The sequence below is a fragment of the Megalops cyprinoides genome, chromosome 1, assembly GCF_013368585.1.
Source record: "Megalops cyprinoides isolate fMegCyp1 chromosome 1, fMegCyp1.pri, whole genome shotgun sequence".
NCBI lineage: Eukaryota > Metazoa > Chordata > Actinopteri > Elopiformes > Megalopidae > Megalops > Megalops cyprinoides.
This window is the reverse complement of record NC_050583.1, coordinates 72,317,009-72,389,097: the sequence shown is the minus strand read 5'-3', so window position 1 is coordinate 72,389,097 and position 72,089 is coordinate 72,317,009. Positions and strand designations below refer to the sequence as shown.

The window sequence follows — 72,089 nt, the reverse complement described above, 5'->3', positions numbered from 1 at the left end:
ACAGTAGCATCGTTAGGTACGATCATTCGGGGCTATAGCCCCGAATATTTTAAGCCTAGCCCTGAATATTTTCGCCCTAAAAAGGTGTTTATAGCAAAACAGACAGACTTGTGTAACAGGGGGGAACTTGACTTGCTGCATCCGAAGGTGTGATAATATTTATTTATTATAAAGGTAGATATAGCCTCCCCAACCTACCGATGCCAATCTCCCTTCAAAAAAAAAAAAAAAAAAAAAAAACACAAGCCCCAGGCAAACTTGACTTGGCCCCTGATCTTTTCAATAGCTAGAAACGCCCCTGGTGAGGAAGCTGAGCTGGGGGTCCCAAAGTGGTGCTTGAGTTACAGCTCCAGGCAGGAGCCTGGAGCCGGGTGGGGAAAACAGAATTGAAAAACATAGGTTAGTGGATGATAAGAGTGACAGGAATGTACAGCAGAGAGGCAGGAGAGGAGGGGCAGGGAAAAAGATGCCAGTGTGCAACAAGGAAAAAACCACGGCAGGCTAACATTATGGCAGCATACCTACGAGATGGGAAGCAAGGGACCGGCATAATCATGAGGGCGACCCTAAGGCAGTCAACACCAGATCACGGCCAATGACCACTTAGTCCACCAGAGACTCTATGATCCATGCTAGCACCAGGCCATGTCCCTCAGCTGAAGGATTTACTGTATAGATATGTTTTGAGCCTAGACTTAAAGGTGGAGGGAGAGTCTGCTCCCTGAACCTCAGTGGGTAAGCTGTTCCACAGGAGAGGGGCTTGATAGGAAAACGCTCTACCCCCTATAGTAGTTTTGCCCACTCTTGGAACGATGATGAAGCCTGGCATAATGGTCCGCCACCCAAAAACATCCAGCTATCAGTGGTCCTATAGTCAAAAACAATCCCTTTATGGTTAATGGATGCTGACAAAAATTGTGCAGAGTAACAGACGCCCTGCAATAGGTCAACTAACAGAGTATAACAGCAGTGGTGAAAGAGGCATATGAGTACACACAAAGCACAAGAAACTGCAGTTGTAGTGGGCTAAGGAACACAAACACTGGCCAGTGGAGAATTGGAAAAACATCACCTAGTCTGATGAACCCCCCAGGTGCTTGGTCCCTTTAAATTCCAGACTTTCTGTTGCAGTTTTTGGCTGCCATGATAGGTTTGACACAAAATGCATGGTGTCCCCTCAGGTAAATTTAAGGAGCTGGCCCTCAAGATGCTAAACCATTGAGAAAACCTTGACTTAAAAATAAGTAACTTGTTTCCTGGCTCTGAAATGTGCAATAGGAATAATCACAAGAAAGACCGCTATCCCCAGCCTTGATGACAGCTTTTTCTGACATGAAATGTTATATTTAATATAATAATTGTCAGACCTTTAATAATAATAATATTAACACCAGGGTTCAAAATTTGAGGTTGCCCACTTGCCACACGTAAACAAGCAAGTAAAAATTGGCTAGTGAATTGCCTGACTGGGCAAGTGATGATTCAGAGCCAATTCGGCATTTGAGTTGTGCATGATGTCTGCCAAGCACATCAGCAGTTTAGTGTATTTTTTGTGTAAAAAAGGAATGAGGAGGGCCGTATTGGATCCTGTGACCAAGTTCTTTAAGAACTGGTAACCTGTGACAATGGAAATTTACACAAGGGTCAGAGGACTGTAAGGCAGTTTATTCTGCCCTGCATGCCTTTAACCACTGCTTACAAGGTTACCCTCCTGATCCCTCCTAGCCAGGAAATTCTCAAATGTTTCTCAACCACTGGGTCGCAACCCAAAATGGACTATGGCAGTTTCTCTACCGGGTCACGAGGGAGGAAAAAAAACTCCCTCTGTTAATTTTTACAAAGTAGCAATAAGTGAAAGTTCTAAATAAGTGACCAACAGTGACATCTACTATTGTATCACAGGACTACTTTTTGACAGAAAGTGTAAACAAGTTACAAATGTAACAAGCCAACTAGTTTTATAGCTAGGTCCTTATAACTTTGTTATAGCTGGCTCAGCTGGTTAATATAGCCAGCTAGCTAGCTAATTATTGTACCGCTGGAAAAATAGCCGTTGTAAATCATGTACAGTGTAATGGCATGGAGCCTCTAAGCGGGTGTCTGCTGGATAACTACACAGCTGTGCATTAGTTTCGATTGCAAAGGTAAATATCTAGTTTAGGTCTCCCCACAAACAAAGTGTGCTTATTCATCTGGGCTGCTGTTCTTGCTCTAGCTTGCTGTCCCTTAGTGAATAGCCTCTTATTAGCAGCCACTGTTTATTTGTTCCCAGGGCTGCATATTGTTTTCATCATGATGTGATTTCAAAGGTCACAATATTAAAATCATTATGCATTATAATACTGTGCATATGCTGATGCACATGAGGGACTGCCACAAAAACATGAGCTCCTGCAATGGGATGCAGGCAGTTTCACGGCGAACCCTGATATACAGTACTGTGCAAAAGTTTTAGGCACTTGTGAATGTAAATTCAGAATGCTTTCAAAATAATGAAATGAATAGTTTTTAATGTATGTATTAACAACATACAAAGTGCACAAAATCAATAGTTAAATCAATATTTGGTATGACCACTCTTGGCTTTCAAAACATCACTGATTCGCTTAGGTATACTTGTGCACAGTTTTGTAAGGTACTCGGCAGGTAGGTTTTTCCAAGCATCTTGGAGAACTTGCCACAGATCTTCTATGGATTTTGGCTGTTTCAGTTCTTTCTGTCTCTACATGTAATCCCAGGCTGACTTGATGATGTTGAGATCAGGGCTTTGTCAGGGCCACACCATCTGTTGCAGGACTCCTTGTTCCTCTTTTTGGTGAAGATAGTTTTTTGTCACTCTGGCTGTATGTTTGGGGTCATTGTCATGTTGCAGAATGAATTTAGGACCGATCAGACGCCTCCCTGATGGTATTGCATGATGGATAAGAATCTGCTTGTATTTCTCAGCATTGAGGAGGCCACTAATTCTGACCAAATCCCCAACTCCATTTGCAGCAATGCAGCCCCAAACCTGCAAGGAACCTCCATCATGCTTTACTGTTGCCTGCAGATACTCATCCTTGTAGCATTCTCCAGCCCTTTGACGAAGGAACTGCCTTCTTTTAGAGCCAAATATTTCAAATTTGGGCTCATCGGTCCAGAGCACCTGCTGCCATTGTGCTGCATCCCAGGTCTTGTGTTTTCGTGTATAGATGAGTCGTTTGGCTTTGTTTCTACGTCTGAGGAATGGCTTTTTGGCTGCAAGTCTTCCCTTGAGACCACTTCTGACCAGACTTCTCCGGACTGTAGATGGGTGTACCAGGGTCCCTGTGGTTGCTGCCAGCTCTGAGCTGATGGCACTGCTTGACAGCTTCCGATTGTGGAGGGACATCAACTTGATGTATCTTTCATCTGCTGAACTTAGTTTCCTTGGCCGACTACTGCATTTCTGGTCCTCAACCTTGCCCGTTTCTTTGTGCTTCTTCAGAAGAGCTTGGATAGCACATCTGGAAACACTTGTCTGCCTCGAAATTTCTGCCAGTGATAGACCTTGCTGATGCAGGATGACCACCTTGTGTCGTGTCTCTGTGTTCACCCTTGTCATGGTGTAAGATTAGCAATCTGTTCTGCAACCTCACCTTTTCAGTATGGTTGATCCTCACCCAGTTTTATTCCCTCTACACAGGTGTTTCTGTTTCAGCTAATAATTGTGGTTAAACCTGCTTATGTTGTTAATGATTACCACCTGTTTTTTTTAGTTGTTTTTGTATAGTTGTTTTATCATGGATTGGAGTATATGCCTACAAAAAAAAGGTTTGGAGGGTCTTGAAGGTTTTGTGTTTTGTTGTTTGCCACTTTCTTTCTTTATTTAGTCTTAGTAGCACATTTCACTATTTTCAAAAGAAATGTTCGGAAATCTAAAATATGATATTTCTTATTGGCACACTAATAGAAAAGATAGAAAAGAACTGTTTTAAGACAAATGTTTTGTGAAAAATCTTACGTGCCTAAGACTTTTGCACAGTACTGTATATCTATATCAGGGTTTCCGCTAAGATTTTTTTTGCTGGTCCGGTGTCCGGAAAGAATTTATTCTACCGATTTATTTACCAACTTTATCTACCAACCAACACATTTCAGCTGCAAAAGGCCCTAAGGTACTCAAAACATTTAACCTATGTTGCAAAAACAAATAAGTCCATAAAACAATACAACCCTTTCCATCAGGTGTTCAAAGGTGGCAGGAGCGCTACAAAGTCCAAAAGGCATCACTTTGAACTGTCATAGTCACTGCCCTATAAGTAAATCAGTCTTTGGCTTAGGCTCCGGTGCCAACTCAACCTGCCAATTGCCACAGCAGAGATCTAGGGAGCCTAACCACTGTGACCTGGCAATGTAGTCCAACACATCATTGATACAAGGGAGATGGTAATATTTCTTTTGAGTGAAAGCGTTCAGTTTTCTGTAGTTGATGCAGAAGTACCACGAGATGTCCTTTTTTTTTTAGCTAGGACAGTCGGGATGGCCTAAGGATTATGGGACAGTTCAGTGACCCCCGCAGCAGCCATCTCCTTAATCTTCTCCTCTACCGTTTCCCTCTTTGCAAGAGCAAGGCAGTGAGGGCATAAATAAATTGGGGTAGCTGAACCAGTGTCTATTGTGAACTGAAGCACACTGGTATACCTACAGTCCTCATCCCTACTGTCCATGAACTCCACTCAACATGTTCCTTCAGTTGTGTCAGCTGGGAGGGGTCCAAGCTGTTGCTGCTCCGCTGCCAGAGGATTTGCACTGCCTGGACAGTTTCTGCTGATGGTTTCTGCACCACTGTGATTTCATCTGCTACTGAGGATGGGGAGGCCTGTCTCACCCTGGCTCCTCAGTTGGGCCTTCACTGATTCTGGTGACTCCTCCGCTGATGATGGCTTTGGCAATGTGTCACTGTTGTCTGCTTCTGGGGAGGGTTGCCCACCACCCCGCATGCACTAAGGCTGGGCGTCCTGGGCAAGGACAGGAGCTGAGCCTGATAGCCGATGGTGGGTATGGTGTACTCGCCTCTCCATGCCACCACATTGTAACTGCACAGCTACAGCACCCAGGTGGGGCAAAGGATGCTGTATGCCCAAGCATACTCCCCAGTGAGACAGCAGATTCAGTCCAATGATGCAAGAGTATTAGATGTGGCCGAGCCGGGACTGCTGCTCTACAGTGCACCCTCCAGCTGTTATGATAAAGTCCCTAGGCCTAACCAAAATGACCCACCCCGGTAAGCTAACTAGAGAGGGCCTTTTCTGCCTGGGACAAGGCCAGGCTGACTTACGAGTCATTGGCTGAGCCTGGCAGGTGGGTTCATGAGTTCATCATTATGCAATAAGCATGTTGCCTCCACAGCAAGTACTACTGAATCCCCTGTGCCTACCAATGCAACAATGGGAGTTGTCATTGAGGGGCTGTATTTTCTGTGTTTGTGTGTGTTTGTGTGTATATATGTGTGTGTGAGTGAGTGAGTGAGGGAGAGTACTGGAACTATGTAAAAACCCCTGCCTGGACTGGACTTTTCTTTTCCCTTGCCCTGATAGTGTGCCGTTGGTAAAGAGCTTATCTGTCCAGCCACATAATTCAGAAATTAGTGTAAATTAGGCTCAACAGTGTCGGGGAAGTGAGAATTTAATAAAAAATTAAATGGTCTGAACCCAGTGGTCTTAGAAATTAATGCCCTTGTTTATCATCTGGCACTCTGAATACAAATGACACCAATTACTAAAACTCCCCACTTAACCAACATGTAAAATAATTGAACAATTATTATTATCAATTAAATCGCCAAATTCGTTGATAGGGAATGAGCAGTCTGGTGGATCAACCTTTGTCAATATTATACAATCACAACTGGAATAAATTAAAAAGGTTTATTGAGCAGTTACACTAAGACAAAGACAGAATTCAGAGTCTGGGCTACAGACCCGGTCCACTACCTTAACAGACACTAAATTTCATAAAGACATTAACAAAACAAGAACATGGATGGATCACAGAATGGATGAATGAATGTGTGAAGTGAAAATTACCCAAGCCAATTGTTTACCTCTCCCAAGGAAGAACACAGGAACCATTCACAATAGCAGAAAAAATCCAAAAAGTTGCAGGAGAAACTGAGCCATGGACTGGATGACTGAACGGATGACTGAGCATCTATCTGAGTATAAGGCTGAACATCAAGGCTGAGCTGACTGAGCATAGGCAAAAACTGAGCATCGAGGCCTGTTCTAGGCCTGACTTAAGAAGAAGCTCTCTCCACCTCCCTGACCCACACATAATTAATTTTATGGTGGGGGAGTGCCTGGAAGTTTCTTCAGGACTTAATTTTGTGCTTCAGATCCCAACATCTGGAAATACCAGATATAATCTCGAAAATATCATTTTTACATTCAGCCCTTCACTAGCATCGCCATGACACCAAACATTAATAGGAATGGGTTGAGAGGAAAGAGCTGGCTGAGAGAAACTGGTAAAATGGTGTTTTTGCTGCTATGCTGAGAAATACAAGTTTATACACGACATTGGATTTTCAACATTTTACCCATGGCATGAGGGTACAGTTAACTGGGGGTATAAAAGGGTAAGTGATCCGAACATGTAGATACACACAAAGAAACACAGGTATGGCGTCAGATTTATGTCAAAAGTCGCGAGTGCAGAAAACATGCTCGCGAGCGCAGAAGACATTCTCGCGCACAAAGCAGCCACCATGTGCAAGAGAATTTCTGCTTGGCGAGCGCTGGAGGGCATATGCGCTCGCTCGGGTTAACTCTGCTCTTGAAATTGAGTTGTGTTTGCGCAAAGTTGAATTCTGCTCACGCAAATCGACCTGAGTTTTGACAATTTGGGGGAGGAAACCAAGGGAGGCACTGGCCCTCTTATGATTGGTCATTTAAAAAAAAAAAAATAAGGATGGGGTTATGGTTTACGATAACAAAGCTATTGCTGATACACTAAACAGTTACTTTGTGGAGAGTTTCACTAGTGAAGTGTTTTTGCATATGCCTTCAGGTGCAGTCAGTTCTCAGAGACTTATAGATGAAATTGATTTAAATGATGCAGAAGTACTAGATAAACTTCAAAAACTTAAAACAAATAAGGCAGCAGGCCCTGATGGAATATATCCAAGAGTTCTCCGAGAACTAGCAGAGGTGGTTTACAAGCCTCTGACAGTTATTTTTAAGCAATCCCTTAAAACTGGAGAAATACCAGATGACTGGAAACATGGCAGTGTAGTACCTATCTACAAGAAAGGAGACCGGACTGACCCAGGAAATTATAGGCCTGTCAGCTTAACTTGTATCGCATGCAAAATACTGGAATCCATCATTAGGGATAATTTGGAATTATTCCTGGAACCAAATGGTGTTCTAAATGATAGCCAACACGGTTTTCACAGAGGGAGGTCGTGCTTAACAAACCTCCTGGACTTCTTTGAGGAAGCTACAGCATGTCTGGACTCAAACCAAGCTTATGATATTATCTATTTGGACTTTCAAAAGGCATTTGACAAAGTTCCGCACGAGAGACTCATACTGAAAATGACATCTGCAGGAATTACAGGAGCTATCACTGAGTGGGTTCAAAGTTGGTTGTCTAATAGAAAGCAGACTGTAACTGTGGGAGGAATTGTATCAGAGCAGGGTCCGGTACGAAGTGGAGTCCCGCAGGGATCGGTGTTGGGGCCTTTGCTATTTCTTATATACATAAATGATCTTGATGCAGAGGTTATTTGCAGATGACACAAAACTAGGGGGTCTAGCCAACAGTATAGAATCAACTAAGGTAATACAGGAAGACCTAAACAGCATCCAAAAGTGGGCAGATACCTGGCAGATGACATTCAATTTAGATAAATGTAAAGTCTTGCATGTGGGAAATAAGAACCTTAGACATGACTACTTCATGGGTGGAAAAAAACTAGAATGTGCTCAATTTGAAAAGGACTTGGGAGTAATGGTTGACCCAAGCTTAACAGGATCTAGGCAGTGTGCTGTAGCAGTAAAAAAGGCCAACAGGATGCTGGGATATATAGCCAAAAGTATTGAGTATAAATCTAAAGAGGTTATATTGAAATTATACAATGCCTTAGTCAGACCGCACCTGGAATACTGTGTGCAGTTCTGGGCACTGCACGATAAAAAAGATATCGAAGCTCTAGAAAAGGTTCAAAGAAGGGCAACTAAATTAGTTCCTGGCATGAAATACAAAAGATATGAGGAAAGACTCAAGATACTTAACCTGTTTAGACTAAGCGAGAGGAGGCTTAGGGGTGATTTAATTCAGGTATTTAAATTTATAAAAGGAATCAATAAGGTTAACTATAATAGATTCTTTAGGGTGAGTTCAGTCTGTAAAACAAGAGGACATAAATGGAAACTAGTTAAGAGTAAGTTCTGCACTGATATAAGGAAATATTATTTTACACAAAGAGTTCTGATCTGATCTCATCTGATTATGAGAACAGGCCATTTGGCCCAACTAAGTTCGCCATTTCTTAATTAAAGAGTATCCAAAACTGCATCAAGTCTAGACTTGAACACAGCAAGGGTCTCTGCCTCAACTACATGACCTGGCAACCAATTCCATGTATTGATAATTCTTTGTGTAAAATAATATTTCCTTATATCAGTGCGGAACTTACTCTTAACTTAACTTACTTTTCCATTTATGTCCTCTTGTTTTACAGACTGAACTCACCCTAAAAAATCTATTATGGTTAACCTTATTGAGTCCTTTAATAAATTTAAATACCTCAATTAAATCACCCCTAAGCCTCCTCTCGCTTAGTCTAAATAGGTTAAGTAACTTGAGTCTTTCCTCGTAGCTTTTATATTTCGTGCCAGGAACTAATTTAGTTGCCCTTCTTTGAACCTAGTACGTCAACAAAGTCAACAGCGAAGACGCCAAACAGGTACTGAGGCCATATCTACACAATGCTTTTGTGTACTGACAGCAAATTTGGTGACTGTGTTTGTGACTATGCCCTGAGGATGCCAAAGTATTTTAGTGTCATTTGATCAGTAGGTGGTGCTATAACATTTAACAATTTTGTACTTGTATTTTAACAAATCCTTTGAATTGCATGGCCTAAAATTATAATTATTTCTTCTTCTGATTCCTTCAGTCATGACAAGTTAAGCACACATAATGGTTTCAATGTCTTGGTACGTGTGCTTAAAACCACACCCTGAGGATTTCCAATAAGTTTTGTGTTTTTTAACCATGGCCCTCATTGTGCTTGGCCTGTGTATCACTGCTTGCAGCTATATTTTTACATTTACATTTATTCATTTAGCAGACGCTTTTATCCAAAGCGATGTACAAAAGTGCAAATAGTGGGAAAACAACAGGCACAAGGGCAAGATGTGTAGTACAGGTCATACAATACAGATAGTGATGAAGCTGAGCGCAAGGTCAGTGTAGCGAGACAGAACTGATCTGAGGTTACAAATATCAAATACAGCCACTGGGACAATAAAGTGCTGCTATACTACCTAGGCAAAAACGTACTACAAATACAACGTAAGAGATAGTGCTACAAGTAGCCAAGAATCTTAGTTTTACAAGGTCAAATGGCAAGGGTGTCAGACCAGGTGGAGTCTGAAGAGGTATGTCTTCAGCCCATGTCTGATATTTCAAACGACTGAGTCCTGACAACAAGTTTGGAGTTGAAGACACAGTGGACGGAACAATGGCGGTGACACCTGAAGATTTATATGTGATGTATAAGTGATACTGACAGATGGCTTCGTCTAACAACCCAGCAATTTACTTACTCTGAAATTTTGTTGGAACATGTAAATAGCTAACGTTAGCTATGCTTCCCCTATCGTTCAGCCGATTGCATGCAATAGACCAAATGTTAAGTAACATTAAAGTAAGTAAATTGCTGGGCTGTTAGACGAAGCCATCTATCAGTATCACTTACATGTAAATATTCAAGTGTCGCCGCCACTGTTCCGTCCACTGTGTCTTTAACTCTGAACTTTTTGTCAGGACTCAGTTGTTGGAAATATAACAAGCCTGGTCAAACACTGTCTGCCTGTCGTTCAGTTAACGGAAGCTGTCAATCAAGGTTCAAGGAGGTTGTGTGGGTGTGACTGCGTTGAAAATGACCAATCATAAGAAGGCCAGTGCCTGCCTTGGTTTCTGCCCCCAAATTGTCAAAACTCAGGTCGATTTGCACGAGCATAACTCAATTTCAAGAGCAGGGTTAACCTGCGTGAGCGCGTATGCCCTCCAATGCTCGCCAAGCAGAAATTCTCTCGCACGTGGTGGCTGCTTTGCGCACAAGAATATTTTCTGCACTCGCGAGAACGTTTTATGTGCTTGCAAGAATGTTTTCTGTGCTTGTGTGAATGTTTTCTGCGCTCGTGACTTTTGACATAAATCTGACGCCATACACACGTACACACACACACACACACAAGCTGATTGTACTCAGGAACCGGAGAAGGCAACCCTCCGCAGTTCTGGTCTATCTGGATGTTCCTGTTTTTGAGAAGTAGCTTTAAGATTGGCCAAAAAGGCAGTGTTCTTTAATATTATATTAGAAGTATTTGGCACCTGAACCCAAGGGCGTAGGAGAGTTTGATATTGGGGGGGACGTGTCCCCCCCCCGTCCCCCCCGGTTCCTACGCCCCTGCCTGAACCTCTTTCAGATTAAACCAAACATGACTGCAGCCACCGTTTAGCCAAGGATTCTACATCTGAGGGGCATCTGAGGGGCAGATTAATGCTTACCAATACACAAAGCGGGCGTACCATCTGGCCAAATCAAATGTAAATCCATTACATTAGTTTGAAATTTTAAAGTATCTGATTGGGTTCTAGGGAATTTCTTGCAATTCTTAAAGCAATGGCTGCTTATATTAAGTAGGTATGTGACCTGAGGTCACTGATTTAGGGGTATTTATGGTTGTAGGCCACTCGCCCTTTTGCCTGCTATGTGTGCATATTTGTTGTGTATTTTATGGCCTTGGTCTGGTCCTGAGTAATGAAGGATAAAAATCCAGACCAGTGCAAAGAACCATAAAATGCCTGGTACTCTCCTGACAACAGGAAGTTAGCATTTGTTGTTTGTTGTTTTCTGTTTAAGACCAAACCTATTGTTTGGTCACACTGGGTTCTTTCACGATAGAACTGTTTCATTTTACAAAGTGGCACCAGCTTTACCACAGTGTTAGTGTAGATATCTAGATATCTGGTAGGGTGAAAATGATTATTATAAATTATTAAATTAATAATAGTCATTAAAGTATTAAAAATAAAATGATTTAAAATTAATTATTAGAAATTAAAAAGTAATCACTGTCTCAGATGAAGATGATTCCAGTGATTTATTTTGATGCAGATCTTTCAATATATGATTACCCTGTCAATACCATAGGCCTTTCCATAGATATGGAGACTTTGAAATAAAGACTTGGATTCAGCAACATGGATGCAATGTTAAAAAAAAGAAAAAACTTTAAGCGGGGGCATTTTCGAGAAGTGGACCATTCTGCAATTTGTCAAAGAAATGAGACATAATGGTAAAATAGTACCTTTGGCATTCCAAGACTGCCACTCTGTTGGGACACTTGTCTTGGAATTTACTAACCAGACTCAATGGTTACATTGAGTAATTAAGAATAATTTCACAGGGATAGTGACACTATGCACTGTTGCTCTTGATACACATACTGTTTTACATATACATGTGTATGACTGGCAAATGTGAAATATTGTAACAACATTACCTGTACATGAGCTCCAACAACTAAGGACTGCATTCAATCAAATACAGACACCTTATTAATGCCAAGCTTGCATTTTATTCATTCACTACTCATTTATTACATTTACAGCACACTACTGATCATATAGTTCCACTCTCCCATTTGTGTTGCTATATTGATTTGATTGGATGACACATTGCCAGACAGATCTTGTGATGTTGCTGAAATGTTCTGAAAACATTTCCTTGGTAAGATGGGATAGTGGTAGTTATAATATAATACCATACAAGATTACAAGATTAACTGCATTCAGACCAACTCCACTATACACAATGGCCTCCAGTACCAGTAGCTCAAGTGGGCTTCACCTGTATGGTGTTTTGAGGGACAGTGGTGGAGTCTGCCATTCATCTACATCTCTTGCATATGAACCATCGGATTTCAGTATATTAAAAGGGATGGGTTAAAAGCAACTCCAAAAAAGAATGACAAAATAAAAGAAGCCAGTGTAGCAGTGTCAACAGAAGCTGTGTGTGTGTGTGTGTATGCGTTGCAGTGCTGTCAACAGCAATTACCCAACATGTACATGTGACATTCTGAATAATGATTCCGAAAAGTAAGGAGGTTTGAAAGTAAGGAGGATAAAAATGGCTGTGTCTGAATCATTTATAAGTCTTTAAAAGGTGTGACAAATTGTCTTTGAAGCTAACTCAGTGCTGAGGGTAGCATGTAACAGGGTTTAAGTATGCTTTCAGCTGACATCAGGAAGCCTGATCACATTAGTGACATTTAATTTTCAACAATTTCATTGGGTAATTGATGTAGTGAAATACTCAACAAATATAAGATCATAATTTTTACATGACAGAAATATGTTTTTAAGTTGCCCCCAAATCAAAAGTGTCTTTGTTAAGGTTAATTAACTGTCAATATACTAATACTAATGGGTGAGTGTCAATGGATTGTACCCATAACTAGCTAAGAAAATTGTTCCTCTTGTGGTTTATTGCACATATACAAATAATAGTTTGAGCTACTGCTTCTACAGTATGCTAATATATATATATATATATATATATATATATATATATGGAAATATACAATATCCCAGTCTACATAAACCGTTGTATTGACTAGGCTACCTGTATAAAGGGTGCTGTGCGTGTCATTATGCTTCTCCTCTTCAGTGATCTGGTATTGGCTATAACAAACATAAGACTTTCTGCCCAGCAAAATCACATAAAATTGGGATTGGTAAATATTCATCACCATAAACATAAAGTATAAATTTAACAGTAGACACAATGGTTAACCTCTCAGTATTGAGTCACACATTCATTAACATATGCCCTCTCTCTGTACCTCGGCACACTCACTGGTAGAACTTCAGCTCTGTGTCCACACAGTCAAAGAATAGGTCCCCCAGCTCCTCCCCTTCCATTGTTGCCCCACACAGCAATGCAGCAATGTCAGTCAGACACTGAGCCTCCAAGCTTCGCAGAGTCTCCTGCAGTTGAGACCCTGCCTCCTGGGAGAGATGGAGTGAGATAAACGTAAGATGAAGTTCAGGATGACTAATGAATTCACCTCCACATACTGTGCACTGTCACAGAGTGCAAATTAAATAAAATTTACACAGTATTTTAAGCATGCTGAAAAAACCCATGACAACTGTTGAAGAACTTTTCATCCACACAGTGCCATTTAAGAACTCAAAGGCTCTGCTAATGATAGGGGGACAGTGATACACTCTTCTAACTCCTCTCTTTTCCTGTGGCCACACATTAACCCCTCATTCACCAGGTTGGTCTCCATGGTGTTCAGAGCTGCCTGGTGGGCTTTATATAGCTCATGGCGTCGGTCCACTTTGGTCTGGAAGCGTGGCTGCTTTCTGGCAGGGTCATCCAGCCCATACTGTGGAGACATGACTCTTGGTACTGGCATCACTGACTCAGTGAAGATAAAGGGCTTGAACACAGACCTACAAGGACAGGGAGATCAGGGTAAACCCAACACTGACAGGTGAAAACAGACCCCTAATCTGACAGTGAGATAGCACAAAGTAAGATAGAACAACAAAAATGCTTCTGCTTCACTCAAGTGGCCGAAATACCTACTGATGAGCATAGCTAAAGACAAATTTTAACATGCTAGCAAACAATTAGAACACATATTCTGACACATGGCACAGACAGAGGACCTGATTTTAATGGTGAACAGGGCAATGTCATATTCTGACAGATTGACCCTCCCTCTACCTCCATCTCAAAAGCCAGCTGTACCTTTTTTTTTTTGCATATATTGGATACTAAGGATAGCCAATTAATAGTTCAGTTTCATGCTATTTTTTTCAATTAAAATGTTGAATGAAGGGATTGGCAGCTGAAGAATAGTGGTGATTATTTTAGTGATCATTACAGCTTGCAAGTGTATCAATTTCACCGAAATCCAACACAGCCAAACAAACAAATGTTGCACTCCTCATTGTATTCAATTTGGTCACAGAAAGCATGAGCTGAATAAGGACGGTATCCTGCAGTGCAGCTCCCGTCTTCCATCACTCAATATTTGCCAAATATGTATTGCCAGAAATTCACTTGAGAGGGCCTCCAGAAAAAAGACAAATGCTATTATATACTTTTATATCAGTGACTTTCAGACTAGTATTTGGTAGACAAAATTAATATAAAAATGGGCTAATGATCCATAATCCATTTTTTATGTCCTATTGACAAGGAAAGACACCAGTCAAAAAGATTTGGTATCTTATTTATTTGAAAGGTTAAAGGTTTAAAGGTTGTTGCAGGTTTGTCTATTTTTCTCAAATAACAATTTTAAGAAACCTTTCCTTAATGTTTTACAGTAATGTTCAGATTAGGACATTAGGAGACTGTTTTCAAGCAATCTTTTGAATGTTACTAATGAACTTTAACAACTAAAATTACATCCTGATCGTAATGAATATTTTCTTTCAAACCCTCTACATAATATTGTTCATTTGGTGACTGTTGCTTCAACGCATTTTCCAATAACATTCTGAATAAGTTATATAGAGTCTGTAACACGACTTTCACAAAACCCTTTCAAGATGAGAACTTTCCTGAGAAAACTAGGATAATTTAATTGAATTTAAAAGAACATTTCTTTACTTTCCTTTCCCTCCTTACTTTAAAAGAACTTAGAAAGCATTCCTAGAATGTACTGGGGTCTAGAAACTGTTAGCTGGGTAGCCATTTGATCTACTTGAACTACTGGTCTTCAGCAGAATATTCCTTTTCCATATTTGTCATATGTTACTGTTATTATTAAAGCTTGTCTCCTTTTTATGCAACTCTGTTTTGGAATCTTCATTTGTATACTTGGCTCAAGTAACAACCAATATTGCAATAACTCGACATGAAGTAATAACTTTTTTATAATTTAATACATTTAGCACTTATAATGTCATAGAATTAGTTAATATAATAACTCACAGACAATGTAACAAAGTTGCTGAATGGATAACATAATGACCTTCAAGTAATTTCTACTGAATAATGTAACTTCAACTTGGTAAGTTGGGTTAGGTCATTTCATTATTCACTGAAATTATTATTCACAAAAACTGTTATCTGATAACATAATAACTGTTATTTCACTAACCATTCAGCAAGTTTATTACATCATCCAGAGTTATTACATTATCAGTTGTCTCTCCATGACAACCTCTGAAATCATACAGGACTGCTAAAGCGAGATGCAATAAATGCAATCCTCTGATACAGTTGCACATAGACCACTACACACTGGAGTGGGCACTCATTGGAAGAGAGCAACCAACAACTCAAAGGCACCCGAGGAATCACAGGAATCACAGAGTGTTTGAGGGTAGTGAGGTGAGGAAACCATGGGCAACCTATTACATTACATTACAGTACATTATTTAGCAGACGGTCTTACCCAGAGCGACTTACACAGGTTACAGTTCTTTACAATGTTATCCATTTATACAGCTGGATGTTTACTGAGGCAATTGTGGGTTAAGTACCTTGCCCAAGGGTACAGCAGCAGTGTCCCAGCAGGGATCAAACCGGCAACCTTTCGGTTACGAGTCCTGCTCCTTAACCACTATGCTATACATTCGAGTCCTATCCACCATCTACCATGGAACAAAGGCAATTCTTTCACCACTGTGATATCTTGGTTATTGTCAGGACGGCAGTGTAGCATAGTGGTTAAGGAGCAGGACTTGTAACCGAAAGGTTGCTGGTTCAATTCCCTTCTGGGCCACTGCTGCTGTATCCTTGGTAACCAGGTACTTAACCTGTTATTACCTCAGTAAATATCCAGCTGTATAAATGGATAATATTGTTTAAAAAAACTGTAACCAATGTAAATCACACTGGATAAGAGCATCTGCTAAATGTCAGTAGTGTAATGTAATATCAGTAAGCTAAAAAATGTAAATGTAATCTCAGAGCAAATGGCCCATGTCAATTTGTCAGGGTAAACACTGTACCAACCTTTCATGACTGTCAGGTGACGTAAATGCAGATGGAAGACAGCTACAGTATCACTAGACCCTCTAGACTCTGACACACCTCAGAAACAGACAGCGGGTTTGATACCTGGATGGGTCTGGTGTTGCTGTGAAGAAATGAATGCATTTCAGGCCTGGGTCCCTGGGCAGGACAGACACCATGCTCCCAGTGGTGCGGAATCCTCCAGAATCCATGCAGATCCCACTGGGCTTGTCCCGCAGGATCCCCATCATCACTTCCATAGTCACTTTGCCTGGGAGGAGTAGTAATATTTATAGAACCAGCAAGTGGAAGGGAACATGATGTGTCCTATAATCCAATTCTTGTCTCAAACCATGGGTAGCTGCAGTGGGGGCAGATCCTTCATTCATACAGAAAAGGCCTTTCCAGGGCTCTGTTTCAGCATGGGGTTGAGTTACCCATCTCTGCCAAAGTGGAAAAGAGGACCTCATAGTTAATTATGACAAATGTGGCAGATAGGGGGATCAGCACCAAAAACAGGAAGGCTGCTTTTGCTGACTGGAATGTGAAAAAAGAGGAGTAATTGTGGTTGAGTGGTTGGCCTTAAAGCCAGAATACTTGGGATCAAGAAGATCATTTAGCGAGATGAAGTAGGCAGTTGGTTGAATCCTGCTTATTCAGGACATAGACAGCAGGATTTTTAGGAATCTTTCTTAAAGTTGTAACAATCCTTATATTGCTTTACCACTAGTATAAGCCAGTCTTACAATGTTAATTTCTGCCACATACACTAAATGTGTTAAATATTTCCATAATTCATATTAATCAAATGTCTAGCAATGCTAGGTATTAGGTATAAATTCTCCCCTAACTACTTCTGAAAGCCACTGCTAAATCCTTGTCAGTTTAGTGCTGCCTCAAATCATGTTACACCACATACAGTAGCTGAATGTAACTCGTTAACAGTTTACGCACTGCCCAGCACACAAAATGATGTTTCTTTTTCTCAATACCCCGTCAAACAATTGTCAGTCTCATTCACAAATTTTGAACTTAATGTCTGTCCATAAGGCTAAGATTTTGGAAGGTTATTATTCATGCCCATCCACATATTTATAATTAATTGTTGGTAATGGTGTGCTACATATTTTATATCTGGATGAGGCAACTGTAATGTCTTTATCTTTAGGATTACCCTGATACTTTAGTAGCAAGCTGCATAAGTAATTTCCTTGAAGCCCAGAAAACAGCATATTTAACAATAATACTCAAGTAAGCCATTGTAATATTTTCAGTATCTGTGCTTCAGACAGTGTGTGTATGAAAGCATCTTTCACCCAAAGCCCCTCACCATCATGTTGCCGAAGCAGCTCAGTGCCACACTGGTACCGTTTCTTAGCAGCCTCCATTCTGGTGGGGAGTTGGTCAGGGGTGAAGGCCATGGCAAAATTAAACTCCCCTTCTCCATTCCACCAGCCCTGGGACTGAGCTATACTGCGGAGCTGGGGGTGCTCTGCCATAATGTCTGACCCGATTGTCAGCTGATTGGAGATGTTTCTGACTCCCTCTGCACATGCAAACAGTAAGAAGAGACAAACAGTTATTCTAGCATCTGCATCTGCAAATTCACATAATGTCAGTTATAGAAAGGTAAGCAAAAGAAGAAAAACAGGACTGGAAATGTGTAGTGTGAAGTGCAGATAAAATTGACTGAGAGACTGAGAGGTGACTGCGGTGCAATACGTAAGGTTTGAAGGAAAGTATCGTATAAACTAGATTTTCAGTTCAAGAATGTGAGTTGAAATGTATAAATGTCTGAAAGTGTGTTAAAAAAGATGATTTTCCAGACCTAAAGAGCTGTGACTCAGAAAAAATATAAAATTTTCCCGAATTTATGTTATTTTTGTTAAATGTTTGATTCCTGTCGAATTATCCTCTAGACTTCACTCAATGCAGCATCAGTTCACTAAAACTGTGTTCTCTCCACACCTCAGACACATTGGTACACTGTCTTTTCTTTCATTAAACATGAGTCAACACTTGTCACTGCCAAAAAAGTCCCCCCACATTCTCACCAATGATTCTCTCAGCTGCCCAGAATTTCCCAGCTGTCTCCAGCACCCAGGCCTCTGAGCGGTCAGCCAGCAAGAAAGTGTTGTGGTAGCTGAATGGTACAGGGTCTTCCCTACAGGCTCCCCCCTGGCCATGCTGTTCCAGGAGCCTGGTGATCACATCCAGAGCCGTTTTAGCGGTCTCCCCACGTTCCAGTCCCAGCCTGCCACATAGAAGATTTATCTGAGCTTTAAATCACCTCCTTAGCCCTCTTCTAAATCCTTAGTACAGCATATTTAGTAATCCAGACTAATCTCACTCATTCATATAAAACTGCTTAAAGACAAGCACACAATATATTTACAAAACATCTTGTCAGAATGCAAGGTAACATCAGAGAAAAATGGGGGATCTGTCCCAAGAAAAATTTTGCTTGTGGGGATGTTCAGTATACACAGTTTTATATATGAAAAGATCATTTCTTCTTATTATTATTGTTGTTTTATTATTATTATTATTATTATTATTATTACTATTATTATTACTATCATCATCATATGACTTCAACATTGTCATTAATCCAAATGTCAAATATTCTAATACTGCAGGGAATTCAAGACCACAGAATTCAACCGAAAACCTGAGACAGTACAAGAATGACTTCAGTCTTGGTGATACATGGTGACTACACATCACAGATCAGACAGAATGTTCTTACTTTTCAAATCACCATAAACCATATTCTTGAAATGACTTTATTCTCAGAAGCAACTCCATCATGTTCAATGCATGGTCCATGCACCAGTTAGTTTCATTCATTGGACTGAAGCTAACACATCATTGCTGAAAGACCCTGAATTCAACACATATTTCAAGAGAGACCGGGAATCTTTCCCTGAACTCTCCATCAACATCATCCACATTACTTTGGGAAACTGGAGAAGTTGTTCTTGGTGGAAAAATTCTCCATGTTTAGATGAAACGCACAACAGAAAATATATAAATATTTCAAATTCAGACACCTATTCAAAATCAGTTCCAAAGGAACTAAGAGTGACCAAATTTAAATAATTTAACATGCAAACACTTTTTTAGACACACTTATTTTTAATATAATGCCAAATCAGGAAAATTAATTTCAACCCCACTGAAAAGGAATGGGTTAAAACTTATTATACCAATTAAGAATACTGATTATCCCAAAGCAGACTCCAAAAGATATATGTGATAGTTTCAGAACATTTTACAATAACCTATACAAATCATCGTACAATCGTACATGTTTAAACAACATTATCAACTTTTATCAACAATTAACAACAAAATCCACTAAAGAACAATCAAGCACACTAGACATGCTGCATGTCTGATGACTTCAAAAAAGTAGTCAACTTGATGCCTAACAATAATAAACCAGATCTGATAGCTACCCTGCTGAATTTTTCACAGATGCTATTTCACACATGCCATTATTATTTATTATTTATGAAAATGGTCAGGAAAATACAAGGCTCCTCAACCATACTACCTCACATGAACAATGCCCTCTCTTCCTCAACACAGACATCAACTTTATTAGTAAACTTCTGCCATTATAATTGAGCCTATCATCCCACCATTAAATCATCTAGATCAAACAGGTTTTATCAAGGGACATCATCATGATCTGCTTTGTCTGTTCAATTTAATCAGTAGTTTTTTACTTGCTACCTTAAAAAACAGGTTTGGAGAATAATTTATCCAATGCATCAGTCATCACTAATTTCATGAGTTTTCACTCGACTCGGTCACAAGATTAGGATGTTTACTCTCATCTTCATTGTTTGTGATATTTATTGAACCATTAGCAGCTTGCATTTGAATGATTATACCACTGGAACCAAAGCATCAACATTTACACATAGAATAGTCAATATACAGACAACATACTACTCTACCTATAAAGCCCACTAACTGTAATACAAGAGGTCTTCTAACTTGTCAACAAGTTTACTTTTATCTCTCACAATCCAATAATCTGACCACTGAAATATATGGAATGCTTCAAACCAAAAACTTAGATTTAAATTTTGTCATTTAGTAGACACTCTCATCCAGAGTGAATTCCAAAGTGCATTTTACAAAATAGCATGAAATTTAAAAAAACAAGGACACAGCTAGGCATAATCAACATGTGTCTATGTCAAACAAGGTTCTGAGATCACAAAAACAAAAATGTACTTGAAATGCAACATCTCTATTATTATGTGAAAAATTATACAACTACAAAAAACTATAAACAACAAATGTACAACATACAAAAGATACATAAAAAAGGAACAAGTGATCACACTAGGGTATGGGAAATGAGGTAGCTTCTGAACCATCTTCACTCTGCAAAAAATGTGCCTATTAAGCAGTTCTGACTGCAACAGATAGCTCATTCCACCACACAGGGACGAAGATGGACAGAATACATGACCAGGATGCATAACTGTGAGAGGATAGCCAAGTCTCCTGAAGTGGTTGAGAGCAATGGTCTGGCTGGTATGTGGGATCTGATGATCTATTGAAAATACATGGGAAGCTGAACCTTGCACTGCCTGGTAGGCTAAATGTTGGTAAAACCAACATTTTGAAACAGATGCAAGCCATCACCAGTAACCAATGGAGAATTAGTGTACTGTAGGCCAACCAAGCAGCAACATTCTGAATGAGCTGTAGGGGTTTGACTGCACATTTTACAGGCTCTACTAGCTGCCGCTATATAGTTTGTGTCCATCAGTCCTACAAAGGAGAAGACATAGCTGGGAGATACAAAAATTCTGTCTTAACAAAACTGAGCTATCCATGAGGACACATCAGCTCGGCAAGCTGTGATAGCCATCAGAGGGGGGTAACAAGTGGAACAGTTCAGTGTCATCAGCGTAACAGCGATATGAGACCATGAGAAGAAATGACAGAGCAAAGCAATATTGCTTACTTCCATTTCCTGTCTTTCTGTCTCCAGCAGAAAACTTTGTATTTGGAAGAGTTAAATTTTCATTTTTCATGCAAAATAATATATCATGCATTGAAATTGATGGTGGATTGTAATAACTAATTAAGTTCGCATACAATATAATTGAATTGAGTTTCCTCCAATCATTAGCGATTATGAAAGTTTAGCTTTTTAACAACACTGTTTTAATATGGCAGTCATTATGTAATGCCAGTTATATGCCAAGCAGTGCTAGCTATATAGACCCAATGACAGTAAGAGTAAGAGAAATTGACTTGTTTTTATTTGATTGTATTCAAGAAAACAGATTGCCTTGTTGCGTAACATAACCTTCTGACATACTATGTTTTTATGTCCATTTGCCAGGTCTGTTATTCAAGTAATGTGTCAGAATTGCATTTCCTAACTAGCTAGATAAAAATTTATTGGATCCTAAAATGGTGGCTGCTAAATGAAATGCTAATGTAATATAATGGTGGTTGATATTTGCCAGTCAATAAGTAATGTTACTTTCCGAACACCCTGAGCTCATTTTTACAACATTGAGAATTCTTTTTTTAAAGTTCTTCGTTAAAAACAAAAAAGGAAAAAATTGGATGAAATGCATTTTTCTTAAAAAATAATTCCCTAAATAGGTTATTAACTGCCTACAAACTATGTGAAAACCATATAATCACATGATAGAATGTACATTGAAAAGATGATTGAATGTAGATTTTAAACTTAATATTTTTACATGCCCTATCATCAGCAAAAAAACTTTTTATCAACTTTGTTGGCAGAAAATTGCACACATTTCCTGTTGCCTAACTTATCCTGACATTATGCTATGTCCCATTTGCTAGAATAAAGAGAGGAAGTGCAACCCCTGTGTTTGCCCTGACTTCACATCCAACAGTGTGATTAAAAAAACAGCTGCAAAGAAGGAGGATGTCAAAGGGAGGTTAGCATAGCAGAGCTGAAAGGACCATAGCTTGTGAGTTCTGTGTAAAGCCAGTAGGTTAGCACATAACAAAACACTTTTCTTGGTTATGTCATTAGGTTAGAGATAGCTAGACAGCATCATGGAGCCCATGGAGCTAAGGACTAATTGCCTTTAGCTCAATTGGTAATCACAATGGTGATTAAAGTGATGAGAGCAGAGGTTCAGATCTCACTTGCAGAGATGCAAACCTCTTTCATGTCTGTTACATTCAGAATCAGTAAGATGAGTTTCGGAGCTCTTGAGTAGCTCAGTGGTTGAGGCGTTTACTTTGAGTGCAAGTCGAGGTGTATGGCTGGGTTCAATCCCAGCTGTATCATCAGCTCATGGTGACTGGGATGGTATGCGGATAGGAATTATTCATGTCACTGCTCTCAGGCATCCCATTACTCATCAGATGCCTGCAGGTTGCTTGGAAGATTTCAGTTAAGCCGCAACCATCCTCTAGAAGGCACTTAATTCATTCACTGTACTCCACTGCAGCGTAAAAAACACTTGTGTTGGTGCATGAGTGTATCAGACAATATCATTCCAACAAGAAGGGTTAGTAAAGGGAAAAAAATCAGTACAAAGTCTTGGTTTCACAAAATCAGATGTGATCTTAGCGGTCTCTCTACAATTCAGTATTTCATTCATATCCGAAAATAATTTTAAGGGTGATGGCCTCTCAACTGTCTTTTACATCATTTCCTGAAGGACAGCTCTGGCAGCTTGAAAGAGGAACTTGATACAGTAATTTGAATGGAGTACAGCATACCCACTTTGAGCAGAAACAGGCTATTGATGAAGTAATAAGTAATCAGTCAAGTTTCAGCTGAGACTATGCTTTGATGTCTGACAGTTATCAGGTTATTCATTAGCCAGTTAGGGTTAGAAAGCAACAGACTAAATAGCTAAATAAGATGCAGTTCAGGATCTGTATAGTACAAAATTCTGCCAGAGCTGATAGGTAAGAGCTGGATGACATGAAACAAAAGAGAGGTGCCCTCCTTGTAAAGCTATTTGAGCTGAAAGGTAGGAGGATGGACAATGTTTGACTAGTGGGCCTCCCAGTGAGTGAGGAGAGGCAGGATGCTAACAGCTTTCCTAAACTTAATATCCCTTGGTGGATGCCATTATTAGCAGGCAGAGACACTGAGATAGAGAGGATGCATCGGATTTATGGTGGCAAGGCCAATAAATCCCGTGTTCTGATACTCAAGCTACTGAGGTATGGTGACAGGCAAGCTATTCTATTCAAGCATGTGCTGCTGTTTTTCGTTTTGAACTTATGGCCTCACAGAATAGACAAAAATTCAAACTCAAACCCTCTCTTTTTTATCAAAGTTTTTTTTTTTTTTTTTTGACAGACAAGAACATTTCAGCGCTATTACAGAAGCTGGACTTCCGCCAAGCTATGTTCCCTACTGCCACATCTACAGCATCTGCATCAGCATCTGACCCCTGGAGGATCTGATACATGCAGATACTTGTACACACTTGGTTGTCCTATAAAATATCATTGCTTATTTTTTGTGGTTAGGCATTTACTGTAATTTTCCCTTGTAAATTATCCCTTTACTGTGAATTAGTGGGCTGAGTTTAGAATATGCATAACATCCTGGAATGTTCTAAACTAGATGTTTAGATTTCTTATGCCAGAAGCATGTCTCACTTGCTTTTATTCAAAAACTCACCTGTAAAGGCAGTACATCCATCAATTTTAAAATAAATATTACTATGTGGTGGTCCATTATTGGGCCAAAAATAGGTCCAAAGGGGTGCTCATAGATGCAAACCAAAAGTTACATTTATCTATTGATTAACTGTGATAGACTTACATATTTTATTTGAAAATTAATTGTTATAATGAATGAATGATTGTTAGAATGATAGCTATATATAGCTATATATACTGAAAAAGAAGCATCCACAGTGGATGCATAAGTCGCTACGGAACAGTTTGAAACAAAAAAGGAAATTATTTAGAAAATACAAGTTGGAGAGCTCAGCTAGTAATAAGATTGAATACAGTAATATGCGAGCTCAAGTTAAGAAAAAAATAAGGGAAGCCAAAAGGTGTTATGAAAGACAAATTGCACTAGATGCAAAGAGCAACTCTAAACATTTTTTTCAATGTTATGGTCAAAAAATAATAAAAATATATGAAATAATAATAAAAATAAAAATAATAAAAAATAAGGATGTGGTTATGGTTTACGATAACAAAGCTACAGTTACTTTGTGGAGAGTTTCACTAATGAAGTGTTTTTGCATATGCCTTCAGGTGCAGTCAGTTCTCAGAGACTTATAGATGAAATTGATTTAAATGATGCAGAAGTACTAGATAAACTTCAAAAACTTAAAACAAATAAGGCAGCAGACCCTGATATAATATATCCAAGAGTTCTCAGAGAACTAGCAGAGGTGGTTTACAAGCCTCTGACAGTTATTATTAAGCAATCCCTTAAAACTGGAGAAATACCTGATGACTGGAAACATGGCAGTGTAGAAAGGAGACCGGACTGAACCAGGAAATTATAGGCCTGTCAGCTTAACTTGTATCGCATGCAAAATACTGGAATCCATCATTAGGGATAATTTGGAATTATTCCTGGAACCAAATGGTGTTCTAAATGATAGCCAACACGGTTTTCGCAGAGGGAGGTCGTGCTTAACAAACCTCCTGGACTTCTTTGAGGAAGCTACAGCATGTCTGGACTTAAACCAAGCATATGATATTATCTATTTGGACTTTCAAAAGGCATTTGACAAAGTTCCGCACGAGAGGCTCATATTGAAAATGAAATCTGCAGGAATTACAGGAGCTACCACTGAGTGGGTTTGAAGTTGGTTGTCTAATAGAAAGCAGACTGTAACTGTGGGAGGAATTGTATCAGAGCAGGGTCCTGTACGAAGTGGAGTCCCGCAGGGATCGGTGTTGGGGCCTTTGCTATTTCTTATATACATAAATGATCTTGATGCAGAGGTTAGTAGTAAAATAGTAAAATTTGCAGATGACACAAAACTAGGGGGTCTAGCCAACAGTATAGAATCAACTGAGGTAATACAGGAAAACCTAAACATGGGAGTGTTTAGGTCTTCCTAAAGATGGGAGTTTCTCTCAGCTACACACAAAACTAAAGGAATTTTAATGCTGACACGTCAGAAACCTCAATCTTTGTTTGAAGTTACCAAGTGTTTTGTTGGAGGAAATTGTGCGGCATTGTCCTAACAATGAAATTTGAACATGATTTTCTGAACTTAAGCTTGGAGAGAAGATAGTCACAGAAATTCTCTGAAACATGAGGCCAGTTGATTGCTGCACTGAGGGTAGACTATAATGCCTTGTCCTTAGCTAAAGCTGAGTTGATTTTACACCTCACCAGACAATGATATTATGCAAATGGAGCTAGGCCAAGAATATTGCTGGCCTTCAGTTTGACAAAAAAGGGCTCACATCTCTGGTATTAGGAACAAAATGGGGAGCTGTTCACTAATATCCAGTCAGTAAATGAGATTTTGGAAGACTTTTATGTTGATATTGATATTGATTTAGAGCCTTTCTACAAAATTTTACTCTTTTCGTCAGATGAAGGAGAGACCCCTATTCTGCAAGAGCAGAAGAAGACTCACAGGCAGATTACCCCGTTACAGACCACGGAACAGATGAGACTATGAGAAGGATTAGCACATCAACGGTAGATAGGGGCTCAGTGGTAGAGAGAAAGAAGCTTCAGGTCTGTTCTTGTGGCTGGCAGAAAGTAACAACAGCAAACGGCCTCAGAACAAATCAGGGAAGGAGAAAGTGTTTGTTAGAGGGAGTGCAGGGCTGTCGCATTGAGCAGTACTTTTCAGTCAGTCAAGTCAGTTTACTTGTCCAGCCACAGGTAGAAATTCACAGTTTGCAGGATGTCATTACCCCTGTTACTGAGGAGGATGGAACAAACACTATAAAGGGAGATGGAGGTAGTAGCGAGGTCAGTCTGTCAGGCAGGGAGAAGAGTGGAGGGCTGAAGCTTAGAGTTAAGTGGCCTAGGGCAAATAAAAGGAAGGAATGGGAGAGTCAATAGGGATTTGGTAGGGGTGTTAGAAAGGTTGTAAGGGACAACAGAGACCAAGTTAGATGTTACGTCCCTGCATGTGTTTTGCCTGTGCTTTGCCTTGTTCTGTTCCTTTGTGTTCCCTGTTATGTTTCAGGACATCCTGTGGGCATATGGCGCCTAATTGCTTGCTCCTTCCGCAGATGTATGATTGGAAGTTCCGCTCTATAAAAAGGGCGTAATTCTGCATTGTCGGGGAAGCCACACTGCATTGGAGCCACGCCTCGCCGCTGTTGTCGTCACAGCCGCGTTCGCCGTACTCAGAATGGGAGTCTGCGTTGATGGCCTGAGACGCGAGGCTTGCTTTCCAGGAGCAATGCCTTGTTGTTAATTGATCTGCTTACAGCTGGCATTGGTTGTGGACTTAGTAGCTTTGTGAGCCTTAGTTGTCTTCTTTGTATAATACATACTTTGAAATATACTGAGCCTTGTCTCTCCGTTTTTGTTTGTTTTGTTTTTTTGCCATCCTACCCCTTTTGTTCATGCTCCTGACCCTAGACAGGGTCATGACATTAGAGAAGATGGATGATATCATTTATCAGTATTGTGCAGCTAGTGTTATGGAAATGTAGCAGATGAGAAAATGTTTTTATTTACATATCTGATATTCTGTATTTGTTGTATTTAATTTCACAAGGAAATCCTTCGCTCTTCCATTAACATGTGTTAATTCCTCTGTTTTACGGTTATAGGGAGTACCTGCGATTGTAAATTGTCCTAGCACATCACCTGTTAAGTGTAGCAACGTAGTGACGTAACTCGCATATCTTTCCTCAGTCTGCATTGAATTTGACTGAGAGAGGTACGTGTTATAGCGCACAGATGAATTTAAAGATTAGAGACTTGTATGATGATTTACATGTATGAAAATGGTTACTGTTACGTACTGTTAGTACAGCGATGTAACTACGTAATTTTTGGTTATGTATTTCATCTTAAAAATGAGTTTTTATAGACCTTTGTGATCGAGCTGGTTAGCCAGCTAGCTTTCGCTATGTATTACTGCTAGCTAGCGATCTCCATTTCAGCTTGTAACGTGCTTCCAATTCATTATTTCCTTTTCTACATGTTTAGGTATATAGACGAGGAAGCTTACCACTCTTTGCTTTGCTCTTATAATTTTAATTACACGCAGGTATGTACTCCCATAACCATGTTCTCTTAAATGTGCGGTTGCATTAATCTTGTGTAAGACTAACAGTAGCATGTACGTATCTTAAAATGGTGGACGCGCCAATTTTCTATTACACTTCTTCCGTTAAAGCTAATGGTATTCATGTAACTTAGAATGGCGGACGCTACTATTTTCTATTGTATTTCTTTCGCTAAAGCTAACTGTAGCGTGTATGTTATCCAAATTGGCATGAGTCACCTTTTACTATCGCTATTCCTTGGACGAATGTGCAGGAAGCTATATTTTAACAAGTGAGCTACTGTAAAGTGAATATGTGTTAATGAATGTAATATATAGACATATTAATATAGGTATGAAAGTAATAGTTATAATTCATTATAAAGTATTATATTACACTATGTTATATATATGTATCTTATTAATATAGACACACCCAATTTATTCACTTATTGTACATGTCATTAGGGCTTATTTTTGTATGTATAAAATACTTGATAAGTGGTATTATTTAGGACAATATTATATATCTAAAACAATATGTATATCCAGAATATTATATACTTATATTGTCATTCATTGTCATAAATTTGCTTCAGTCTGCATTGAACTTGATTGAGAGAGGTATATAGATGAGGAAGCTTACCACTCTTTGCTTTGCTCTTATAATTGTAATTATACAGAGAGAGAGAGAGAGAATACTTGCGGTTGGCTACAACCCTGGTGTCCAGTGGTTTTATTTGAAGATGTCACACAACACAACGCAAAGCAGTTGGAGCACGGCCAGCCAGTGAAATCTAGATGATGGACAGAAATAGAGAAGTTAGGGAAGGAGAGAAGATAGTTAAGAGCAGTGGATGAAGGCTACAGATGAGGAGAGTGAAGTGAAGGTCTTGGTTCTCTTAAATTAATATCCATCATCACTATATATCTTTGTTATATTCACATACTCATGGTGGAAAGGTCTGGCTTGGCAATAAATCTACTGGTACTTTTCAAAGAGATTACTGTAATCATTGTATTAATAGTTTACAAGAAAAGACCTTTGTTGACATTTTATAAAATGATCAATATATGTAATTATATCCCTGAGATTTGAAATTGTATGCAGTTTTAGCAACCTATATGAAACTTTTTAGAACAGTTGATTCATTACGATCAGACAAGACTCATAAAAGGGCATTTGGCATCTGATAACGTGTAAATTCACATTCACATTATTAAAAATTGTGGCAACCCTTTCCTTCATGTGTTATCCTTATCCCTTGACACTGAGAAAGGGTTTAACAGGCTAGAATGTGGCTACTTATGGTTAGTATGCAAGTTGTAACTAGCTGGATGAGGGTCTATGGGCCACAGCTAACTTTCTGAATCTGATCTTTTTGCTCTATTTCCAAAACTTAAAGCTAACTTGGAGAAATGTATGCTTTGAATTATGCCTTGCTGCAGAACACTGCAGAGAGCCTCCAGTCTCCTTCCCTCTTCCTGCTCCTGGGTGAGAGGTCAGGTGTTTCACCTGCAGCACCAGCCATATCTGAAATTGGATCAGCTTGTAGGGGTAGTAGGAGGACTGCCATTCCCCTCCCTGACCTTGACTTACTCAGTAAACTGTGTACTGAACATCTATGGCACTGATCTTTGGAACAAAAGGAAGCGATTTTAGTTCTAACTCATAATACTCAATAATTGAGAAGGTAATCTGTGATTTTGTCTATTTTGACATGATATTTTGGAAAAATAGTCATTTATTCTTTTTTTTTTATTCTATAATTGTCGATAGTAAGATAGTAAAATCGCCTTGTGTCAGTTCGCGGCGGTACTATAATTGTGGTGCTTCTTGTGTTATATCAGTGTACTAAAAGTGCACTTATTGACATAACACATTCAACATGTTGAGCATGCAATTCCACAAAAGTGGCATTAGACTGTGTGTGACTTTGTTGAAACTTGTACTGTGTTTTCACTTGTGTAAACATGTAAAGCAGAAAATAATGGCATTCCATCAAGCATCCACTTCTTTTTTCAAGCCACCTGTGGAAATTCATAAAGTTAAATCGGTAATGGTTGCATCACACTGTGCAGAATTGCCCTCATCAGATGACGTGAATTTGTTGTGGTATTCAAAAGACATTGTGAATTTGCATTTAGAGGATGTACTACGGAATAGATTGGTTTGAAGACTAAACAGGGCAGTGAAGAAACTGCTTTTGACTGAAGAGAACCTTATGTTTCAGCAAGCGGTGAATTATGCCGTGTCAGCGGAGATGGTGGCACGAGGTGCACAGCACCTGATGTTTCGCTCAAAGTTAACACTGCTGTTTCTCCAAAACTTGCATCATTTCTCCAAAAATGCCGCCAATGTGGAAAAAATAATATTGATGTTAACTGTTGGTACAAAGATAAAAACTCATTTGTGGAAGGAAGGGGCATATTGGACAAATGTGTTAGAGTAGAGGAAACCCAGAAAAAAAGGAAAAACGAAGAGAAGGAAAACAGAGTTTTAAAGGGAAACAGTACAGGCGCAGAGGGAAAGAGGAAAAAGTGACAAGTGCATCATGTCAATACAAACAAAAGTGAAAGTGAGATAAATTCTGACACAGATGATGAACTAACTCTGAACACATTATCTGAAAAAGGGTGGTTTTCACACAACTGTGTTTTGCCAATGGTTGAAGGAAAAGAAATGGAAATGGAATTAGATACTGGGGCTGCTGTCTCCTTGATTTCTCTGAAACAGTACAAAAGTTCTTTACAACATGTGCCTTTGCAGCCTGCAGATATTGTGCTGAAAACATACACTGGTCAGCTGCTTGCACCAGAAGGAATCATTGAAGTACAAGTCAGCCTGTTAAATTATCTTTGTATGTAGTGAGAGTGGAGGCACCACCATAGTCTGGAAGGGAAAGGTTAACAGCTAAACTGGGGAGATTTAAGGACTGCATATGCAGTACAGATAAATAAGGAAATTAGTTTAGCTAATGTGTTAAAAAAAAGCATTCCGCTGTTATCTCAGATGAGCTTGGCACACTGAAAGGAATCAAAGCTAAAGTTACTCTTAAACCCAGCCTTATGCCCTCCGATGTAAGGTAGAGGCTGAACTAACACACCTCATGGAACTTGGAGTAATCTCACCAGTTGAACATAGCGACTGGGCCATGCCCATGGTTCCAATCAGTAAGAAAAACAGTAAAGAGAGACTTTGTAGTAATTTCAAGGTCACTATCAACCCAGCGCTCTGCATGGATAAGTACCCATCAGTAGTACCAACATCAGACATGACATCATGTCTGACTCCACTCTGTCTCTTGTCTTGGAGATGGTCACTACTGGTAGTGTTCCAACTACATAAGACACTGGTGATGAGGTGGCACCATTCCTGGCTCATCGGCATAAGCTCACTGTACACCAAGAGTGCCTGATGTAGGGCATATGAGTCATTGTGCCTCCCAAGCTATGCCAACAGGTGTTGAGAGAACTGCATATAGCACACTCAGGCATAGCGAGGATGAAGAATATAGCTTGAAGTTATGTGTGGTGACCAGGTATAGACTCTTGAATTGAGATTCAGGCCAAATCCTGCCAGTCTTGCAAGTTCAAAAAAAGCCAGGCCTTGCACCCCCTTCACCCCTGGACATGGCCTTCCAAACCATGGGAAAGAATTCATGTCGACTTTGCTGGCCCGTTTGAGGGTCACATCACAAGCTGATGCCCATTCCAAGTGGCCTGACGTAAATATCATGGATAACTCAACTTCATGTAAGACCATCCAAGTCCTGAGAGGTCTTTTTAGTCATTATGGCATCCCTCACACTCTCAGGAGCGACAGTGGCCCTCAGTTCTGTTCTGAGGAATTTACTGCATTCCGTAAGTCCAATGGTGTCAAGTACATCCATTCAGCACCCTACCATCCTACTATGAATGGATTGGCAGAATGCATTGTGCAGACATTCAAACATGCCCTTAAATATTCACAGCAGTTGTGCAACAATGGCTTGACATTTATATTAACCTACCGTAACAATCCCCCACGTCACAACCAAGGAGCCACCAGCTATGTTGTTCCTGAAGCTCAGGTTGCACTGTTGGGCATCATTAAGCCTAGTGTAGCAGAGACTGTATAACAATCACATGATTTACAGCAGCAGTGCCAGCAGACATGCTCTAAAGCAAGACACTTTGATGTGGGTGAACCTGTCCTTGTGCATGACTACCAAAAGGCGGTGAAATTGACACAAGGTGTTGTTATGGCACAGACTGGACCAGTTTCCTGTAAGGTATATATCAGAGACAAAGGAGTACGGAAATGCCATGCTGACCAAATGTTGGTATGTTCTAAACAGCGACATGAGCAGGCACACTCAAGCTCTACATTGCTTCCTGCAAGCAGCCTCCCTGTGCTATCTCAACACAGTGCAGACAGTACAACACCTCACCCTGAATAGAATGGAACTCCAGTTACTCCAGTCTTGCTGACTGAGCTGCCTGCCACACATCATTCCACTGAACTACCACATACTGGAGATACCCAAGTATCAGAGACTGGTAGACGTGATCCTTTGAGAATAACTAAACCACCTGAGTGTTAGCCAGTTTAAGTTAGGACTAGAGTTGTGCATGGCATAAAACACTGTATTTAATTCTAAAAGAAAATGATTCCACACACAAATAAAATACCAGAAAGAAGGAACCTTCCATGTTTTATTCTGACTGTAAAAGAAATTTTGGGGTAATGTTTAGCAACATAATTAGGTTGAGAGATGTTATGTACTATTAGCAGACAGTAGTTGGCGCTGCGAGTTTTTGTCATGACCTGTTGATGTGTGTCATTGCAGTTGTTTCATTAAAACAGGCACAGTAGAAATGGCTATCATTGTGTTTGTGTGTTGCTCCAGCTTCTCTGACAAAAATACATATTAGCAAACATCAAACTGGCCTTCAACAGCTGGGATCTCCAACAGGATGGTATGAATGGAAAAACAGTCTAAATTCAAGATGGGCAACTATCATTCAAGATGCAAACATGCTTCAGATACAGTTTGTTGACTTAAGTATTGCTGAAATCCATGATACAGGGTTTGTTACAGTTTAGATACTGTTTTAAGTATAGCACAATTATTTTAACATTTCTGTTTTGGATCTGGGATGCCAGTGTCCCGTTTCCTGGTGCTTGAGGACTTGAAAAAGGAATGTTTAATTTGTTTCTTTACCATGCAACTAGCTAGCAACTGAGAACTCGCTTAACTTCTGCTTTCCATATTCCGGCTTACAGCCACATTGTTTCTAACAATCAAATCAGAGTAAATGTTTTGAGAAAACAAATATTTTAAGAAAATTACTCACTCATTTTAAGAAACTTATTCCAACACTTAGTCACTGTGTAAGTGTTGGAATACTCAGAGCACTCTATTACACATACATCCAGACACTGGTTAAGAAAGCTCAGGCTCTATGAGTTACCTTGACTCATTATATAAAGTGTGGAACACTCAGAACAGTATGGCAATTCAGACTTAATTTGAGTTAAATAAATAATGTTTGCTTAATTCAATCAAGGCAATAAGTTTTGATTTTTTTTTCAAGTTAGCTGATTACATTTTACAGTGTACTCAGGTTCATCAGATGTTTCTTACCATTTTTCTGAGTAAATTTGACTTGTTTCCAAGTAATATTCTGGTAAATAACTGGCAAATATTCTACTGTGAAATAAAGTTCAACCAAATGTTGAGATGAAAATATGCCACCATGATACTTGAAAGTCCTGAAACATTTCGTAAGAGTAGTATAGCTGTAACTGTGAGGGGAAAAAACTCCACCCCTTGCTTGCCATCTCAGGTACTTTGCAAAAGATTTCAACTTAGACTTTAGATTGTGAAACTTAGTGATGTTAGAGGGCGAAAGAAAGGGTGTCAATGAACATGAGTGTTTTAAAGCAAATGATGAAGAAATAATTTCAATAAATAATTTGGTCAACCTGTGTTTTTCAAATTCAGTGATGTATCAGCTACATTTGGATACAATGGCTCTTTAAGATGTAAAGGATTTCTCATGCTGTGATCTGGGTCAAACAGAACTGGTAAGGCGATGTTCTGCAGTGCCTACCGAACAAGGTCCATCCCCAGAAGAGCCTCTTTGTCACTGACTGACTCACGGGTCCACACGGCCTCATTCCCAATGCAGACACCATGCTCGTTGGCCCCCATCTCAGCACCCCACAACCAGGCAGGCCGGCTTAATACTACCGCCAGGGTGTGCTCTGCTTGGGGAATTTCAATGTATGTACACTGCAACAAGAAATTTTGAGACTCTATACACATTGTACAAACACCAAACACACACATATCTCCATATACAGTGTCTTGCAAAAGTATTCAGACCCTTGACACCCTCTCACATTTTACTAAATTACAAATGATACATTGAGATTTTGTTTTGTGTGAAATTTTATTCTAAAAATGAAACTCAAAAACTGAAACTCAAAATTTATTATTTATTAATTGTTTTGCAGTTAAACAGAATAAAACAGAGCTTTTCACACAGAATGAAATTTCGATGTATTGTTTGTAATTCAGTAAAATGTGAGAATTTGTCGAAGGGTCTTCATACTTTTACAAGGCACTGTATACACATTTTTTCATAAGATTTACTACACATCAGGGTTGGGATCAATTCCACAAAATTCAATTCAACTGCCTCTCCCTGTAAATTCCATCAATTCAGTTACAATTCTAGATCAGATCTTTTAATTCAGAGTCAATTCAATTCCTCTCAAATCTAATGTTAAGTCAATTAAAAAAACACAATTCCCTATTAAATTCTCCCTCTACATTTCAGGTCCTCAGTTTAAATTCCGCTTATATCCCTTAACTCATGCCTCCAGCCAGATCCAACACACGCTTATTTTACCTTTTACAAATCTGTTTGTAAAAACGCTATGCAAAGTGTTACCACACTCAGGTCTACAGTAAACAATACAGACACAATTTTAATCTCCAAAATCATTTCATCTGATAATTAGTTCTTCAAACATGGCACCAGACACCTTGCAGCAATCAAGTCTAAAAACTTCACCTGCTGATTGTGTTTTATTTATTAAAATATTATTCATTTTTCATCACTATTCACTTATCTTACCACCAAAACTTGTCATCACCCAGTCTTAATTGGTGATTACTCATTCTATTGAATGTTAGACTCATCACATTACCAAACAAATGTTCACTCACATGCACACCTTACAAGACCTGTGCTATGTCAGTGATGCACAGCAACTACATCTCACTGGGCCAAGTTTGAAAAGATGATATCTGGGATTTATGTAAAGACTACCCATGTAACAGGTTTTGTTCAGTTTTTTTTTCCAATAAGAAAAAAAAATACTGTCCTCAATATGAAAAATACAATAAACAAAATATTATCTATACAGGAGTTCTCTTATTTGTTTCAACAAAGTATGAACAGAAAAATTTCAGTGTTCATATACCTGGGTAGTATGTTTTTTGTATTTGTGCTTATCTAAACCCACTTGCAGAAGAGTAGAAATCACACCCAGTTTGTCAGAAGAGTGAAACAGTGTCAGCCCATCATCCGTGTTGCTCACCCTCTTCACTTGATCAGGTCTTCTGGCTCGCCTTTGGTTTCACTCGGAATCATATATTATAAAAAAAAAAAACATGGATATCCACTGTGGAATACAGATTGTTATCTTCTATTCTCATACAATGGCTTTTAGCACTTTTTGCACACTTTGTTATGCTATAGACGTAATGTAAAATGGACTAAATGTATTCATTTGGCTGTCAACCTACACACAATAACCCATAATGACAAAGCAAAAACACTTTTTGACATGTTTTGCTAATTTATTAAAAATCAAAAACTCAAATATCCCATTTACATGAGTATTCAGACCATTTATTCAGTACTTTGTAGAAGCACCTTTGGCCACAATCATAGCTTCAAGCCTTCTTGGGTAAGTCTCTACAGGCTTTGGGCACTTGAATTTGGGCAGTTTCTCCCATATTTCATGGCAGATCCTCTCAAGCTCAGTCAGATTGGATGGGGACATCTGTGAACTGCCATCTTCAGGTCTTTCCACAGATATTCTATGTGGTTCAAGTCTGGACTGTGGCTGGGCCACTCAAGGACATTTAGAGACTTCTTCTGAAGCCCCTCCAGTCTCATGCTGAAAGTTGAACCTTCACCCCAGTCTGAGGTTGTCTGCACTCTGGAGCAGGTTTTCTTCAAGGAACACTTTGTATTTGGCTGCATTTGTCCTTTCCTCAATTCTGACCAGTCTCCCCATCCTTGCCACTGATAAGCACCCCCATAGCATGATGCTACCACCATCATGCTTCACCATAGGGATGGTATAGCCACTCTACCATAAAGGACTGAAGGACAGAGTGCGTCTACTAGGATGGCTGTCCTTCCGGCATGTTCTCCCATCTTTGCAGCGGACTTCTGAAGCTCCATTAGAGTGGCCATTGGGTTCTTGGTCATCTTCCTGAACAAGGCCCGTCTTGCCCGGTTACTAAGTGAGGCCAGAGAGCCAGCTCTAGGAAGAGTCTTGGTGGTTCCAAATTTCACAATGATGGAGCCCACTGTACTCCTGGGAACATTCTAAGCTTTAGAAATGGTTTTATACTCTTTCCCAGATTTATGACAGACACAATTTGATTGCGGAGGTCTACAGAGAGTTCTTTGGACTTCATGTCTTGGCTTTTGGTCTGACATGCACTGTAGATTGTGGGACATTATATACACAGGAGTGTGTCTTTCTAAGTCATGTCAAATCAATTCAATTTGCCACAATTGGACACCTATTGAGTTCTAGAGACATATCAAGGATAATCAAAGAAAGCAGGATGCATGTGAACTCAATTTGGAAGTGTCTGTATACTTATGTAAATTAGATATTTCAGTTTTTGATTTTTAATAAATTCACAAAAATTTCTAAAAAATGTTTTTGCTTTGTTATTATGGGATATTGTATATAGATCAATGGCCAAAAGAATGCATTTAATCCATTTAGATTAAGTCTATAACACAATAAAGTGAAGGGGTCTGAATACTTTCCAAAGCCATTGTAAAATCACATCTTGTTTCTTTCTTTCCTATCAAATTCTTAAATGTTGAAAAATGTTAAGAAACTAATTCATTATAACAACCTACCATACATTAATAACTCCTGCTCTTATTAAAGCAAAAAATGCTACATCACCTCTTTCTCATGCATTTTCAGTAAACTTTGTTATGCCTAATATAAACTATATTTCCATGTTCTTATCATGCAGAACATAAATCAGTAGTAACACCCATTTTAGCTAGGGAAAATCACATTGATAACAAATGCAATTACATTCAGATACACTTGGCATAATGGAGATAACTAAGTTTCAGAAGAAACTTTTTTTCCTACATTACTCCACATTCTAAACTGTATACATCATCAATTCAACACTACACATATCCAAATACATACCATCCAACGGCTACCTAGGTATTATGATGTAATGCTCTATTATTTAAAAGCAACAGAAAAAACTCATCAGAGTTTATAAGGTAAAAAATAAAGATTGCAGGCATCTGTGATAGAGTTTATCCATTCTCATAGTTGGAAAAACTTAAACTGTTCACAAAAAATCATGTTTTGTTGATTTATGAATGTCAACTCACTGAGTTTTTCTAGAATGATCTACTTTGCAACTGTGCATTTAGCACTTTCTACAAAACAATGTATATCCTCAAAAACCAAATATCAGCCCTTTCCTTACAGTTCTAAAGTTAGTTAGACTACCCAAGTATCATCCATATTTATACAGTACATAATGAAACAAAAAAATGAATCAATGGCTTTTTCATGTTATCCCAATTTTAGAACTTCCAAGAGGGGGTTTTCAACCTCATTTTCTAGGAGTCAGGGAATAATTTTCCATTTTTTCCCTGGGTTTTCTTTTTTATTCCCTCCACAAACATACTAGGCTATGCTACCCATTCAGTTATTCATTACAAATGTGATTGTAAAAATACCCTCTAATGAATATTTTTTTATTGATTGATTGATTGATTGACTGATTGACTGATGGAAATCCATCTACACTAATTGTACAGGTGTTAAGTATTGAACGTTAAAGTCAAGTCAAAGTCAAAGTCTTTTATTTGTCATTTGCACACATCACATAGGGTAACTGAGCATTGGAATTCTTGAGGTAGACTCTGCTAACCTGTATCACTGAAGACTAGTGATGGCATAACATAGAAGGCACTGAGTGCGAGGTAGTAAGTTAATAAAAATTAAACTAGTGCAGAAAGTTTAATTTAAGATAAAAAACAGTATATGAATATCTATATACAAATGTGCAAATTGCAACATACAATTACAACAAACAATACAGTACAGTACAAACAGCAGCATGCAGCATACACATGATACAGCAGTGATTTAGCAGTGGGCAGAGTAGGCAGTAGTGAGTTATTAGTCAGGTGAATAATGACTGTTGAGGAGTCTTATTGCGTGGGGATAGAAACTGTTTTTCAGCCTGTTCGTGCATGCTTGTATGCTCCTGAAGCGCCTGCCGGTAGGCAGTGTCTGGAACAAATTGTGTGCAGGGTGAGTGCAGTCCTTGGTTATTTTATGGGCCTTCCTCAGTTTCCTGTAGGTGTCCTGAAGGGCTGGAAGTTTGGTGCCAGTGATGAGCTCTGCTGATTTCACCATTCTTTGTGGTCACAGGCAGAACAGCTGCCGTACCAGACTGTGATGCAAACACACAGAATGCTCTTGGTGGTGCATCGGTAAAAGTTGGTTAGGATACCTGAGGCCATGCCCAACTTCTTCAGCTTCGGCAGGAAGCACAGGCATTGACAAGCTGCCCTAACTACTGCGTCTGTGTGGAGGGACCAGGTGAAGTCAGTGGAGATGTGTACTTTGAGGAATTTGAAGCTGGAGACTCTCTCCACTTCTGCTCCATTGATGTGTAAGGGGGTGTGCCCTCCCTTTTGCACCTTCCTGTAGTCCGCTATCATCTCCTTTATTTTGTTGACATTTAAAGAGAGGATGTTGTTGCAGCCAGGTCTCTTGGTGCGTTCCATTTGAACTTGGAAGTCGGAATTTCCGAGTTCCCAGTCGGAAATTTCAACAAGAATGCCCCCTGAAGTCGGAATTCCGACTCGGAAAGTCGGAGGAACCTCACCAACCCCGACCTCAAAATCCAAGATGGCTGCTCTGGGCATCAACAGTAATGAAAGCTGTAGTATTATACTGTTTATTAGCACTTCTGTCTTATTTGTGTCTCATTAAATCAGTCGTACACACAGTACTGTCTAACGTCTATCTGTGGACATGTTGCTATGGTGTCTGTATGCGCAAAATCCCGCGTAATGCGTTGTTATCAACTGGTATTGCTAACAATGGCTAACAACAGCGGGTCGGAACGTAGAAAGCTACCTAGCTTTCTACGTTCATTGTTTATTATTGTAGCTAGCTATGTGTTTGTGTTTGTTTGCAAGGGGATATTTGTATTTGTCATCGGAATGTGACAGTAGCTAGCTAGTTACATTTATTGTTTTGTTTGTATTGTAGCTAGCTAGCTAGACTTGTGTTTGCAAGGTGGTATTTGTGCTTTTCAGCTGAATGTGCAAGTAGCTAGCTAGTTAATTTGGCTTTCACCCACTTTGCTAGCTAGCTAGCTATCAAACAAATACAACTTCATCATGTCTCTTCTAAACAAATAGTTAATTTTACATTCATACTGCAAGCCGAGGTAATGACATCTGATCTTAAGTACCGTTTGCTTGCTAGCTAGCTAGCAACTTAACATTAGTTAACTAGCTAGTGTTAAGTGCGCCAGGCCATTCAGTCATTAGTGGATATAACTTCTTCTATGACATTTTTGAGGTGGACCTCATATTTGTTCTGTAGTTGACTGTATTCTGAAAGAGCAAGCACAATAAAGGTTTTCCTGGAGGCATCCATCTTGATTTTCCGACTTGTTGTACAGGAACGCGATCAACTCGGGTGTGACGTCATTCCCAGCTCCGACTTCCGAGTTCAAATGGAATACACCGTCTGACCTATTTGTGGGCTATCTCATCATCATCAGAGATGAGGCCTATGATGGTGGTGTCCTCAGCAAACTTCAAGATGATGCTGGTGCTGTGTCTCACCACACAGTCATGTGTAAACAGGGAGTATAACAGGGTTGAGCACACATCCCTGTGGAGCCTGTACTGAAGGTGAGAGTGGAGGATGTGAGGCTGCCTATTCTTACCACCTGGGGCCTCTCTGTTAGAAAGTCAAGAATCCAGTCGCAAAGGTGGTTGTCCAACCCAAGAACCTGTAGTTTTCTGATGAGCTTGGTAGGGTTGATGGTATTAAAAGCTTAGCTGTAGTCAATGAATAACATTCTCACATAGGTGTTCCTTTTCTCCAGGTAGCTCAGTGCAGTGTGCAATGCCAAGGCAATGGCATCATCTATAGATCTATTGCTGTGGTAAGCAAACTGAAGGCAGTCCACGGAGATAGGTAGAGAGGAGTATGTGTGTTTGACTATGTGCTCAAAGTACTTCATGATAGTGGAGTTAAGTGCTACTGGGCAGTAGTTGTTCAGGCAGGAAAGTAGTGGGTTTTCTGGGAACTGAAAAAATGGTGGGCTTCTTGAAGCAAGAGGGTATCACGAACAGACCCAGGGAGAGACTGAAGATGCCCGTGAATACCTCTGCTAGTTAACTGGCACATACCGTTACTGTTTACCCGGGGTTTTTGGTTGGGAAATGCATGGACGGTGACTTTAGGGACAACATCATCTGTGCACTTATTGATGCAGCCAATGATGGAGTCAGTGTATTGATTGATGTCACCCTCTGTTGTGTCTCGGAACATCTGCCAGTTAGTTGTATTAAAACGGGCTTGTAGCATGTTGAAGGCCTCCTCACTCCACTGATGGACCATTCTGGTAACTGGTTTTTCCTGTTTCAGTTTTTGTCTGTAAGCTGGCAGCAGTAGAATGTTAATGTGGTCAGATTTTCCAAAGGCAGGGTGGGGGAGGGGTTTGAAGCTCTCTTTAAGCGTTGAATAACAATGGTCCAGAGTCTGCTTATTTCCCGTGGGGAAATGTGCTGGTGGAATTTCAAGTTTGTCCTGTTGAAGTCCCCCAACAACAATGAAAGCAGTCTCAGGATGTGAATTTTCAAATCCATTGTTATTCTCATACAGTATATCCAAAGCATGTGATTGTCCAATTGAGGAGGAATGTATACGATCGTGAAAATAACCACACTAAATTCCCTCGGGAGATAGAATGGGCAAACTTTAATTGTTAAGAGTTCCAAAACCGGAGAGCAGTGCGCTGCTAGAAATGAGATGTCAGTGCCCCAGCGGGAGTTGATCATAAAACATACCCCTCCACCTTTGCTCTTGACGGAGTCCTGTGTTCTGTCCTGGTGGTGAACTGTGAATCCAATGGGTGCGATGGCTGAGTTTGGGACTGTCGCATCAAGACGTTTCAGTGAACACGAGTACATTACAGTTTGCATTGTCCCGTTGAAATCTGATTCTAGCATGGAGTTCGTCCAACTTATTGATTGAAGGGTGGCTAGCAGGATTTAAAGCACCTTTTCCATGTTTGCCATAAGACTCCAACTTGCTTGCCTCTTTGCTCTTTTACTCCAGTTGGGGAGTTGGGGGCAGGAGAGGCTACCTCCTTCGTTCACAGTGTAGATGATTGAAAGTTGGATTTGAGTGAAGATCGTATCTCCAAAAGTGTTTGGCGATCGTACTGTATCAAGACCAAAGCAACGGGTGTATATACGTACAAAAACAACATAATGTTGCCCCAGTGCAAACGGAACACCGGAAGCGTGGGACACATTTGGAAGAATTTGGCTATAATTTAAAACATTATGTAGTTCTCATTATGCAATTGCAAAAATTGCAAATCAAATCCAGTTTCAGTGCTTCAGGATTCTTGAAGATTCTTGAAATTATCATGATAAAGTCTCCACTTCACGAGTGAATTATTGAATAAATTTTAATTTAAATTGGAATTAACCCCATCCCTGTCAAACATGCATTGCTCAGCACAATGCAGACAAACTGGTAAGGTACAGGTAAAACTAGTAATGAAAGTTTGAGGACAAACACTAAGTTGGCTTGAAAATGCCTAGCATGGTAGTAGCTAGATGTTACAAGCTTTGCACCTGAGACAGTCTGTGATTGTGTCTATTTTCTAAGTGAGCTACCTCTGATGACTGCATTTTAAGGCAGCACCATGTTCAATTTAGCAGGTGTGTTAAAATGGTACCTACTTTTGGGCATATTTGAAGGACACAAATGATGGTTACTTTAAACAAAAGGCACTCCTAGAAGGCATTGCGGCTCACGCAAAAATTCCTAAATATTTTTTAAAACATAGTGCCTTAGGAAATGTGAAAGAGAGAAGCTAATGATTATTTTGATTTTATATGTGTGTAATATTTTGACAGCAATAATAAATATTTTCTGATTGTTGCATCATTTGTAGTTACTGTTTTGTAATTTTGCCATGAATAGGTGACAGCAGTGGTATTGTTAGCTAGAAGTGAGTTGTAGTTAAATAATGGGCACTAACATTATAGTCAGTAAAGGACTAATGTTATTAGCAAGTTTATATTTAAGCTAGCTATGTAACATGAGTCACCTTATCATGAAATTATTAGCTAGCTGGCTACATGCTTTCTGTGATTACTATAATAGCTATAATAGCTATCTAATTATGCTTAAGTTGCTTATAGACATAGTATAGCTCTACTGTAATTTGCCTAAGCTTTTATTTTAACTAGCTAAGCTGAAGCCACTAAAAATCACTACCACAATAACTCCATCCTAAGTGGCTGGAGATAAGAACTTGTTACTTAGCTAGAGCGAAGGTTAGACATCTAATCAGCTAGTTATCTAGGTATCATTCTGATTTATGCAACTAGTCAGTAAAAATCATATTGATTAATAATGTTATCTCAGGCTGTCAAACACCTGAAGCTACGTAGTCTAATATAAGTCACCTGTATAGTGTGCAAACATAAAATGACATAGATATTGGCATACATTGCCTTCAAATGGTGTCCTGCTGATCCTCCCTACAAAGGTAGCTGCCTTTATATACACCTAGGTAGAAGGCACCTCACTTAGAAAACAGCCCATTGTGATGTCAGTTCCACCTGTTAGAATGTTCACATCCTAAATATTCTATCCATGTTAGTCAATGGAAAATTTTTTTTTTTTGAGATTTACATCAAACATTATAGGTCTTCCACAACCAATGCAATACCATACTAGCTGAAAGTATTGGTAAAGTATTGTAAGTGTAGGTGCAAAGCTGGACAAGTCACATAAAGAAAATTGGATGGAATAATAAGAATAAACAGGAAGCAGTAAGTTGACTTTTTCAAGCCAGCTTAATAAAAGTTAAAAATGCAGGTATAGAATAGACCTTTCTTACCTGTAAAGAAGACCCTGGAGGGTGTGAGGCAGCAGGGTAGTACACAACCTCTTGCACCTCATCTTGTGGTCGATCAGAGTTTTTTCCAAAAATTACGTGATCATCACGAGAGCCAGGTGGCAGGGATATGAAGCAGTCACATGAGCGTGGTGGCTCAGCCATCCTGAAAAACAGGGGTAAGGTGTGAAAAATATAAGGAGGTAAAGTTAGTGAGAACTTTCTTCTAATTAGCTAACTAGTTAGCTACTGCAAGCGGGCCAAATTGACAATATTACCTTGCAATAAATTAATTTACAACCATGCAGCTAGAGATGGGGGTAATATTTGCTAGATTATTAGACATCTTTGCTGTCACAAGCAAAATTGCCTTTCCTGCAATTGCTTTCAGCCTTGGTAAACTAGAGAACTTCATCTATTAGCATTTTCTATTCCTGCTATTTTACATGGTCGCATAGTAATGTGTGCAATTACATTAATTCACATGACCCAGCAAAAAGCCACAGCTCACACATTTTCCACATTTAAGATGCACAAATCTCTGAGCACCAGATTAGCAGATACAACAAACAATAAATCACTGAGGCATAAAAGTATCGCTTGTAATAAAACACCTGCAAACCTAAATCAGCCTAAATCAGGCCCTGTGTTATTAGAGCGGGATAGCCTGTATTGCTAAAGGAGGCCAGGGAACTAGCTGCCTTGACAGCCAAATTAGCCACCTCCTTTGGCACCACTTCCATACAAACTAAATCAATTCCAACCCAGAGGCAACACAATGTCTTACCAAAAGTACATTGGGTCATTAAAGAAAACTGCCTTTGAATGCCATTCGGAATTGGTTTGAATGCCATTGCCATTGGTTTTTATTTTCTTTGCACATACACACAAACACTAGACTGCAATTCCCGTATAGTTTAGATTATCCACCGTACTCTCCAAAAGAGCAAAAGCTTTAGGAAAAGATCTCATGGAGTAACACCAGAAGCAGTCAAATTTTTGACCAGACCTGTGTATAACACAATGGTTTATATCATAACACCAAACAAAAGTTTTTCTCATTCATTTTGTGTTGGGCTTCAAATTGATTTGGACCTACCTGCCACAGCTTGTACTGTAGACACATCTGTCTCTAGGTCTACTGAACAGCTTCGAGAAAAGGTAGGTCTTAAGTATGATCTGAGCCCTGTATTCCATCAAAACTAGATGTTTCATATGCTAACAATTAGGGGTGTGCAAAAATATTGTTTTTTAAAATTCGTCCGATTTGATATCGATCTGTAAAATGTATGGATCGATCTTTTAGGCTAATATGCATTTTTCCGGTTTTCTAGGTTCATTTCCGAAATGGTTAAACATAGCCAGAGAATTAAATAGATGGGCTCTGACATAGGCTAACTGTCGTATTAAAGGCAATCACTAATTAGCGCAATTAAAGAGAAACATAGTTATTCATGTTCATTTCCTAGGTAGTTCCTAGGTACAGTTGCTACTGGCAGTCAGCTACGTTTTGTCAGTCATTGTAGCTACCTTAAAAAGCAGATTTCCCTGAGCTAACTGATGCAAACACATTGCTGCTTCGTGTCATTAATAAGTAGGCAATGATACAGGTTGGTTTTGCTTTTAAGGACCTATACCCATGTGTTCCTCAGATAAAAAGATTTTGGTATACAGCCATGCATCGCTTAACATCCACGATACATTCTGTGAAATAGGACGTTATGTGATTTGGACGTTGTGCGAACACCATACTATATACTTAGCAAACCTATATGGAATAGGCACGAGATTGGATGCTGCTGTTTAAAGCATACACTGCTATTCGGTAAGCTTTTTAATTGTAAGTATGCAAAGTTCACATTAAAACACCGATAGAAAGTACAGTACAGTACATACATAGACGTTTATTATGACTATCAAGACGTATTATACGGTATACTATGTACTGTACCATTATACGCCTGGCAGCGCAATCGCTTTATTTCCAAGAGACATGAGATACACGTGTTGCGTGCGGGAAGTGTTGCCTTCACTACATCCGGTTATGTCCGCTACTTCCCGTTCCCGTTTTAAAACTTTATTATAACCTTATGGGACTATGGACGTTGTCCGAATGGACGTTAAGTGGCGCATGACTGTACAAGCCTTTGGCCTTTTCTTTAGTGATTTTCACAATTTGTTTCCAGTGACTCTGCATTTGTAAATTTGTGTTCCCTTTAGAGCTTTTTAAACATCTCTCCAAATATGGAAAGCTGCTATAGTATTTCATATCTCATTCCTATCAGATCGGAATTGTATCGAATCAGATTGAGTCGAATCGTTAGCTTGTGAACCGGAAACAAATCGGATCGGATCGGATCGGGGCATCTCTGCCAATACCCAGCCCTACTAATAATAACCAGAAGTCCACAGCATTGAAATTGTCTTGGGCAGGTGTGTCTGCCAGGGCTACCTCATCTCACTACCAGTTGCCTGTAAGTTCATGAGAAGACACCAGTAGAATAGTGCCCATCCTCCAATTGGTGGCTACTTCACTGTGGTACATTGTGTGACTTTTGGTGTGGGTTACATAATGGGGAAAAGCATACAAATTATATAGCTAATGCAGTATCTAATAATTGCATTTTTTGGGTGGAGACATTCTGGGTGATTCCATTTATGACCAGTGTTGGCTGTCTGAGTACCTGGGGGGGAGCATAATTAATGATTTTGAGTTCTAACTGGCTTCCCTCCCTGTAACAAAAAAATAGCAGTGCTCTGGAGTCTATTTAAGGAGAGTTTGTGCATGCCGCAGAAGGGGTAGGGAGAGTTTTTAATCAGTTTGGTATAAAGACATGTGTTACTTTAGGCCACAATCAAGGGTACACTAAGATGCATATTTTCACAATTCATACTACTAAAATAATCATTCTGTACCAATACAAAATGTGTCCATAATGCTGAACAACTTTACATGGAAAGAACTGTTGTTTGCTTTCTTGAAATGGAAAGTGTTTTCCAACCCAAAAAACCTACCCCGGCACAGGCTCGGTGCCAGAAGAAGATACAGAGGGGTGCGATTGCAATCCACAGGGGTCCACAAAATGTTATAAATACTATGTAGATATCGGGATGTAAGGAGACAACTGGAGGTGTGCTGAGGTCCGTCTGGATGTACAATGCACCCCTAAGCACTCCAATAGTGCCGGGCCTCCCTCAGCACCTTTCTGTAGTTGTTTTTTTTTAAATGTAAAATACAAGATTCACAATGTTCATAACATGCAAGTTGTGTACATTACATTATGTTATATTACATGCATTTAGCAGGCACTCTTATCCAGAGTGACTTCCATCACAACAGAACATAAGTGTATCCATTCCAGTTAAACAAGCAACAGTGTCAGACCAGGCTCATAACACTCCAGACCAGTGAGTGTGAGCATAACCCTATCAATGCCCTACCACAAGTTAAGTTGAGCAAAAGCCAAGTATACTACGATACAACAGTCTTTACAACACAAATTCATTATACATCATAATACTACACATAAAATTAACATCAAATGGAAGAAGTAGCAGGTGTTTTTGGGTGGGGCCAGAAGTGGAAGTGGTGCTGTCTGAAGGGGCGGGTCTTGAGTCTGCGTCAGAAGATGGCCAGTGATTTTGCTGTCCTAAACCCCATAGGGAGTTCATTCCACCCCTGAGGAACCAGTACAGACACTGATCTGAGAAGAGCGACCCCATCTGGTCGGGACAGTCAGTTGCCCTGTGGATGCAGAACGCAGTGATCTTGAGGGAACATAGGGTTTGAAGAGAGGTCGTAGGTATGAGGGGACTGTCCCATTCACTGTCCTGTGTGCCAGCACCAAAATTGTGAACTTGATGCGAGCAATTACAGGAAGCCAGTAAAGTGAGATGAGGAGGGGAGTAACTTCAGTAACTTGAGATATCCTCATTGCAAAACATCATGGTATGATTGTTGACATTTCAACAAAACATTTCATCTTTAAGTTTCAAGTTTACTTCTTGACAAACTGGGTTATGTGAGTGGCCATTAATCCTTGCTTTGGTTGAACCCCACTGTTTGGCTTTCCAGGCAGTGGTCGGATTGTTATAGATGTAAATGACCTGTTCCATGACATGGGTGTGATTCTAAGATTTAAAACAATCCCTCATCGTCTAAGGTACACCAAATGACCACAAGCATACCGTAAACAAGGAATCCATGCATTACTGACTGTACTACAAGTAATTAGCCAAGAAAATATAAGATAAAACCTACTGTAAAAATACTGCAACATTAGAGTGCAACTGTAGTTTTGTAATTTTGAAAACCAGCTTTCGATTGTAAGGAAAAACAAGGCGCAATTCCGATCTTCGCAGAAAAGACTTCTTTATTTACAGGAACGGCAGTTGTCAGAAATACGTGAAAACGCACTCTGGGTTCAGCGGAGTCGATCTGAACCCCGAGCACTCAGCGAAAGCATTTTTTATACTGATACAGAGCTTTGATCAGGATCAACAACAATTAGCATATAGGTGGTGAAATACAGGAGGTCTGGTAATTGCATTATCTTCCCTAGCAAGAACAGTTCTCAATCACCCATCACCGGTTTCTTTAGAAGTACCAATTGCTGCAATGGCCAGCCACGGCCAAAGTGACAATTGAAGTCTGTGAGCAGAACTGTGGTTACAATAAGGCCATCTAGACAAATGAATACAGGTATTAGCATACCTTAAGTGAGAGGATTTGTGCTATCTTATGCTGCACTGAGAGTGAGTTAGTTTAGGGATCTGGACCAAAATCTTACAAATGCAAATGTGAGATTCAACATCAAATATCACATCTTTGTCGCACTTTCCACTAAGATTTTACCAATTCCAAACATAACAAGAAACAAACTGTGGCCATGGTTGCAAGCATTTGTGCAGTTGTTTTTTTAAGCCAAAACAAATATTAACATTTTCATCAGTGCAAGCTTTGCTCTCAAATACCAAACAATTTACTGCAGTTTACTCTTAAAATTTCAAATGATTTGTCCCAAGAAAAGTAGCAGTGCCTTTTTCCAATTGAATAATGGTAGGGACTATAGATTATTTATGACTGAAATGTTCACTTTAGCCCCCCATTGGATATCATGGCGTTATAATAACGACACTCACATTTATAAGCCTGTGGTCCCACAGTATCAACCAAACAACCGAATGTAGTTGTCTTTTCTGTCAAATGCTGACACCCAGATTCCCCCACCATCTTACTTGACTGCATCATCCCTTCCCCACACCCATGGCCACTCACAGTACGAGTGCCAAACTCAAGAGGCCCTGATTGCCCTGCCTGCCCTGCTCACATCACTTTTTCCTGGGGATCCCACAATTAAGCCCCCTTCTCAAGTATTCTCCCATGTATCCAGGCAATGCAGGAAGGGCCAACTGGTCACCCCCATGGACTCTGAGCCATGTCCCCTCCAATTTAGTTAACAATAGCTAACCCAAAGTAAGAAATCTGGATTAATAAATACTAAAGAAGACTGACATATAACATATAACATATATCCAAGGCTATGCTGCTTAGCTAGCATAGGTAGACTAGCTAGGCTGACTAGCTAAATCACATTAGTCCAATTGCACAAGTGAGCAAAATGCCATTTTGAGTATGTGAAACCTCTTACTGGATGGAATGTATCACTCACTGGTCTGCAGTTGCACCTAAGCATAAAACACATATTCTCTGTTTGAAATGATAACATCAAACAGAAAGAAAAGAAGCCAAACATTCAGGCTACAATTTTAGGAATGGCCAGCAAGTATGTTACTGTTAGTCTGTCCAATCCCTGTCTCGTTTGTCACCTGTTTTGTCTGAGAGTTCTTTGCAGAGTACATATGCAGAACACAGAGTATTTTATTTCAGTCTAATCTGAGGAGACTGGCTTGAGCAGACAGGTTCACAAATTTCTTAAACTTTACTTTTACTAAATACTTGTTGGGAAGGTTACTTTTGAAATGTAATAGGTTACAGATTACTAGTTACCCTGTTAAAATGTAATAAGTAATGTATCTATTTTAATTACTTCATCAAAGTAATGTAACTTATTACATTTGATTACTTTTTAATTACTTTTCTAAGAAATGTTTTAAACTGGGCAATAAAGCTGAAAAGTCCTAAAAACATAAATTTAAACCTCACAACAGTAGTGATATACTCAGATTTGTCCACTAGGTGGCGCTTCGGGTTTATTTTGATGTGGTGGAGACGTGGAGAGGAATACAGCAGGGTAGGTTTTTTAGTGAGGATCTGCCTTGTCTCACCATCCTTTGCGCACAGGGCAAACTGGCAACAACTACCATTGTGTGCCCAACAAAAAGCACAATATGCATAGTTAGGACCATTAATTTAGTCTGTTGGTGCCCTGTAGAAATTTCACAACCTAATGACCTCTCCAAGTTAATATTTAATGGAAACACAATACTGAATTAAGTTAGTAAGTGTTATTAGATCTCACATAGGCTGCCTACAAGGAGGACTAACGTTGGCTAAGATTTTCTATCAAAGGGTTCATAAATGGAGGTGCGGCTGTGCAAAAGGCGTCTGTTAGCTAGCTAGCAATTAATTTGTCATGAATGGAGATTAAACATAAATATGTAGCCTACTGGACAGGCACCGAGGAAAATATAGAGCGAAATTACATCTTGAACACACATAAATAGCATGGTGGGGCGGGAGGTACTTTATTTTATGTGACTAATTGCGGTTACATTAACTTACATGTACATGTTTCCTCAGGTTTGACATTGAGCATTTTGATGTTGACAGTATTTTCACTGCTGGTAAACAAGCTTTACACTGTACAGTAATGTTGTAGCCCTTTTCTGATTTCAGAAGGAAAATATTGATGAATCTCCACTAAGGCATTCTTGTCCAACGACATGGCCACCCACCTTGGCGTGGTCGGCTGGTCGCAGGCATAGCAGACTCAGGTTGCTTAGAGCAATGCTCATTGATTAAAATGGCAGACGAAAGGCGGTGCAAATTCAAGCAAGAGAACCAATCAAAAACAATGCTCAAAATTTGAGCGCATACTGCCAAAGGAATGGAGCCTGTATAGATGTAGAGACAGCTCCTTGTAAACCATCCTACCCTTGATGGTGTTGCACTCAAATTTATCCCAACAGCTTTGCTGACCCGCGTTGTCTGGAAAAATGTCAAAAGAAGGCATTCCTGCACGGCGAAAAGATGCAAAGCAACAGAATGAATGTTATATTCTACATATAATCTTTTTACCAAAAAGAATATATTCGAATGTAACCCCTTTGTAATCACCAACATTTTGATTAGTAACTGTAATTTAATTACATATTTTTCTCAGTAACTGTAACGGATTACAATTACATTTATTTTGTAATTTAATTACATAACACTGTTACATTAACTAGTTACTCCCCAACACTGGTTGTAGGCATACTTTCACTGCAAGATGTAGCATTGTTGCTGTTAGCTTTGTTATTTTAAGGTCAAATCACTGCCTGGGTGGAAACATCTGAAATTCACTAACACAAGATTAATTTTATGTTCACGTTTAGTGCTGGCAAAAGCCACAACAGCAAGTAATGTCTACATTCATATAGTAACCAAATAATTTGATAGTTATTTCTTTTATTCCACTGAGGACTACACATTTTCCTGTTTGAGGTTATGATTTAATCTTCATGTTTCTGCTCAGTGATGAGTACATGTTGTGTGAAGTAAGACAATGTAGCTAAATTATTTTAGCATGTATAAAATCAGTGTGCTGAAAAGTCCTAGTAGGGCACAGGACAAGTTTAATGTAGTGGTAACTTCACGAGTTTCCCATCTTTCGTAACTTTTTCAGCAATAAAGTTGGATGTAAAAGTAATTTTGTTAATGAATTATTAATAGCACTGATCTTGCTAAAACATCATCCAAAAAGGGTGAGAGCTTTTAGCACCAAAAAGGACAAATGCTCGTAGAATCTGATATCCGCATAGAAACATACCTGCACAAAATCTTTTGGACATGATATGCATATAAGGCAAAGTGTTATGTTGGAAAAAATATTCCTAGCTGATCTGAATATGTAACATAAGGAGGAGAGTGCAAAATACATAATACAATTTTGCAGCATATACTGTATATGCCTAAATTTACATAAATTACATCCAATAATCTGTTTCAGCATAACAGCAGGTACCTCTCCTGACTCTTTTCCACATTTAATGCTTGGATGTGATAAAGGATACATTACATGGTAAGATGAAAAATTACAGGGCTAAATTACAAGAAAGAAATTAGGAAATACTGAGTAAGTGAGTAAATATTTTCCACATTTGTGTAGTATAAAAAACCTGGGATTTTAGTACACTGGAAATGAAGTGTGAATATCTATACTACATCACAGGCCTGTACAGGTAAAGCGCCCCCTAAAACTGAAATAAAATTTTAAAAACCTTGAGAAATCATTTCGATTAATTTAGCTTATGTAAAGGACAGTGTCAACAGTGCCCAAAGGTTTGTAAGTGATACTGATGTTTCTGGTTCAACTTTCCTTCTTTCACCTTCAACTTGACACTAAGTGAATTAACATGAAAAGGCCATTTGTAGGGTCAGTACGTATAGTATTCAGTTTATTTTCAGTTGATAGACCAAATTTTATGTAACCTTCAGTATAGGTGTGAACGTAGGTGCTATTTAGTGAGGTTGATGCACAGGGATATTAAAGTGAGGGGAAAAAAAAAGGTTTCAGTTCATTATGAAATGGCAGAAGACAATCTAAGTGGAAGCAACAACTGACAAATGTGATCCAGGCTCCACATTTCACTATCAACTTATTTAAGACTCTACATTCTATATAAACATTACCTTTGATCTTTCTTTAGTTAGACTGCGCCATTCAACAATCATGGTTCATACACGATTGTTACTTAGGTTTTAAAATAGTTCTTCGTGTAGACTGGGTACCTAAATCCAAATTATTGGCTTCTGTACTTTGCATGTACATTTATGTACATTCATTAGTGAGCTTGACTTTTTAGGATTATTAACATTAACATCGCTGTAACTTACATTTTTTTCTTTGGTTACAATGTGATCTTAATTGGTTTATGCATATCAAATATCCTATTGCAATCATTCCTGGATATGGGTCTCGTCACCCCTGTGACATTTGGAAGACATGCCCTGTACTGGTTTAGTGTGCTAACCGTGCTAATTTTTATTCTAAGATCTAAATTCTGTGTCATATTAAAGTCTCTGAATTAAGAGACCTGTCTTCAAAAGAACAGTATCACAGCCTTTTAGGGATTCCCATTCTTGTCGTGGCATGCGTTTCTGGCGCAGCGATTACACACAGGATTACACACAGTTATACGCATCACCGCCTACGAAACTAGGCGTGTAGGTTATCGCTGTCATTTTAGGAGGTGGATTCATTATAGATGGCATAGGCTGTAGTTTGCAAAGCGGTAAAATAACTATATGTGCGCGTCTCTTTCAGTTTTGCAGGAAATGTCTTACCTTTGAGACGAACAAACCGAAAAGCGGTATTCAAGTGGCTAAAACAGGCGTTTCTCCCTTTCGCGTCTATATTCCGATTCTGCATCAGCTGACACGGTGAAAAGCCTGTAAGCGCCTCGTTCTGGCTTCTGTGAGTGAACGTACTCTACGTACAGGTGACGAAAATAACTTCTCTTCCTGGAATAGAGTTTATCTGGTCATATAAGCACCGCTCATGCGAGAGTTCAACGAGCACATTCCCATTCCGTACCCAGTTCAACAGATTGCAACTCTGACCGCTTACACATTTTCAAGGCTCATTTAACCCTTAACCGTCGTTAAACACCACTTCCGTAGCATTACATCGGCTCATTCTATCTTTCGAGCTGCCTTCGCTTCGATACCGCCAAATGCCTCACTGGGTTTTCACCAGTAGTATTGTTGAGTTGGTGTTGCCGAGTGTGTAAGCAACGTCAAATAACTGGGAAGCTATTAAGTTTGTTTCCTGTCATATTCCTATTCTCCACCCATCCTTACTCCCAACATTAATCATCACACACACAATCACACAGATTTGCACAGTCACTTTACTTATATAAACAGTCTACATCGTATTCCTGTGGAATACGTAGTTATAGTTATATTTATATTTTTTTATATTTATTCTCCATATTTATAAACCCACAATGTGCCTGAATGCCCTTGCTGTAAATATGTGTAATATGTGTAATTTGTAGAAATTCTTGTTCTTGTCTCTCAGTGTCTTCATTGTGTTATGTCGAACTGTTGTATTGTCACCGTGGGCCTGAGAGAAACGCAATTTCAATCCTTCGTATGTCCTGTGCATATTGGAGAATTGACAATAAAGTTGACTTTGACTTTTGACTTTGATATTTGCTAGCTATATGAAGAAACACCTTCCATTTTGAAAAGCATTATTAAGAACATAAGTAATTCTTCTGCAGATAACTCTCCTCAAAAACCGTAGTGGCGATATGGGATTTGCGGGGAGAATAGCCGACTATACTAGATAGGAACTGAGCGCTGATCTTGTAGTTGTATTCAGTTTAGTGGAGACGAGGATGCATGTGGCATATTTGTTCACTTGCCTAAAGACCTTCCTCTCAAAATGGCGCAGAGTCACGTGGGTGTCCTAAACCTTGCTTCCTTCGAGGCTACGTCTTAATCAGCATGTGAACGAGAGGAGCGTAAGAACGCGTTCGTGTGACAGAAACACATAGCCTACACACTTGAGGAGAGAGGAGGGGTTATGGCTCGCCATGCTCAGCTGTCATCATTCCATCTCCTTAGCTAGTGATAGGAGCGACTCAAAGATAAAAGAAAATAAAGATCACGAAATCATGTAAACGGCAGAAGCAGTAGCTCCTGTAAATCACATCATTGTTCGTAGTGTTGATACAGTTGAATACAATTCTTAAAGTGTTTAATTATATATTTTTTAAACCTGTGCCCACTCCTGCAGTGATCTTTCACATTTGCAGGGTGACCATACGTCCTCTTTTTTCTGGACATGTCCTCTTTTTTTAGGTCCCAAAAAAAATGTCCGGGAAAAAGAGCACGTATGGTCACCCTAAAATGCTAAGCACTTTAAAAAAAAAAAATTTAAAACTCCATGCATTAACCTAATCCCTATGAATTTCCTCTATATGGTACAATCATGCAACAATTATTGGCCTATTCGTCTGAGTGATTCCCGTGTGTTTTAGTTTAGTTAGTCCAGAAGTGACAATAAATTATGACAAACAACTCTGTGGCTGGATTTCAAAGTTCAGACGAATCTCAACCACTGTGACACAGTTATCAAGTGGGGGAGACAAGAATTAGAAAAAAAAGATCTGTGGAAATATCTGTTGAGCAACTCCATCATCACTCCCTTCGTCACTAGTGAAGTTATCCCGCAATAACTCCCAACAGTCCCACTGAAAGGAGAGAGTAAAAAACGATGTTATTATGCTGCTGGATTTTTGGGAGCTGTTGCTGGATTTGTTAGTGGAAAATATTAAATCATCTTTTCCAACTGCCCAATTTCTGCCTCCACAGCACCACACATTATCTTATTAACCCTATAGATTAAATCATTGATATGTGAACTATTGTTTACATTAACAGGTTTCATACACTGCCATATATTGCTATAAATACTGAAATATGGCATAAATATTTGAGATGTAGCTAGCTTTTGTACTTGAGCTGTGGCTGCAGTACAAGCCCAGCAACACTTCGTAAGACCAAACGTTCAATTCAAACTAACTTGTTTTGGTTAGAGGGGGTTCTTCTGAGCACATTGAACCTCCTTTCACTAATGTACTGTTCTCTGTTTTGCCACAGCTCAATATGTATGTGCCATATATACTGTATGTGCAAAATAGTGCCTATGCAGCCAACTAGGCTGCAGTGAAAGCCCAGCAACCCTTCGTAATAAGACAAAGCCCCATATTTATGTGCTATACCTACTGTAAGTACACAGTGGTGCCTATGCAGCCAGTTGGGCCACAGTAATATCCCAGCTTCACTACAAGACAAAGTGTTTAGTTCAAATTCCTTTTCATTTCAAACTAAGGTTTTTCAACCTTATGATTTGATATGGAATTACATGACTATATAACTACACTATTATTTTGTTTATTGCACAGTATTTACAATGTAAATTTATTCCTATTAGTTTAGAATTCTAAGAATGTGACAATAGTATTATTTTGATTACAAAATGTACTACTGTATTTAAGTATTCAAATGATCTACTTTCTGAACATGCTTTCAATTATTACTGAGTATTTTGTACATTAAAACCAGTTTTAACAATTCAAATTCCATTACCTATGAAGTGATTTCGCGGGACTTTTATTTTGACCGAAAATGTCGAAAACCGGAAGTCTTACTGTTGTTCCTTGTTGTCGGCTCTTGATGCTGGTTAAATTTAACGAACGATCCCAATTCCATATACTCCGACTAATCTGACCGATTCTATGGAACACCATGATATGTAGGCTACCTGGTTATCGAGCGGAGATTGTCATTAGTTATAAAAAACAAGATATTTCATACCAATCGCTCTCCTTTTTTGCAATTAAGACAGATTTACAAGTGACTCCCATTCACTACACTGTGGATAGTCCTTTGAGGTCGGTTATAAACAATTTTGGCCTGAATTTAGTGTAAATTGTCATATTGGATCACATTGGAACGGGACTTGCGTTAAAATGATGTTTTGCGCAATTATGATGTCTGATCACTTAATCTGCGATGGATTGCCAAGGCACTGAATGCCTCGGTTCCTGGATTGAAATGCAACTTGCGTTTTGTTTAATAATTTCAAGGCTCTCATTCCTGTCACATCGTGACTATATTTATATTTCGCCTCAGACGTTATCCTGCGGATTGATTCCATTTTACTTTAGAAGCTCACCCTCAATTTACAAACCCCTCGTAAATAATGGGGAAGATCGGTGCGGGAGAGGATATTTTTCAGAATTGTGTAGTGTTAAAACCCACTTTCAGATTAATATTTTTTAACACTGATACCCAGTATTGAGACATGATTACGAGATGTCACTGCTTCTGCTGTTTCAATGAAACACGAGAGACTCCTAAAAATTGAAACTGCCACGGCGCTGGAACGATGACAGTCAATTACTGAGCTATATTCGATGCAAACACGCTAGGTGGCTAGCTCTGTAGTTAGCTAAAGACAATCAGGGCAATCTTGTGAGATGATTAATGTCTACAAGTATACTAAAGACTACAATTTTTACAAAATGTATATATAACTAGCTAAACAATGCATTTTCAAAACTGTAACAACATTTCATTTCTAATTACAATTTCCTTGTCTATTATATTTTTAGCTACAAGTGCATTCTATCTGGTGCCTTCAAGACTCTGCTTAATATGGTAACTGTAAAAGTTCCCTAAAAAAATCAGTAGGAGTAAAAAATCAACTGGATGAAAGTCTCAAATTAAAGTTGCTAATTTATTAAACAATTTTATTTAGAACCCCTTACTGGTCAGTTTAAGAAATAATTATCGGTAGCCAAGCTCTTTGATTACTGAGAAAGAGTGCTGATTAAGAATGCTGACTGTTCTCTCAGCCATATAGACAGAACTCTGTATTTTCTGATTTGATTGAAGGAACTGCAGCTGACATTCATCCTGCACAATTTCTGCAACAATAGCAGAACACCCAGTTTTGTTCCACAATGCATTGCTATTCTTTCTTTGCAAAAGTGACAGCTGGCTAATAGGCCCTTTCAATAAAGGTAAAAAGCAGGATAAAAAGTATTGTCATCTTTCATGGAAACATAACTGTAAAATACAAAAGTAGAGATATGTAACATATGTCTTGAAATTTTTCATGCGTACACACCATTCAACGTAAAGCTACAGCATGTAAGAAGACAGCTAGTATGGCATGATGTAAATGAGCAACCACATGTAGCATTGAGAATAGCTTGATACTAAAGATGCCAAATTAACATTGTGGTGGAAAATTTTTGATAAAGTGTATACCCCATATGTAAATTATGAGTATTGCCACTTTCACCCTCCCCCCAGAGAAAAGCGGAGCTTGACGTGGTACGATTAAGCTTGTTACATGGTGGAAATAAGTTATTGCCAGCAAACATCATAAGCATTGCCAACAGATGTTAGCTTTTGATTTTAACCACAGTTATTGACATATTAACTGAAGTTATTGATATATTACATTAGCTATTTACTTTATCTTTACTGTACATGTGGAGGTCTGGAAGTGTATAAGGAAACCAGACAATCTAATATGTTAGCCTTAAATAATATGTATTCTATTATACTTCGTATGGTGGAAAATATTGTTTGCATTAAGCACTACTACTGAAAAGTAATATGATGTGATTCTATGCCTAAATAATGCTGGGGGTTACCCTAGGTCATAAACATTGCATGTAGGCCATTGTAAGACACCGCTAGGGGGGTAATCTTGGGGTAATTACAGGACAGTGGGTGACCTTGGAGAAGGAACACTGCCTTCAGCATTGGCCCTCCCTGGAAGTCACCCCAGAACCTTCGTGCACTATGTTGCTGTTCTATAGTCATGCCAACTTCTGTTGGTTCATGGTCTACGCTTATTGTATCTTCTCTCCCTTCACTTCTCCTATTGGTTTACGGTCTACGCTTATTGTATCTTTTTCCTCTGACTCATAGTCATGCCACCTTCGCTTATTGTATCTCCTCCCTTTGACATGCCCCTACAGCACATCAGCCTGTTTTTGCCCCTTTTAACATATGCATCCCATTTTATTTTTATATTTTCTTTTATGAGTTGTACAGCTAGAAAATAACAGCTGATTGCCTGCATTGGCCTAGCTGACATCTACTGACAAATGCTTGCAAACTGTATGTGGATTTACTGCAATTTGTCATAGTTGCCCATCATAGTAGTGCTGAGCTAATGGCCCCCCTTTGCAGGGTTTAGTTCTTCTGGCCCATCTTCTGGGCCGTGTCTAGACGGGGCCTAGTTCTTACATTAACCCTTTGCTTTAAGGCCTAACCTTGTAGCTTATGGCACATAGATATCTGTGTGCCTTTTTTACAGTCTGCAGCACCGCTGTCTGGCTAACTGAGTTATTTGACCCTTAAATAAATACAAATAATGGTGATATTCCAGGCATATATATGCTTAAAAATAAAATGAACTCTGTATTAAAATGGAAAATGGGATGATCTAGAAGGAGGAGCCTGGGAGGAGTTGGAAGTTGTGGTCTGGGATAGGAGGAGTGAGAAAAGGCATAAAGGATGGATGTAGGCTGAAGTGATTGAGGGAGTGATTGGGGAGTGTTTGTGAATGTATACACACCGCATATACACCTGTTGCTCCGCGGACCAACCCGGTTTACTGTATGTGATTGATCACCATATGCAATAAACCAAACAACCATGATTACATCAGACTCTGTGAGGACTTATTATTTTCTGGAAGGCATCAAAATGTGGAGGAAGACCCTCTGTCCATTTGGCCCAGACCAGGGGGATATCCACCACATTAATTGGCGACCACGAAGGGACAGGCTCGGGGCGGCCGAACGCCTGGATGGACGTGCTGATTCTCGGTGCAACAGCGGCTGCAAATAAAAAGTAAGCAGCGCTTTCTTCCAAAGTCTGCTAGTTTGTTGTATCTGAGAGCAGTGTCTCCACCCAGGCCAAGGCAGTGCTCGCCTCTCCTCAAAAGAACCTGAAGCAAAAGAAAACCTACTTTTATGGTAAGAGAAGTTAAAAACTAAATCTGTTAAATTGTTAAAAACTGGTGACCTAAATGTATATTAAGAGAAATTTAAAACTAAATTTGTAAATTGTTAAAAACTGGTGAAAAGAGTCTGATGTAATATTGTGTGCATGAGTAGCGTGGTGAAAGGGTATGTGAGAAGGCATGCTTGAGTGGGAGCTAAGAGAAAAAACAGTGTGTTGGTTTATTGCCTGTGTTGCCTTTGTAGGGGGTTTGGTTTATTTGTTATTGAGGCATCCCAGGCAAAAGTAAGGGATAGAACGGTAGAAGGGTGCACTGGTGCAGTTGTTAAAATGATCAGAGGAGTTGGTGTTCTATGTGAACTCAAAGGAGTTGGTGTTCTATGTGAACTCAAAGGAGTTGGTGTTCTATGTGAACTAAAAGGAGTTGGTGTTCTATGTGAACTCAAAGGGGTTGGTGTTCTATGTGAGCAATACAAATTTTGGCAACTGTTTTGGGGTACTCTGAAGGGTGTTTTGGTGTGAAGTCCTGTGGATATCGCTCTCTCTCTCTGTGTTATGGTAACTGCCTTCTCTGTGTAAGGGAGGTGTATCAGGATGTGACAGCCTTTCCCTGTGTAAGGGAGGTGTATCAGGATGTGACATTGTCTTTCCCTGTGTAAGGAAGTGTATCAGGACGTGGTGTTGTCTTTCCCTGTGTAAGGAAGTGTATCAGAGTGGGGTAAAAGTGAAATATATCAGAGGGAGAGGTCTGAATGGGCAGGCATTGTGTGTGTGCATGAAGTGTTAAAGAGAATAAAGAGTAAAAAGAAGTAAAGAGTAAAAAGAAGTAAAGAGTAAAGAGAATAAAGAGTAAAAAGAAGTAAAGAGTAAAAAGAAGTAAAGAGTAAAGAGAATAAAGAGTAAAAAGAAGTAAAGAGTAAAAAACAAAAGACAAAAAAAACGGGCAAATAAAAATAAAGAGCAAAGAATAAGAGTAATATTGGCCAAAAGTAGCGTATGAGTGTGCCGGCAATTGTATGAATGGGTATGATTGAAGAATGAATGAGGAGTGTTGTCTGTCATATGTGTTAACTCAGCTGAGCAATTGGGCACTTGAAAACGAAAGACAAGAACCTGCATGGGTTTGGAGTCATAATTCAAATATAGAAGTGCATGCATGGGAATATTTTGAAATTGGAAATATCTTAATAATAAAATTAAGGGTTGAATTTGATCTAGATCTAGAAGTGTCGCTGAAGGTAGCGATGAGGAGAGCACACAGAGTAGACAGGAGACGTGTGATTAGGAGAACAATAAAGGTTGTAAAAATTTGTGTGGGGGATAGTGTAATTTGGAAAACCCATGGGAAAGAAGCAGAAAGGGAACTGAGCTTACTGTCAACGGGTTATCCCAGCAAATTCTCATTTGAAACAGATAGTATACCTAAGTTACTGTTTGAACCATTTAGGTGCGCAGCACCAATAGACGGGAAGCCGTGCTTACCATGTGAACTAAAGTATCAGCAGTCTATCATTTAACCCCTCATGGACCCCTTTTTGGTAGATTGGGAAGGTGAGGGTTGGTATATGGCGTAGAGGGGAGACAACAGTAGGATAAATGCTTTTTTGGGAATGGCAGGGTATTTAACCATGTTATTGAAAAGAGCAGTCGTAGCTGTATGCAAACTGCGCTTCAGCCTTGCCATCGAGGAATCTCTTTTGAACCATAAATTCCCTTTTAGTCTTTGTTAAGATTAGGTTGACATAAAAATACACAGTGATGGTTAGAAATAGGTGATTTGACTACTGAAACATTATTAATGTTTAACCCTATTGTTATTACTAAGTCTAGAATATTACAATGTTGATGGGTTTAAAGCTGTTCAGTAAATTTACTAGCTTTATAGCTTTGGAGTTATTCTTTTTGACGGTGGTTGATGTGCTTTCTAAATCATGTCCTGACCTTTCTGATGTTCCTCTACTTAACTCGGATCTTGACATGTTTGTGGACGGCTCTGCTCAGGGCTGTCCGGTGAGCGGGATCGCTTTGGTGGCTTGTTCTGTCTGCACCGAACACACTGTGCTAGAAAGTGCTAAACTTTCCTCTTATCTGTTGACTTAGGAAACTGAACTATTTGCACTGACAAGAGCCTGCCACATAGCCAAAGATTAAGTTACTATATTTTCACTGACTTTAAGTATGCATTTGGTGTTTATGATTTTGGAACTCTATGGCATCAGAGGGGTTTCTTACTTCCTCTGGCAAACCTATTGCGCACCACACACTTGTGCTGAACTTATTGGATGTTATTTTACTACCTAAAGCTGTTTCTATTTTAAAATGTTAAGCTTACATGTTAAATACTGATTCTGTTTCCCTAGGTAATGCAATAGCAGATGAAGCTGCAAAAGTGGCCGCAACCACTCCAGCCTCCCCACAGATGGTGTCTTTTCCTGAACCGCTTAACCCCTTTTCTCTTAATGATGTTTCCGTTTTGCAGACGGCAGCCGAGGAACGAGATAAGACCTTGAGATGAAAGGACTGCATCTGAGATGAGGGTCATAAATTCTGGCCCAAAAGGGCAAACCTGTTTTGCCGCGCGCTGCGTTTTCTTTCCTTGCTAGGTTTAGGCATGATCAGGACCATGTGTTAAAAGGGGGGTTTGTGTATAATATTGTAAATATGCATTGGTATGCATCAGGGTTTTTAAAATATGCTGAAAATTTCTCCTTATGATGTATGATATGTGTGACTAACAATGTGGGAAAGGGCATTTTTGTACCTTTGTTGGTTCATCTAAGACCTGAGGGGCCTTTTGAACATTTAATGATGGACTTTATTGAGGTGACACCATGCTAGGGTAACTGTTATTGTTTGGTGATAGTAGACATGTTTTCTAAGCGGGCAGTGTTTTCCATGTAAAAGAGCGACAGCTTAGTCTGTGGCTAAAGCACTGATGAGACAAATCATACAGAGATGGGGCCTGCCCACAAAGTTGACAAGTGACAATAGCTTGCATTTTGTAAATACAGTCATACAGAGCCTTTCTGAAAGCCTTAAAATTGATTTGAAAGCCCACTGTGCTTCCCACCTGGCCAGTGGATGTACAGTGGAGCAGGCAAAACTAAACTTTGAAAATTAAAACTTACTCAGCTGATGGCAGAAACTGGACTGATTTAAGTGTTGCCTTTAGCACTGGTGTGCATGCGTGGGCAGCCCCATCGGATCACTGGATTAGTGCTACATGAAGTTCCTACAGGAAGACCGATGCGCATGATAAATACCCCTTTTTCCCAGAACAGGTAAACGCAGACTGGACTGGATGACAAGATGGTACAGTATTGTAGTGCACTTAATGGTGTTTTGAATTAGGCTGGGTTGCTGATGTGGCTGGGGCCATACCAGGTGTTGCTGACGACCCCGACGGCTGTCCGGGTGGCCGAGAGAGATGCCTGGATACATGTTACTCACTGCAGGAAAGTCAGCTGTGAGGGGGCCACCTCGACAGACCCCCCTGAGAAGCAGTGAAAGGATGGGACCCTGGAGCCATGCGACAGGATTCCTGGTTGGGGCCCTCCTCCTATGGGCAATGTGAGCAGCGTCAGTCCAACAGCAGGACTTAAATAATAGCCACTCAGTCCAACGGTGGGACTCTAAAGATAACCGCACAGTGATGAGTGCCCAGCCAACGGCACCACCGCAGGGTTGGAGTAGTACCCCAGAAGCAGATGAACCGAGGTGCACGGGCCTACTAAATGCAAACACACACACACACACACACACACACACACACACACACACACACACACAGACACAGACTATGCTAAGTGGGAGAGAAGAGCCTTGAAGTCTCAATGTATATACTCACACACGGAAAATGACTGGTGGAACTGGTATAATCTGACTGCTCAAACATATCCTACAGTGAAAGACTCATGTGATGTGTGCACTTAGGTGCCTTATTCAGCTCAGCAACTCTGACCTATGGCAGATGGTTAAATACCCACACATTTTTTCCTGCACCGCTGCCGAGAAAAATCGTGACCAGCAACGGCTGAGTGATGTGCTAGGAACTTCTCTTCTGTCCATTGGTCCAACGCCCCGGTGAGGACTTGGAGGAAAAGAAGATGTCACTCTGCTAAAGCTGTCTTGCGTGATTTAATATTGTTTGCCTAGATTTAATGTTTAATACAATTACTCGGGTGATTTTACTACTGTGATTTGAAATGTGATTGATCAAAACTGATTACACCGTGGTTGGTCCCATTACTGATGTAACCATGCTTAGCAGGTGATTTATTTGATGTATTTTAGTATGTTTTTTGATAGGATTACAGTGTATGCAGGTCGGCCCACATCAAGCCTCGTTGAGTGGTACTGATGGCCATGATTTGCCCTGTTGCTGTTGTCCTGGGGGCCTCAGGTGGATGATGGCCAAGAGTCTGATGGCGGGGCGACAATTGCATCTGATATCCATGTGGAGGGGGGCCACATGACATTGTACAACATACTCTTTTAAGACACGGGGGCCATGCCCTGGCGGCACACAGCGGTAAAGCCTGCATCTGGCCTTGGTACTCCTGGGGGTCCTGGGTGACGACTGCTGGGCAAATTGGTTTACTGGTGGCCTATGTAAGTGGCAGGGAGGCCGATTAGGGAGTCTGCCTAGTTGTTTAACCCACTGGGGGTTGATTGGGGCTGACTATGTTTATGTTTTCATATCTGACTGACTATATTTCAGGTTCTTGTATCTGACTAAGTGTTATGTGCATTATGCCTTACTGACAATGATTTCTGTTTATTGATCTTATATGATTTAGCTTATAATAACTCTTATTGATGATGATATTGTGTAGGGACAGGTACACAGTGTGGTTTTTACCCGCGCCCCGCAGGGACGGGATGTTTTCCATGATGTGTTGCTTAGGGATAGTTTAATGGTGTGACTTATAAGTCACAAAGGGGGGAATGTGGTGGAAAATTTTTGATAAAGTGTATACCCCATATGTAAATTATGAGTATTGCCACTTTCACCCTCCCCCCAGAGAAAAGCGGAGCTTGACGTGGTACGATTAAGCTTGTTACATGGTGGAAATAAGTTATTGCCAGCAAACATCATAAGCATTGCCAACAGATGTTAGCTTTTGATTTTAACCACAGTTATTGACATATTAACTGAAGTTATTGATATATTACATTAGCTATTTACTTTATCTTTACTGTACATGTGGAGGTCTGGAAGTGTATAAGGAAACCAGACAATCTAATATGTTAGCCTTAAATAATATGTATTCTATTATACTTCGTATGGTGGAAAATATTGTTTGCATTAAGCACTACTACTGAAAAGTAATATGATGTGATTCTATGCCTAAATAATGCTGGGGGTTACCCTAGGTCATAAACATTGCATGTAGGCCATTGTAAGACACCGTTAGGGGGGTAATCTTGGGGTTATTACAGGACAGTGGGTGACCTTGGAGAAGGAACACTGCCTTCAGCATTGGCCCTCCCTGGAAGTCACCCCAGAACCTTCGTGCACTATGTTGCTGTTCTATAGTCATGCCAACTTCTGTTGGTTCATGGTCTACGCTTATTGTATCTTCTCTCCCTTCACTTCTCCTATTGGTTTACGGTCTACGCTTATTGTATCTTTTTCCTCTGACTCATAGTCATGCCACCTTCGCTTATTGTATCTCCTCCCTTTGACATGCCCCTACAGCACATCAGCCTGTTTTTGCCCCTTTTAACATATGCATCCCATTTTATTTTTATATTTTCTTTTATGAGTTATACAGCTAGAAAATAACAGCTGATTGCCTGCATTGGCCTAGCTGACATCTACTGACAAATGCTTGCAAACTGTATGTGGATTTACTGCAATTTGTCATAGTTGCCCATCATAGTAGTGCTGAGCTAATGGCCCCCCTTTGCAGGGTTTAGTTCTTCTGGCCCATCTTCTGGGCCGTGTCTAGACGGGGCCTAGTTCTTACATTAACCCTTTGCTTTAAGGCCTAACCTTGTAGCTTATGGCACATAGATATCTGTGTGCCTTTTTTACAGTCTGCAGCACCGCTGTCTGGCTAACTGAGTTATTTGACCCTTAAATAAATACAAATAATGGTGATATTCCAGGCATATATATGCTTAAAAATAAAATGAACTCTGTATTAAAATGGAAAATGGGATGATCTAGAAGGAGGAGCCTGGGAGGAGTTGGAAGTTGTGGTCTGGGATAGGAGGAGTGAGAAAAGGCATAAAGGATGGATGTAGGCTGAAGTGATTGAGGGAGTGATTGGGGAGTGTTTGTGAATGTATACACACCGCATATACACCTGTTGCTCCGCGGACCAACCCGGTTTACTGTATGTGATTGATCACCATATGCAATAAACCAAACAACCATGATTACATCAGACTCTGTGAGGACTTATTATTTTCTGGAAGGCATCAAAATGTGGAGGAAGACCCTCTGTCCATTTGGCCCAGACCAGGGGGATATCCACCACAACATTAAAATCATCACTGGCGGCTAACTTAAGTTTAGCGTGTTACAGCAAACTTAAGTTACGAAAACACTGAAAAACAGAAGCCTCACGGTTTATATGGTAAGCACCGCAGAAATGGGTTCCTTACACATATTTTCTCACACATATCCTGTGCAAGGCCTAAAAAGAAAGCTGAAGAGCTAACAAATACTACTTCTCTTGAAATTGCCAACCGAATTAAACTATGGAAGACCAACAGGGATGAAAGGTAAACTGCTTTTGGAAAATACACCACTGCATATTGTACACTGAAATAGTGAGCAGTATAATTCCACTTAACAAATTTTGAACTGGACAGCCTTTTGTTGGTTTCATTGTTACCTTGTGTAGCGAAGGGCGAGAGCAGTCACCCCGCCCAGCCTTGAACCCGGGTCTACGGGGTACCAAACATGCGACTTTGACCACGACGCCAAAGAGCCAGGCTCGTTGGTATGGCAGTCAGAGCACATACTCAACCGTAGTGACGGCACTCCGTCACACTGCCCTCCCCTTTGGGAAGCGTGCCCATGCGCTTCACGCCCCAAGACGTCCCTCACGCATTCTCTTGCCGTACTTCTCCCATCCCAGGGTGCCCCAATCACCAGTGCTTCACCCATCTCTGGGGTCCCTCACACCGTAGTGTGACAGAGTGCCGTCACTACGGTTGAGTATGTGCTCTGACTGCCATACCAGCGAGCCTGGCTCTTTGGCGTCGCGGTCAAAGTTGCATGTTTGGTACCTCGTAGACCCGGGTTCAAGGCCGGGCGGGGTGACTGCTCTTGCCCTTTGCTACAAATGGTGTCAGCTGTGGGATGGCTTGCCACAAGGCCATCGGAGGCGTGCCCGGTGTGTGAGCTGTATGAGGGCCCCCCAGGTTCGGTTCACCCCGGTGTGTGAGGGACCCCAGAGATGGGTGAAGCACGGTGTGAGGGACCCCAGAGATGGGTGAAGCTCTGGTGATTGGGGCACCCTGGGATGGGAGAAGTACGGCAAGAGAATGCCTGAGGGACGCCATGGTGCGTGAAGCGCATGGGCGCGCTTCCCAAAGGGGAGGGCAGTGTGACGGAGTGCCGTCACTACGGTTGAGTATGTGCTCTGACTGCCATACCAGTGAGCCTGGCTCTTTGGCGTCACGGTCAAAGTTGCATGTTTGGTACCCCGTAGACCCGGGTTCAAGGCCGGACGGGGTGACTGCTCTCGCCCTTCGCTACACCTTGTGCCTCAGCAGTTGCAACTAAATTTAGGAGGTGGCAGCCACATTATTTAAGATTGCAGAAGGTGGCCTGGAATTACACTTCCTCATCAGCTTTATCCTCAGAGACAGAAGTACGTTTTTCCTCCTCACCTGGTCCTGAAACACTCTAAAAGGTTTCAGAAAATTTGATCCACTGTCATTTGTCTTTACATTCTTCCCTCTAATGCAATATACATTAAGGTAGCAATGCAGCTGCAAGGACGTCGAGTGTATGTGATTCCTTAAGGCATCTGCAAGCCAGTATGGCTGAACATCTCTCCAAAGTGCTCTGATCTATCCAATGGCATGTGATGCCGGAGTAACTGCTGCCTTGCATCCGAACAGTGAGGTGTTATTGCAACACAGTCCACACCATTCATTTCCTAAATCACACTTATCTTCATAGTTGCAGCCGAATCATTTTTTTTTGGAACACAGTGTCTTTTTTCATAACCATGCAGTTGGGCTGGAGGGTCTTAGTAAGGTCCTGAAATGCTGGTAGTTAAACCACTGAAAAAGTCTGGTCCCCTTCACAAATAAGATTAATTAATAGCTTATCAGCTATGGCCATCGACTAATTGACATTGAGTTTGTAAGCTTTGCTTACTTGAATTTTACTTGTGCTTCCTGGCTGATGTCTTCATGCAGTTCCTGCACCTTGTCTACTTGCCAGGATACTGCAATGTTTATCATGTGTCACGACATGCACACACAGGCTAACCGGACTCCATGCAGCTCTTTATTTTGTTACTCGTAGTCACACACCAAACAATGCGGGAACACAAACCACACACAGTAGCGCATCAATACATCTCCCTTTTTTCAACTGAGAACATTTTCACACATTAACTTTAAACCATTTCAACTGATTCAGCACTATCTGTGTGTAATGTATTTCCTTAAAGATCTTTTACTTAAATGAACACAGAATTTGGAGTCATGTGACACGAAGCTGGAGATGGCTGCCTAAATTGTGTGCTCCGGTGACACTGCTATAAATATCCTTAAGATTAATTTGTTTCTGAGTCAGTTTTTTACACTCTTGGCTATTTTAGTGGTCATAGCCTAATGATGTGTAAAACCCCCAAAAATCCACCAAAGAACGCCCAAGAACAGAGAAAAAAGTCAATACGTCCTGCAACCCAGTTATCTATGCTAGCTGACCATGAGGGCGATGGTGATACAACCGACATGGATCAAACGCTGTGTGATGACGAAATAGCAGGAGATATTACGAATAAAACTCTTTTTGATATGCTGCAGAAGATCTCGAGTGAATTGGAGGACTTAAAAACTATCAAGCAAACTACAGCATCTGTCGAGACAAAATTATCCTCACTTTTGACCCGCATGACTGGAGTGGAGGAGAGGGTAAGCGAGTTGGAAGACACACTAATGGGGCAAAAAGACAAACCTTTTGTCACGAAAGCGGACCTGGAGGAAATTTTAGAAAGATTGGCCACGGCTGAAGATAGGTCTAGGTGTAACAACCTAAGGCTTGTTGGGATTGCTGAGGGAGTGGAGGGGAGAGACACTATTGGCTTCCTAAATCAGTTTCTCACGTATGCCCTTGGCACTGATGCACCTGTTGGGGGCTTTGAGATAGAGAGAGCCCATAGGATCTGCGCATGTCGTCCCAACCTATTTGAGTTGGGTTATTATGCTGCTTTGAGACATTTTTGTTAACCTAAAACAATTTAACATAATGTTTCATCTTGGACATGAGTTATTGGAGGGGGATAGATAAATAGTTCCATTGTGCTCAGTTGCTCTATGCACCCCAACTCTGTTCTTGATGATGAGCTGCAATTGCAGAATTAAGGATCGTATATAGTTTTTAATGGACGAAACCCTTTGAAGTTTTATACAGTTTTTGAAACTACACACTATACATTGAAATTTTTGAAAATGACGGTTGTAGTTCATATGTTTTACTGACTTGGTGCTAGTTCAGATAATGATAACCACACTCTGGCGAGGTCACTTGATGCATAATATGACACACCACTTGTCAGAGGAGTTACAGACCATGATAGTGGGAGTATTTTTCTTTTTACCTTTCATGGGTCCCTTTTTTTTGGTGATGACACATGATGTTAGGAAGAGATCTGAGGTTCTCCTTTTTGGTATGTATGTTTTTCTTTGTCTTTTTTTCTGTTCTTTTACATCTTATCAAAGACCATACACAGGGTACAACAAAATGGAGGTCTGGTTTAACAATTCTATGGTATTTCTGATTGCCTTAGCAGAAGTCAACACTTGGTAATAAGCTAAGTCTGTCTACCTGGAAGATTAAAGAGCTTGGGGATCCTATAAAAAGATGTAAGGTTCTTAACTGAAATCTAAACAATATGATATTGTCTTTCTGCAAGAGACTCATCTAATCTCACATGAATCAAGAAACTCTCTAGAGACTGGGTGGGACATGTTTTCTACAGTACTGGGTCTAGTAGGAGTAGGGGTGTGGCAACTCTAATTAGTAAATTTGTACAATTCAAATGTTTAAAGGAAGTGTCTGATAATGAAGATAGAATTGTCATTATCCAGGCCAACATTCAGGGACAAAATTTAATGCTGGCAAACATTTATGCACCCAACGGTGATAACCCTACCTTTTTATTGACCTGGAGAGTAAATTACATAGCGCAGGTGATGCCCCCATAATTCTGGGTGGAGATTTTAATATTACTTTAGACAGCACCTTAGATCGTAGTGGTTTGGTTCTCAGTGGACCACCTAAGTCAGTGCAGGTGGTCAAAGGTCTCTGCTCATCCCTGGAACTTATATATATACTTATAACTATATTACTTATAGGCTTCTAAACCCGACAGGCAGGGATTACACTTTTTCTCAAGTGTACATAAAGTCTACTCCAGGATTGACCTATAGTTAATTTAAAGATCTCTACTTCCTTCTGTATTATCTTGCTCTATTGGGAATATTATCATTTCAGACTCCTTGCTACAAGATCCAGATTTCAAAGATAAACTTAGGGCAGAAATTAAATTAAATTATACAGCACCCTCCGCAGGTGTGGCATGGAATGGTATGAAGGCTTACCTTAGAGCAGCGGTCCCCAACCACCGGGCCGCAGACCGGTACCGGGCCACGGCACATTCGCTACTGGGCCGCACGGAAATCGGTAAAATTAGTAATATTAAAATAATAATTATATACAATTATAGGCTATTCGTGCAGTAATTACATTGAACTTGGTGTAGTCTATTGGTCCTTTTTGCACCACTCTTTTATCTCTCACGCCCACAACAGTTTACAGATTTTGAACTTGAGTAATGCGCGCACCGCGAGTTTGTCACTTACTATACAGTCTGCTTGAGCTGTGTTGCCAACTTTGTACTAGCTAGCTAGCTGACATGATAAAAAAGTCGTTAAAATCAAGGCTGAATATCCTGAGAAAAGCACAAAAGCACTGAAAACGTTGCTTCCATTTCCAACATCCTATCTCTGTGAAGCAGGGTTTTCTGCAATGCAACAAAAACGAAATTTATGGAGTAGACTGAACATATATGGTCATTGAGAGAAATATGCACTTAATGTTTTTTAATAATATCATCACGTTAGACCTACTTAAACTAAAATGTTATGAAAAAGCGGCCAAACTTATGGGCGTAATCGATTCCAGTCATGTCATGATACTCTCTATCTACCCCCCCCCAAAAGTGCCTCTGATGAGATCAGTCAGGTAGGTAGAGCAAGGCTAGATAGAAGATATGCAGGACAGTGGGCCTCCAGGAGTAGGATTAAGAAACACTGGTCTATATGAAACCGGTCCGTGGTGCAAAAAAGGTTGGGGACCGCTGCCTTAGAGGTTTTTATAATTCAACACTCAGCACATAAGAAAAAACAGTACAATGCGGAGGTAATACCTTTAGAGAAGGAGATAAAAGATATGGAGCTCAAATTGAAACAAAATATGTCCACTGGAGAATTGAGGAAACTAACGCAACTCAAATTTGAATATAATTCTTTCCTCACAAAAAGTGGAATTCATGCTGTACAGGGCAAGGCAAAAGTACTTTGAATCAGGCAAAAAAGCGGGGAGGCTACTAGCAAGATATATCAAACAAAAACAGTCTGCTTCAACAGTTGCAGCAGTGCGTTCTCATAATGGCAAACTAGCAATCAAGCCTAAAGATATTAATGAAACATTCAAAGAGTTCTATAAAGACCTCTATACATCACACTGCACAGCTGCGGATGAAGAGATGAATTCTTTAACTGAGAGCCTACACCTTCCTAAGCTTGATGTGACTCAACAACAAGTTCTTGACTCCCCAATAACGCGGGAAGAGATACTGGAGGCAATAGCAGCAATGCCTATGGGTAAAACTCCTGGCCCGGATGGTTTTACAGCTGAATTCTTTAAATGTTATGTAGAAGAATTGTTGCCTTTAATGGAAAAAATGATTTCAGAAACCTTTGATAAGGGCAAACTTACACCTTCATTAGAACAAGCCATTATTACTCTCATACTTAAACCTGATAAAGATCCCACTGACTTTAAGAGCTACTGCCCTATCAGCTCCATACAAACAGATTGTAAAATCCTATCAAAGATTCTTGCCAACAGAATAGACAAAGTAATCACCTCCCTTGTACAGCACGATCAGGTAGGCTTTATTCAAAACAGGAATTCGTCACATAACGTAAGACAGATGCTAAATATTATGTGTGCAGTCCGCAATTCGAACTCTCCAGTTGCCGCCATCTCACTTGATGCAGAGAAGGCATTCAACCGAGTTAAGTGGAGGTATTTGTTTGGTGTGCTGAGAGCCTTTGGATTTGGAAAAGTGTTCATAAAATGAATAGAGATCTTGTATAAGCAATTTACAATGTTCTTCACTAAATGTAAAAAGTTTCAATAAACTTTAAATCATAAAAAATGAACACAGAATTTCAGTCTTCTGTCTATGTTAATGACTAAATAATAGTATGCATGTACACAATGAAAACAAATGTAAACAAACTTGCTCTCAAAAACTTGGAAGGAAAGGTCACTAGTACTTCACTTCCTTAAGGCATCTTTACCATGCCTCTTCCGACAACTACAATACTGCCAACAGACTTGAACTGTTAAAGGTTCAATCTTTCAGGAGGCTTCACAACTCCGCCCTGCCTAGTGGATGGGGTGGATTGGGACATGCAGGCTCTGCAGGTGGTGATTGCAGTTGTTCAGTGGGGTAGAAAGTTGCAGCTCCTTTTCCGTAGGTGGATCTGATGACTCAGTCTAAGGCTCATCACTCATCCAATGGCGTGACTGGTTGGCTGCTACAGTGCTTTTGTGAAAGTGTTGGCAGTTGCAATGGTACTCCTTATTTCCACAGTCTACAACATAGGAATGTGGGGCACTATGTGGTGTTAGAGCCATTTCTGTAAAGTCATTTAATATGCATATTTGTTATTTTGTGTTATACCTTGGATATAATTTTATATTTAGTGAACATGTTTAAATGAGAGAAGTGACGTGTTTATATGTAAGCCCACATATGAAAAGATTTATTGTGATGCATTTTGATTGGCTGCTGAAGTTACTAAATGTGTAAGCCCATAAATGCAGTCAGAAGCGTTGGACCTGAGAGCATCACAGTCTTTTGCCCGGCATGTCTTTTCTGTAGCAAAGCCTAGGATTCACGGTTTTAACTTTGTACTGAAGTTTAATTTCGTAGTAAAGAGAAATAAGG

At 39.9% G+C, this 72,089-nt stretch overlaps 1 protein-coding gene across 2 annotated transcripts; it reads right to left on the bottom strand.

Annotated features, from left to right (window-relative positions):
• Positions 1-11,829: 11,829 nt before the first annotated feature.
• Positions 11,830-52,656, bottom strand: scrn2 (secernin 2). 2 transcript variants are annotated; one of them, XM_036543708.1, is made up of 8 exons: positions 52,429-52,656; positions 42,921-43,083; positions 33,550-33,731; positions 18,298-18,497; positions 17,574-17,789; positions 16,349-16,514; positions 13,542-13,722; positions 11,830-13,269 (listed from the first exon to the last, which is right to left on the bottom strand). In XM_036543708.1, the coding sequence occupies exons 2-8, from the start codon at positions 43,080-43,082 to the stop codon at positions 13,114-13,116; spliced, it is 1,263 nt and encodes a 420-aa protein (XP_036399601.1). In that variant the 5' UTR covers position 43,083; positions 52,429-52,656; the 3' UTR covers positions 11,830-13,113. The 2 variants fall into 2 exon arrangements, with proteins under 2 accessions (XP_036399601.1, XP_036399610.1); XM_036543717.1 differs by having other exon boundaries at positions 11,830-13,266.
• Between the last annotated feature and the right edge of the window lie 19,433 nt (positions 52,657-72,089).

Bases quoted from the DNA above. Each gene is read 5' to 3' on its own strand.
- scrn2 (XM_036543708.1), bottom strand. From the start codon at position 43,082: ATGGCTGAGCCACCACGCTCATGTGACTGCTTCATATCCCTGCCACCT. The intron at 17,790-18,297 runs GTGAGAATGTGG...TTGCATGTGCAG, and splicing joins GGCAGCTGAGAGAATCATTG to AGGGAGTCAGAAACATCTCC. The intron at 13,723-16,348 runs GTATCAAACCCG...CTGTCCTTGTAG, and splicing joins GCAACACCAGACCCATCCAG to GTCTGTGTTCAAGCCCTTTA.